The 72,089-nt window shown below is 35.6% G+C and overlaps 3 protein-coding genes and 1 long non-coding RNA gene across 4 annotated transcripts; 1 reads left to right on the top strand and 3 right to left on the bottom strand.

Annotated features, from left to right (window-relative positions):
* Window positions 1–25,741: 25,741 nt before the first annotated feature.
* Window positions 25,742–26,868, bottom strand: LOC131655921 (uncharacterized). The gene is made up of 2 exons (XR_009299922.1): window positions 26,764–26,868; window positions 25,742–26,152 (listed from the first exon to the last, which is right to left on the bottom strand). It is a non-coding gene; the product is annotated as an uncharacterized LOC131655921 (long non-coding RNA).
* A 16,516-nt stretch (window positions 26,869–43,384) lies between these two features.
* Window positions 43,385–45,492, top strand: LOC131661637 (leucine-rich repeat receptor-like serine/threonine-protein kinase RGI4). Its single transcript, XM_058931242.1, has one exon. The coding sequence runs from the start codon at window positions 43,705–43,707 to the stop codon at window positions 44,959–44,961; it is 1,257 nt and encodes a 418-aa protein (XP_058787225.1). The 5' UTR covers window positions 43,385–43,704; the 3' UTR covers window positions 44,962–45,492.
* On the bottom strand, window positions 45,119–47,793 carry LOC131658188 (receptor-like protein EIX1). The gene has a single exon (XM_058927513.1). It carries the CDS (start codon window positions 47,791–47,793, stop codon window positions 45,226–45,228), a length of 2,568 nt encoding a protein of 855 aa, XP_058783496.1. The 3' UTR covers window positions 45,119–45,225.
* Window positions 47,794–57,935: 10,142 nt separating this feature from the next.
* On the bottom strand, window positions 57,936–60,644 carry LOC131655920 (receptor-like protein EIX2). Its single transcript, XM_058925722.1, has one exon. The coding sequence runs from the start codon at window positions 60,635–60,637 to the stop codon at window positions 58,019–58,021; it is 2,619 nt and encodes an 872-aa protein (XP_058781705.1). The 5' UTR covers window positions 60,638–60,644; the 3' UTR covers window positions 57,936–58,018.
* Window positions 60,645–72,089: the final 11,445 nt, after the last annotated feature.

Genomic DNA, 72,089 nt, shown 5'->3' with positions numbered 1-72,089 from the left:
GGAAGGATCAACCTATCAAGTGGAACGACGATTGTCAAGTAGCCTTCGAAACTATAAAGAACTACTTACAAGAACCACCGATACTTTTACCTCCCGTACCCGAAAGACCGCTGATCATGTACCTCACAGTACTCGAAAGATCTATGGGGTGTGTACTGGGGCAACAAGATGAAACGGGCAGGAAAGAACACGCTATTTACTACCTCAGTAAGAAATTTACGGATTGCGAATCTCGGTATTCACCATTGGAAAAGACATGTTGTGCCCTAGCATGGGCCTCCAAACGTCTAAGGCAATATATGCTGAATCATTCCACATGGCTAATATCGAGAATGGATCCTTTAAAATACGTGTTCGAAAAACAGGCACTCACGGGTAGAATTGCAAGGTGGCAAATGTTGTTGTCCGAATACGACATACAGTATGTAACTCAAAAAGCAATAAAAGGGAGTGTATTGGCAGAACATCTTGCTCACCAACCCCTCGAGGAATACCAATCTATGAAGTTCGACTTCCCCGATGAGGATATTATGCTAGTAAGAGACTATGAAATACCAGGACCCGACGAGGGACCCGAACCGGGTTTGGTATGAAAACTCATGTTCGACGGTGCCTCAAATGCACTAGGACATGGCATAGGGGCAGTATTGACATCTCCCGATGACCGGCACTTACCCTTCACTGCAAGACTATGTTTCGACTGCACCAACAACATTGCAGAATACGAAGCATGCATATTGGGGTTAGAAGCTGCAATCGACCTAAGGATCAAACTCCTTGATGTATACGGAGACTCAGCATTGGTAATCCACCAATCAACAAAGAATGGGACACTCGAGATGCAAAACTAATCCCATACCGAGACCTTATACTGGAGTTAACGGCTGAATTTGATACTATCACTTTTACTCATATCCCGAGGGAAGAAAATCAAATAGCCGACTCACTAGCAACGCTCTCCTCTATGTTCAAGGTGACCTGGCCAAACCATGAACCACGGATAACTGTTAGACACTTCGACGAACCTGCCTATTGTCTTGCGATTGAGGAGCAATCTGACAACAAACCATGGTACCACGATATCAAAAGGTATCTGGAGAAACAAGAATACCCGGAGAACGCCTCAACAATTGATAAGAAGACACTAAGAAGACTAACATCCAAGTTCTTCCTAAGTGGAAACATCCTGTACAAAAGGAACTACGACTCGGTGTTATTAAGGTGTGTGGATAAAAACGAGGCCAGGGAGATTATCAGGGAGGTACATGAAGGAACCTTCGGAACTCATGCAAATGGACATTCAATGGCTAGAAAAATACTGCGAGCAGGGTATTACTGGTTAACAATGGAGGCCGACTGTTTCCAATATGCAAGGACATGTCACAAGTGCCAGATTTACGCTGACAAGGTACACGTACCGCCAAATCCGTTGAACGTCTTGAGTTCACCATGGCCATTTGCAATGTGGGGAATTGACATGATAGGAATGATAGAACCGAAAGCTTCAAATGGGCACCGATTCATATTGGTTGCCATAGACTACTTCACCAAATGGGTTGAAGCTGCCTCTTGCACCAACGTGACGAGACAAGTAGTCACTCGGTTCATCAAGCATAATATCATATGTCGGTATGGGGTTCCAAGCAGGATTATCACCGATAATGGGTCGAATCTGAACAATAACATGATGAGGGAGCTGTGCGAGGAGTTCAAGATTGAACACCACAATTCTTCACCATACAGGCCTAAAATGAACGGCGCTGTCGAAGCTGCAAACAAAAATATCAAAAAGATAATACAAAAGATGGTGAAAACATACAAGGATTGGCACGAAATGCTTCCCTTCGCCCTACACGGTTACAGGACCTCGGTGCGCACATCTACAGGGGCAACCCCATTCTCCCTAGTCTACGGTATGGAAGCATTCCTCCCAATTGAAGTGGAGATCCCGTCATTAAGAGTCATAGCTGACACAAAGTTAGAAGAATCGGAATGGGTAAATACTCATTTTGATCAGCTTAATCTCATTGAAGAAAAGCGACTGACAGCTTTGTGTCACGGACAACTCTATCAGAAGAGGATGAAGAAAGCGTTCGATAAGAAGGTCAGACCTCGAACTTACAAAGAAGGTGACATTGTCCTCAAGAAGATACTATTACCTCGACTTGACGCTCGTGGGAAATGGACACCTAACTACGAAGGCCCATATATTGTAAAAACGGTGTTCTCAGGAGGGGCATTAATCCTCACTACAATGGATGGGGATGAGCTGCCGCACCCAATCAACTCGGATGCGGTCAAGAAGTATTATGCCTAGCAAAAGCAGGATACCGGACATAAGCCGAATACAAACCATGAAGGATGGCGGTCGTGCAATCATCTACTTCTGAGGTCGAAGGATTATTGGGTCCCTCGATAACAAAAAAGAACAACGGCAGTATTAATATCATTTCTATTTGTCATTTTCTTTCTTCGCATTTCTGTACACTCGCCAATTCAAGGCAATATCAATAAAATTTCCCTTTTTGCATACTGCGCTTCATTTTCTTATTTCAATACCATCTGCAAAAGACAAACTATTTTCAAACTTAAACCTGGATTTAATATGAGAAACTTACAAACTTTCAATACAAAAACAAAAACGAAGGTTATGAAATCTCCGAAAGGCTACATACGCCCCACGCTGATACATATGGTTCTTTCACAAAAGACAGGGGCAATAAGTTATTCGAATACAATCCGAGCTAGGACTCCCCAACATCTCGAAAAAAAATTAAACAAAGGCAATGGGTGATAAGGAGATGAGACTAGGAATTATTGCACACATTCATTAACATACATGCAACATATACATGTGTAAACATTCATACATATACATTATAAAAACAACAGGGGCATGCGCACAATGCATAAACATGATGCATACGCATTCACAAACAAACGTCTATGCAGGTAGCCTCACCCAAATCAGGGTAAGCAGTCCATTGGTGCAGGTACATTCGCGATAACCCTCGCGAAGAACTTATTGGTGCAAGAATATTCGCGATAACCCTCGCGAAGAACTTATTGGTGCAGGAATATTCGCGATAACCCTCGCGAAGAACTTATTGGTGCAGGAATATTCACGATAACCCTCGCGAAGAACTTATTGGTGCAGGAATATTCGCGATAACCCTCGCGAAGAATCTATTGGTGCAGGAATATTCGCGATAACCCTCGCGAAGAATCTATTGGTGCAGGAATATTCGCGATAACCCTCGCGAAGAATCGTTTTGATACAGGCAGACTTGTCAGAACTATGGCAAGTAATCCCCTGGGGTTCATGAATTACAGAAACTCACTAAAAGAATAGCTCCCGCTATGTAAGACTCAGGCGTTAGCAGGGCGGTTCTTTCGCATAACTCAAACACGGGATAAATTTAGGGGTCTTCCAGTATTTAATAACTCTTCGATCTGAATGACGCGAGGTCCATACACTCTTGTCATTCGATCCAAGGTAATTAAATAGGGGCAGCTGTCATACCCCAAAATTTACCTCCCACACTTCTCTCATAACAAGGTTTAAAAGCAAACTCCAAAACCTTGCTCACTCAAATGATCAAGATGATTCACAGTCAACTGATTCAAACTGGAGGGTCAATTACAATCAAAGCATGATTCAAACCATGATCATTAGGCAAAAATCAAGTGTAGGATGCATAATCATCATTTGATCAAGAATTGATCATGATTCCATTAATAGAAACTCAGAGATGAACAAATACAAAAAGGTTCAAATTAGGGTTTCTTCAGAAGAAAGTCAATCCAACTTTGACTGGGCATAACTTTCACATGGAACATCAAAAATGCCTCACTCAAAGCCTATTTTGAAGGAAATTGGATTCTCTACAACTTTGTGTCTCACAAGCCAAGGCTAGAAATGCTTCATTTAAAAGATACGAGGCAAAAGATTACAGGTCATTTTTAGGCATCCTTCAGAAGCAGTTTTTTCCCAAAGAGAATATGGTCAAGATAAAAGATTCAAGTGAGAAATATGTTCCAAAGTGGCTTGTAGAGGACCTCTTGAGGTTTCTAAAAAGTATTAGATTTCCCTCATAGCTTAAAAATTGAGTGAGATATGTTTGATCAAAGTTAGATGATTCTAGAGGGCCAAATGTGAAAAAGAAGGGTTCAAATTGAGAAATCTTGCAAATGGGCCTATGTTTTTATGGTACAAACCTGGTCCACAAGTTACTAGCATGCTCAAAATAAGATGCCACGAAATTTAAACATATTATTTAATTTTTTTAGATATTTATTTCATTAAAAGTTGATTTTATGATTTAAATAAGTAAGAAAATTAAATATTTTGTTAGAAAATATATTTTGTTGATTTTCAATCAATGTTAATGGCAAAATATATTTGTTAATTTCGTGATAATTGGATTAAGGAAAAATAAAATCAAATCTTGACCAAAATAGTAGCTTAAAGATCAAGAAATAAATCAAATTTGGAAGATTGGCAAAAGAGATTCTATTGATCAATGGGCCTCCAATTCATGACCTAATAGATGTCTATAAATAAGTGAAGCTATGCACATGAATAAGGGTTACGAAATTTTAGCAGAGCAAGTACATTGAAGAACACAAAGTTCCTCACAAAACTCAAATTCGGTTTCAAGGATCTAGGGTGTTTCAAAGGAATTTGAAGATTGCAAACACTTCCTTGGAGAATTCTGAACGTATCTGGACACTTACGCGACATTAACACCCCCAGAACTTCTCCATATAAGCCCAGGTACGTGGTTCTGAATCTTTGCTCGATTTGCATAATAAAAGCATTCATATGTTAAATTACTGGTGTATTATGATTCATATGATGTTTGTGAATGTTTCTGAATGATTAAATTGAAGTTTGCGCGGTCAGGTTGTGTGTTGCCATTAACGGCCGACCAAAGGTTCTTAGGGTTGAAATTAGGGGTTTGCGTTCTAGGTGAAATTAGGGCAAATAAAGAGCATAATTAGGACCAGGGATCTTGGACGAAGAGAGGGGAAGGGTCGCGAAACATTTATATTGCATATGCATGGTTTTTGTGTTGCAGGGTTAAAAGGCCACGAACGGGTTTGGAAGCTAAATCGTAGCTAAAAACGCAGAGTTTTGGCATGATATATCGGGGAAGACGATGGCGTGGCCTTACGCTAGTGGCTGGTTTGAATTCCGCGCGCAAATCAATCCAGGTATCTTTGTTTTACATATCATGTTATGCATGCCTCCATCTAACACGAATAGCCATTGGTTGGGGTGGTGAGCGCGCGCTGTTGGTTACCCAAGGGTCCAGGGTTCGATCCCTGGCCCTTGCTATATTTTTTCTGAAAATTGCAACTACTGATCCTATACCCACATCATCATGGGGCGCACCATGTGCCTTCACAGATCTAACCCTAGGATCCTCAATCTCCTAGATCTGACGCCCTAAAATTAATACCCATAACATAAACCCTCACAATAACCACACTGAATCATAACCTTAATAAACTTAATAAATTTTAATTATTCTGTTTTGTTTTAATTAAAATACTTATTTTTAATATATATTAATTATATGCTAATTATTTTTTTAAAATAAAATAAATACATAATGATTATATTAAAAAATTTCAATTTGTTGTTCGTGCCAATTAAACCGATTAATCGCTATGGTCAACAATGATTTTAATTAAAATGCTATTTAAATAAAATACAAATCAAATTATATTCGATTAAATGGTTGCAATTATCTTATTGATTGTGATGATTAATCTTGCCTTGTTCTAAATTTAATTTGTTATTATTTGTAATCGTGTTAATCGATTATGAGGGGTAACAATACAAAATAAAATTCATAAAAAATAATAAAACACATTAATTCATTATTAGTGATAATCGAATCAATCGATTTGAATTGGTAATGGTGCAAAACCCCTAATCTCTTAACTATGGTGATCAAACCTATTGATCATTGCGGTTAATTGTGCCAAATCAGGGTTGTACGCCCGAATCCTAAAATAATTCTAAAATCCATTCAAAACTACAAAATCATCAAACTACGATAGGCTATTCAAAAAGCCTCTAAAAAACACATCTCTAATCAAATTCAATTCTAATGGCGTACAACCCTCCCCGAACTACGTAGACTCTGATCCTCCCTAAGGAGGTACGTAGGCACTTGGCAACAAGGCGAGTCCCCCTCTTCAAAATTCTAATCATGTCATTATAATTCTGTTTGCCATATTTCTTTATGAACCCTGCCATGAAACCCTGATCTTTGAATTATTAGCCTTTAGGAAAGGGCTGGGGGTGCCTAACACCTTCCCTCAGCCTGATTATAATAACTTACCCCGAATCTCGCGTCTGCGTAAGGTTTCCTATTCGCCTTGGTAGAATAGGTGGCGACTCTCTAAGTAAAATTTTAGGCAGGTTGCTACACCCATGTAGCAGTACACCCTCTCGAATGATCGTGCCAGCATTTCATCATAAACTGCCCCACATCTGGGGCACAGTGCAACTTCAGTGTTTTGCCTGTGACATCTGACCAGAAATCCCACTAAGCTTTCTTCCATTTTTGGGTATACTTGTAGCAAAGGGTTTGGTTCTCTCCCGGGGTGTTCCCATCTTTCGCGTCGAGCCCTTTCGAAGTTGGCTTCGACCCTTCGATTCAGCATGATCGAACACCTTGGACACATCCATTGTTTTCCGCCATTCCTTTCATGGCAATTCCAGAGATAATCTTTGAGACTTTCCCCTCTTGGAGGAATTTCAATGTTTCCCTTTTGTCTTTTCAACCATGTTTCCAATTCGCCAAATTCAGACACTGGTCGTCTGGCACTGACCATGTTAACAACTGCTGGAGGGGCTTCAGAAATCTGAATTTGCTGAAGTTTTACCCTGAGGTCTTCAGTGGCCTCACTGGTTTTCCCTCTCGAAACTTCAGTTCTCTCTGTCTTGGAGGATTCTTCAACATCAGTATTGAAGACCGCATCGTCATTTAGGCTTTCAGTAGCCTGCTTTCCGGTTAACATTGTCTCAGCTTTCGCAATGTCTACCTCAGATACCTCTACCATGTTGACATCCAGTGGTTCACACAGGCTAGCGTCAGCAATGTTCAAAGGATTTGTGTCGACCTTCATGTGACTCTTAGTCTTGTCAGCGAACTTCAAACGTCCATCCTTGATAGCGTTTTGAATTAGATCCCTGAAAAGAAAACATTGTGAGGTTTTATGGCCCAAAAAACCATGGTATTTACAAAAACCTCTCTTCTTCCGTTGTTCTAACGGAGGAATTTTGGAATTTGGAGGCAGTATCATTTGGCCATCCTTTACCAATAAATCAAATATTTCGTCACACTTAGTGACATCAAACGTATAAGTTTTCTTGGGAAATCTATCACTTTTATCATTATCTACTGGATTCCTTCCATTAGAAGGGGTAAGTAATTTGCAAGCATAGGGCGGCGCTTCCTTTAACTCGGCGAGATCTATTTCGACCTCTTTCATGTCGCATGAGTCTTCGAAGGGTTCGCCATCAACTTCGTCTGCTTCGACGTATGCTACTCTTTCCTTTTTATATCCCTTGTTTGCCCTAGCTTTTTCTGCTTTCAAACGTTCGACTTGTCGAACCCTATCTGCCAACTGGGCCATATCAATAAGGTACTGAGTATCTAGTTTCTTTCTTATTGAATAATCTAGACCACCGGCAGCCATTTCGACCAATTCATGCTCTGGGACTGTTGTGAAACACCTTGATTTCAATAGTCGGAACCTATTCAGGTAATCATCAATTGGTTCTGTAAACTTCCTCTTAATGCTGGCCAATTCTTTTAGACTTATCTTGGTTTGGCCCATGTAGAACTGTTCGTGGAACAACCTTTCTAAGTGTGCCCAAGCATCTATCAAATTTGGTGGTAAAGTAGTGAACCAAATAAAAGCATTCTTTGTTAGCGAACTAGGGAAATATTTGATCCTTAAATCTTCGTTCCCTGCTAAGTCTCCTGCTTCTGTCAGGTATCTGGCAATATGTTCCACAGTTGACTCGCTAGTTTCGTCTGAAAACTTTGTGAACTTGGGTACTTTAGTGCCTCTAGGCAACTCTGTCTGCATGACATAATATGATATGGGGGATGTATAATTTGGACGTCGAAGTCCAGTACTAAGGCCATTATTGGCCATAACCCTTTCTATCATGGCAGTTAAGTTATTTTCCGTAGCCAGATTTTCTCTTCTGACTCTCTGAACGATTTCATATGGGTGTTCGTTCCTACCCACTATCCTTAATCTGGGTCTTACTTCCTCCATCTCCTGTTGAACGGGAACAGCTCTTTGATTCGAAGCCTCCAAATCTATTACTTGGTTCCCTTCGATTGCCACTGTTCTTTGTGGGGCAACTACATTATTAATGGTTCTCCTAGACGGAGGGACCACATCTTGAATACGTTCCATAATGGGTCCTTCGTCTCGATACAAGGGCTGCTTGTCCTTTTGTTTAGGGTATGGAACTCCCATGAAATCTGCCATTCGATTCATCTGAGATGATATCTTTTGGAAAATCTCCACATTCTCTCGATTCGTACTAGTAATATTTGTTGCTAGTGGATTCAAAATTGAAGCCAGTTCCTTGGCCAGGACCCCTAACATATCATGGTTGCTTGCATCCATTTCTTGTCGGAATGCTGCTTGATTACTTGTGGTGAAATTGGGTATTTGGGCAGAGAAGCCAGTATTTTGTGCACTTCGACCCACTGAACCAACATTTGGCGAAAACGTCGCATTGTTAGTTGTAGTATATGTAGGTCCTGCCCCTCGTACGCCTGTTCCATATGGATATGGCATTCCGTATGGGTAGTTTGGCCTCCATTCGAACGCAGAGTTCGACCCTGGGTTGAATAAGTTATTTGCAGCATTTGTCGAGAAAAGTGGTATCTCGTTTGCGCTTGTAGATGCAGGTGCGGTAGTCGACACTGAAACTGGAATAGTCCCTGATGGTTCTGTATTATTCTCAGGTATAGCCTGGGAACTATCCGTGGGTCTCCATCCATTTGGACCCGATGTATCCCGCGCTCCTTGAGTTGAAGTCGAAACGTGCGCATAATTTGCCGCTCCTGATCCTGAGCCTTGTGGGGGATCTTGATCTCCCCCTGCATTGGTCGTGACGACCATTTTCCTGTTGTACCTTCGTTTGGGAATCGGTTGTGCACTGTTTGTTAATTTACCATTCCTAAGGTTCATACAAGGTCTTGATATTGTCTAGACAAAATAAAACAATTGATTAAAAACAATCTGCTTGACACAGTCCCACTGGGCGTGCCAATTTGTTTACGGTGATTTCCGGTAAACAACCGCTAGTCTTCCAAACTATAATAAATATGATTTGGTTACTCGCAGGATCGACTAGATTGATCCTAGGACATAGTCAAAAAGATTGTTATTCGAACCATGTTTATGATTTGTCTTGAGAATAAGAATTATTCAATCGAAATAATAAAGGTTAGAAATCACTTGGTTATACACGTAAATATAACTCCAGCGAAAGGTAAGTCAAGATAAAACATAGGACAAAAACTGTAAAAGTGCAAGAATCTTAAAGTGCAGAAATGTTAAATACTTCAAAGATAAATAACATAAAAATAAAGAGTGCAGGAATGTAAATGGCAAGAAGTAAACGAAATGCAATAATATCGAAAGATACTTGAAAATAAAGGAAAATACATATGTATTAAAATGGTGGTGGTGTCATACGTACATTTCTCAGCGAACTCTTTCTCTTAACGCTTGATACTTGAGTAATATGTGAGTGATTTGTACAAAATGAAGACACTGAATCCTAACATTAGAACCCTTATTTATACTAGTTTCGACCTTAACGGTCCTACGCTAATTTAATGCCACGTTTCTCATGAGAATCCCCGGAAAGCCATCTGTCTCTGGACAGTTATGCAAACTTCTTCGAATTTCAAATCTTCCCGCCTGAATCCTCCTTCGACGCGTGGCAATATAACTTAACATTAAAATACCACGGAAATACACTAAGCATCAGTACTTAACATATTCCGTAAAATTTGTCTAAGTCTCGAAGATATACACTCCTACTAGTTTCAGCATTCACTATCTTCGTTATGACTTAAAATTCTTCATTCTCGAAACATGGCCATCAGGAGCCATTTTATCTTCAAAGATGGTCATCAATAACCACCTCCTTCAAATTTCAGACCTTCGAAGGACATTTTCTTCCTAAACGAAATCTTCAGCTAACATTTATACAAAAGCTAAAATCGTAGAGCGCGCGACGCGCCCTAGAGCGCGCGACGCGCCCTAGAGCGCCCGACGCGAACTCTCACTTAAATGAACTAAACCGCCCTATCGCGCGACGCGAGCTACATAGCGTGCGACGCGCCCAAGACTCTGCCTGGATTATTTCTTTTTCATCTTCAGCGCGCGACGCGCCCATCAGCGCGCGACGCGTGCTACACTAGAACAACAACTGTATTCCTTCAAAAACGCGTCCGCAGCCGTGTCTTCGACACTTTATTCCTCGAGGCTCCGAAAACGTAAAAATACCTACAAAAAGACAAAAAAACTATCAAACGGTACATATTTACATAAAAACGTATTCAAACACAAACAATACAAATATACACAAAACGGGGAATTATTCAAACGATATTAACAAAAAGTATCAATAAGTGCCACTATTTACATACACAAAATAACTACATTTTGGCACTTATCAAACTCTCCCCAACTTGAATTTGTTTGTCCTCAAACAAGGCCAAACACTCAAATCGCAAAAGTAAAAATCCGAAGAATCAAGAATCAACAAGATTTGGAAAAACGAAACAATTGCATGGTTCAAACAAAAACGTACGAACAAAGTAAATACTTACCACAATCCTACAACGACAACATGAAAACGAAACGAATCCTAAGTACAAAAATCATATAAAACATTCTAAAACAAAACAAGCTCAATCACGAATTACGTCTAGCAAAAATTCATCGGTAGATGAAAAACACCGAAAGGTGAGGACTTGACACACACCCGAGAAACTTGCAAACAAAAGACAAAATTATGCATTCATCCAAAAATAGTATCGAAAATGCAACGGAACGAATCACAAGGGCTTTAAAGGTTGTAATGTGGATCGGTTAACAAACAAGTGATAAGTCCTAAAGCTAATCGAAACAAAACTTGCCTAAACCTAAGGGAGTAATTACTTCCACAAAGTTTCAAACAATACAATTCCAATCCAACTTTCTTCTACATCACAAGTTTCAGTCCAAACACAAAACTTATTAGCACACTTTTCTTCAACTCTTTTTGTTATTTTCTTTTTCAAACTTTTTTTCTTTCTTTTTCTAATCTTTCTTTCTCACATTTTTCTCTTTTTTTTCCTTTTCTTTTCTTTCCACAACCTCATACCAATCACATCATAAAGAGGCAAACATCCTCTCCCCAACTTGAATCCAACCACAATATCAAGTGAATACTCCCTACTTTTTAAGGCAAGGTAAAAATACAACTAAACATCATAGTTAAGGATCAAGAAAAACGATAATCACAATCCATCAAAATGTGAACTATGTCTCAAGTTCAAAAACAAAATGGACAATGACAAAAAGGCTCAAAGGGATTACGAATGGTCACACACTCACAAGGTAAATTGACATTTGGCTATGGTAGTTGTGCTCAAAATCAAACAAGTGCCTCAATCACTTTCGTGCATTCACAAAATCAATACAAACGAAAGATTAAACACAATAATATCCAGTTAAAACAAAAAATGTCGGTCACTCGCATATGTACACAATGGAAAGCCACCTCACATTTATGGTAAAAATGGGGAACTAATTGTGATTCAAGTCATGAGTAAGTTATGCAAAAAAAATGAGTAATATGAAAATTGCACAAATGAAAAGTCTCCTAAACATGCTATGCTATAGAAAGCGATAAACGAGTACCTTGCTAGGTACAAATTCGACCAATCATTACCGCACAACCGGCATGTTGAAACAACCAAAAATCGGAAAATTACCAAATGCGACCACAAGCGAACGGGCCAAAATTTGAATCTAAACAAAAACATAAGAATTAAAAATAAAAATATAAAATACTAAACTATAAGGCCTTGGTGTAAGTGGGAAAAAGGCGAGCCGAGTGACCTGTTAAAAAGAGGTCACTGGCCAAAAGCAACATAGCGCGCGACGCGCCCATGAGCGCGCGACGCGCGCTACACCAGAAAAACAGAACCAGTCTAAAAACACCAGAATTTCCAATGTGGCCTCCACTTATCACCTACACAACTCATTAACAGAAAAACAAAAAATTAAAAACCGTTGGGGTGTGTTGAATGCAGTATAGGGCAAGCAACGAAAAAAAGATTTGGAAATATTGATCCGGGAATTATCGTCCTCAGAGATGGAGAGATGCCATTCAACAGTTTCTACGGTTTCGAGCTTGGGTTTGAATGAGCAAAAAGTAAATAATGATATAGACAGGAAAAGAATAAACACATTCTTAGAAGAGAAATAACTTATCAGGAATGTAAATATATTCACTCTTCACAAACATACACTTACCAACCCGTTATACTCAACCTACGATACTCATCTATGTTATCACGTATCTCTCACATAAGCGTCCATCTCTGGAGCAAAAACGAGATCATCTCACAACTAAGGTTATCTCTAACGCAAAGTCACGAGAACATCCGTATTCTCGCGTCGGCGATCTCTCGCGCGCCGCTCAAACACGAAAGCATTACGTACAGATATAAACGGTGAATGCTAGCTCTAAATCTATCTCTAGAGTTCAGAACCAACAGATAATCATCCTAGATAAGGATTCAAGAAGTTTATCTCGAAAGCAGCCTAAATCCCCAGCATAGAGCAAAAATCCAGGATAACATCAACACAGATTTGTAAAGCAAATTAAACATAACATTATAATCGGTAAATATACATAAGATTCGAGTAACTATACAAACAAACCCAACACAAAGAAATACACAGAGAATAGAAGAGATAAACCAAACATCTCGCGGGTTGTCAGCTCCGGTTGATGAGAAATCCACCTCCGATCTTCCAAGTGCATGACCCGGTGTTGTTTTCTAAGCTAATCTTGATCTAAGAATGAAAATGATGGAGTTGGAACCAAAAACTCTCCAAAACCATCCCCTAGAAATGTCACAAATGAAGAAATATAAACACAATTTCTGCTACGGCCGCTTAGCGGCCAAACCTCGCTGAGCGGACTACACGTATTACAAAAATATCTAGAACAGTAAACAGGGCTCCGCTTAGCGGCCTGAGCTGCCGCTTAGCGGCCAGGAAAATTGGTTCGCCACTGGAAAGCGCGCTTAGACGCCGCTAAGCGGACCTCTCTGCACAAATCTTGCTTATTTGATTCAAAATCGCGCAATCGGGGTCGTGCCTTCGACACTTTATTCCTCGAGGCTCCAATAAGCATGAATACCTATAAAAACAAAGGAAAAACTATTAAACGGTATATAAAACATATGAAAACTAAATAATGTGAATATATACACAAAAGTGGGGATTTTATTACAAAAACGGAATGAATAGAATCGATAAGTGCCACAATTATATACTCAAAATAACAACATTTTGACACTTAGCAAACTCTCCCCAACTTAAAACTTTGTTTGTCCTCAAACAATGTCAAATAAATCAAAGAATCAAAAGTATTAAACCAAAGAATTGTGAATCAACAAGTTTTGAAAACCAAATACTAATGTATGGCTCAATACAAAAACGTATAAACAAAGTAAATACTTACCACTATCCTACAACAACAACATGTAAATGAAACTAATCCTAAGCACAAAAAGCATACAAAACATTCTAACACAATACATGCTATCTCATGAATCACACCTAGCAAAATTTCATCAATGGATGAAGAACACACAAAGGTGAAAGACTTTTAACACTCATCCAACAATCTTGCAAACAAAAGATTAAATTATGCATTCATCCAAAAATCAAATTGAAGATATAAAAGCAAGAATCACAAGGACTTTTCAAGGTTGTAATGTGGCTTGGTTAACAAACAAGGGATAAGTCCTAAGGCTAATCGAAACAAAAACTTGCCTAAACCTAAGGGAGTGATCAATCCACCAAATATTCAAACAACAAAATCTCGATTAAACTTCTTCCTTATCCACATGTTTCTCAAACCAATCACAATACTTATTAGCACAATTATTCTCTTCTCTTTTCTTTTTGTATTTCAAAACTTTTTCACATTTTTTTTCTTTCTTTTCTTTTCTTTTCACTTTTTTTCTTTTCTTTTCTTTTTAACCTCATAGCAACAACCAAATAAGTGCACAATCATTTTTCTCCCCAACTTGAATTCAACCACATCATCATATGAATACTCCCTACTTCTAAGGCAAGGTAAAAATTCATACCAAAAATCATGGTTGAGGGTTCAAGAAAACAAGGAATCAATCATCCATGCAAAAATGACAACTAAACACTCAAAGATAAGCATTTAGCAAAAACAACATGGATATTGACAAAAAGGCTCAAAAGGGTTAACAAATGATCACACACTCACAAGGTGAATTGACTATTTGGTTATGGTAGTTGTGCTCAAAATGAAACAAAATGCCTTGATCCTTTTCATGCTTTCATAAAATCAACATAAACAAAAGATTAAGCATAATAAAATCCAGTTAAAACAAAGATTGTGGCCTCCAGCATATATGAACAATGGAAAGCTTCCTCACATTTATGGTTTGGGAACTAAAGTGATTCAATCAATAAGCAAGTAATGCAAAAGAATGAATGGTATGGCAATTGTACAAATGAAAAGTTTCCTAAACATGTTATGCTATAGAAAGCGATAAATGAGTACCTTGAATTATACACTTCAAAAATAATATCCTACCATACATCCGCAAGTTGAAACACTCAAGCTTTGGAAAATCACCTCAAAAATCTTCGAATTACCGACAAAATTCGAGTACAAACAACCAATAAAAGAATTAGAAAAATAAAACTAGTATCCACTACTAAATAGCCTTGGTGAAAGTGGGAAAATGAGTGAACCAAGTGGAATAGGAACCCCACTGGTACAAAGCAAGAAAACAGAATTTTGCTGTCATCGCTTAGCGGAGCTAGGCTCGCTTAGCGGATGACAGAAAAACCAGAAAAATCAGAACAACAACATTTGTTCAAATTTTCTTCCACTTCACCTAAATACCTCTTAAACATAAATATAAACAAAATTTACAACCGTTGGGGTGTCTCCCAACAAGCGCTTGTTTTACGTCGTTAGCTCGACGCCTTTATTATTTCGGTGTTTGGAAAGTAGCTTCCTTCTGTCATGCCATGGTGACGTCTCACCGTACAAGCCTAAAGAAAGTTTCCTAACCAAAACACTCAACAAACGTTACGGGTACAAATATATACAACAATTATACAAACATAAAAGAAAACGCAAGTATACAATTATGTACACAAACCAACACATATGCACAAGTATGGAACACACACAACTATTATCATACAAAAAGAGAAAAGTTGGTGAATGTAAACAAGTAAACATATACAAGTGAAAATATACAAGTGAAACTATATAATATATACGATATATACAAAGCTCAAAACAACGAAAACTATTGCGATGCAATCCACAACCATCGCCGGCAACGGCGCCATTTTGTTGAATGCAGTATAGGGCAAGCAACGAAAAAAAGATTTGGAAATATTGATCTGGGAATTATCGTCCTCAGAGATGGAGAGATGCCATTCAACAGTTTCTATGGTTTCGAGCTTGGGTTTGAATGAGCAAAAAGTAAATAATAATATAGATAGGAAAAGAATAAACACATTCTTAGAAGAGAAATAACTTATCAAGAATGTAAATATATTCACTCTTCACAAACATACACTTACCAACCCGTTATACTCAACCTACGATACTCATATATGTTATCACGTATCTCTCACATAAGCGTCCATCTCTGGAGCACAAACGAGATCATCTCACAACTAAGGTTATCTCTAACGCAAACTCACGAGAACATCCGTATTCTCGCGCCGGCGATCTCGCGCGCCGCTCAAACACGAAAGCATTACGTACAGATACAAACGGTGAATGCTAGCTCTAAATCTATCTCTAGAGTTCAGAACCAACAGATAATCATCCTAGATAAGGATTCAAGAAGTTTATCTCTAAAGCAGCCTAAATCCCCAGCATAGAGCAAAAATCCAGGATAACATCAACACAGATTTGTAAAGCAAGTTAAACATAACATTATAATCGGTAAATATACATAAGATTCGAGTAACTATACAAACAAACCCAACACAAAGAAATACACAGAGAATAGAAGAGATAAACCAAACATCTCGCGGGTTATCAGCTCCGGTTGATGAGAAATCCACCTCCGATCTTCCAAGTGCATGACCCGGTGTTGTTTTCTAAGCTAATCTTGATCTAAGAATGAAAATGATGGAGTTGGAACCAAAAACTCTCCAAAACCATCCCCTAGAAATGTCACAAATGAAGAAATATAAACACAATTTCTGCTACGGCCGCTTAGCGGCCAAACCTCGCTGAGCGGACTACACGTATTACAAAAATATCTAGAACAGTAAACAGGGCTCCGCTTAGCAGCCAGGAAAATTGGTTCGTCACTAGAAAGCGCGCTTAGACGCCGCTAAGCGGACCTCTCTGCACAAATCTTGCTTATTTGATCCAAAATCGCGCAATCGGAGCTGTGCCTTCGACACTTTATTCCTCGAGGCTCCAATAAGCATGAATACCTATAAAAACAAAGGAAAAACTATTAAACGGTATATAAAACATATGAAAACTAAATAATGTGAATATATACAGAAAAGTGGGGATTTTATTACAAAAACGGAATGAATAGAATCGATAAGTGCCACAATTATATACTCAAAATAACAACATTTTAGCACTTATCAGGGTGCCTCCCAACAAGCGCTTGTTTTACGTTGTTAGCTCGACACCTTTATTATTTCGCGAATGGTCATAAACTTCCTCGCGGTACGACAATGCTTTCGCCTCAAACGCCACCTAAAGAAAACGTCCTGCCCAAACACTTAACAAACGAATCAAAAGCAAAAGTATATACAAGTATGTGTAAAAACACCAATTTACAACGGAATGGTGAAATTAACTAAACAAGTTGAAAAGTGAAGATATGTAATTTAAGAGCTAATCCGAGTTCAACTTGTTTAGTAAGTTCACCAAACAAAACGACGCAAGTATAACTATACAAGTATGCGTCTATGCACAAAATATACAATATGGACATATATACGAAACTTAAAACGAGAAACCATCGCAATGCGATTAATCTCAACCAATCCCCGGCAACGGCGCCATTTTGTTGATGCGGTAAAAGTAAATAAAAGCAAATAAACATTCTTAATAGCCTAAGAGAAATAGTTGTAGAATTGCATTTCGTTCTACCCGTCGAATACTTAAATCTGACGATCTTATCGCAACACACCCACAATACGCATCACAATCACCAGGCATCAATCGAGACGCCACTTCAGTGTCCATGTCTGAAACACCGACGAAAGCTCAACCGTACTATTCACATCAGCGATCTCTCAACCGACACAAACAACACAGAGGCATTAAATTCGATACCCATTACGGTTATTAGCCCTAAATCCATTTCTAAAATCTAGAAACTAACAGTTATCATTCCTAATCAAGATCTACAGTGTCCATTTCTGAAACAACATAAATCCAGAGCATTTAAGCAAAAAGATCAAGAACAACAACAATGATGATTTATAAAGCGAATATATAAACGATCCCAAGATCAACAAATATACATACAAGAAGAGTAGAAATATACATACCAACCCACCATTGAAATGAAACATAGGGAAGAAAGAAGATGAACCGGAAAAATTTCACCGTCACAATGAAATCGAGACAAATCCATGATCAATCCACATGATGTAGCATCCAATGATGTTTCTTAAACCTCTAAACTATCAAAAATGGATCAGAGCCACCCCAAGGGGGAAATGGGTGATAAAAACCCCAGAAAAATCTATCTAAGCTATTTATACAAAAGCTGAAATCGCAGAGCGCGCGACTCGCCCTAGAGCGCGCGACTCGCCCTAGAGCGCGCGACGCGAGCTCTCACTTAAATGAACTAAACCGCCCTATCGCGCAATGCGAGCTACATAATGCGCGACGCGCCCAAGACTCTGCCTGGATTATTTCTTTTTCACCTTCAGCGCGTGACGCGCCCATCAGCGCGCAACGCGAGCTACACCAGAACAATAACTTTATTCCTTCAAAAACGCGTCTGCAGCCGTGTCTTCGACACTTTATTCCTCGAGGCTCCGAAAATGTAAAAATACCTACAAAAAGACAACAAAACTATCAAACGGTACATATTTACATAAAAATGTATTCAAACACAAACAATACAAATAAACACAAAAAGGGGAATTATTCAAACAGTATTAACAAAAAGTATCGATAAGTGCCACTATTTACATACACAAAATAACTACATTTTGGAACTTATCAGTGACATCTTCTCTAGATCTCTAAATCTTTGCATCGACTTTAATCAGACCCTTAGTGGAGTATCGACAAAAAGTACTCCACATAACCTTTAAAGTGCCATTAGTCTTTAATGCAAATTGGATGAACTGCACCTTTCCTTAAGTGTCAAGTGATGGTGAACGATACTCGAGCTTGACTACCTTTTGATTTTTTTGATATTGCAGGAGAGAATTGAGTATGGTAATCAGCTCGATGAGAGGCGTAACCTCGGAGAACCTAAATTGAAGTGGAGGTTTCGCATCATTGAAGTAAACAAAAGCAAGGTGATGATATGTTTAGGTCATATCTGTTTTGTGGTGTGTGATGCTGAAGAAATGGTTCGGAGACCCTATTTATAGAAGATTTGGAGCAATTTCAACCCAAGAATTCTTATCCTGTGTCATGGCATGTTTTAGAAATACACTTCCAAATTCACCCCTTATTTTTTATGATAATGAGTGTTTTCAGAAATGCATATGCGAAACATTCCCTGATGTTTTTTTAAAACAATTCGGATATGCATTTCTAAATTATGCAGAACCAAAAATAGAATTTGTCTAGGCAGAATCAGTACCACGAAAATATAAAAATAACTAAATTGTTAAAAGTAAATAGCGGTAAAATGTTGAATAGATATATAATATATGTATTGAATCATATAGAGTTTACATTGTGCACGACAATACATACAAAAATTGGTTCGATTACATTTTAAAATGCAACGAAGGAATTGTCACTACTTAAATCTAAAACCGATTCTTTCTTTGGCTTCTCCCTATTTGATTCTCTCTCAAGCTCCGACAATTTGGTGAACTCTGTCATTCTTTACAAAAAGTGATCCGGCCAAGTTGCCGGCCAACTCTGAGTATAAAGTGTTATCTTTGAATCAGTGTTCTACCATGGTTGTGCTTCGACCAAAAATTGTTTGAATTTTATTATGTTGGTTTTGAAGCTTTTGGTTCACCATGTCCCATTCTCTACATAAATCTCCCTTGCTATCACCCGAGCATTTCTTCAACACTGCATGTGCAGATTCGACTCTATTAGTTGTTGTGTTTCCCAAATGTCTAACCCGATCCGTCCAAACACACAACCTTTTATTTCACATGATCAACAATAGTAGACTCCACGTACTTTAGAAAATTTTGATAAGTAATATAGTTTTTAACTGGCCTCACTAAAGAAAGCAATACAAAATATGTCAATCTTACAAAAGATGATAGTTCATTGTTGGTTAATGCAGCTCAAAGGTTCGATCATAAAGGCAAACCATAACACTACAAGAATCCTCCTAGACAATGTACCTTTTGCAATAGGAGTGACTACACTGTTTATTTTTGCTATCAAAAGCATGGTCATCCTAACTTTAACAATATATAGCAAACCTTAGTTTAATGCATCCACTAGTCGAAATTATGATCCTGCTCAACCAATTGGTACTACTGCAGAACCATCTCATGCAAGCAACGATCCTAACATTTCTCAAGAAAAATATGATCAACTGATTAGATTATTTCAACAAGTCAATTTACTCCCTACAACAAATCCTTGTAATAATGTTCAGTATCCTCCATGATTCTTGATCATCCATCTGTTGCAACTTCTTCAAGTATTATTTGTACCACTTTTAACTCATTGTCTTTTGACCAATATTGGATTCTTGGTTCTGGTGATAATGACCATGTATGTTCCTCATTGCAATATTTTACTTCCATTCATGATATCAAACTTATTAGCATTACATTATCAAATGTTAATTCAATTTGTGTCTAACAAGTTGGCCATATTCATTTCTCATCCACCTTTTATTTACACAATATTTTGTATATTGATGAGTTTAATCTCAATTTGATTTCCATATCCAAACCGTGTCAACCTTTGAAATATAAAATAAACTTCTCTACTAATAAATGTGCTATACATGATTTGAGCATGCTGAAGATGATTGGTTTGGGTAAACATATTGGAGGCTTATACAGACTGCACATGGATGCCAGTCCTATTGTTGATGACTCAAGAAGACTACTTCATTCTCCTTCTACCAGTATTAACACCATATTACCTAGTAATGCACTATGGCATTTTAGACTAGGTCATGTATCATATAAAAATCTTAACCATATGCCTTTGTTGTATCCCTCTATTTCATTTGATAATAAAGCCACATGTGATATTTGTCACTTAGTTAGACAAACAAAACTTCCATTTTGTCACAGTTCTAGCACTACTAAGTATAAATTTAAAATGCTCAATCTACATTTATGAGGGCCTTTATTTGTACATTCAGTGCATCATCATAAATACTACTTAATAATCCTTATCGATTATACAAGATATGTATGGATCTTCCTTTAGAAAATTAAAGCTGAAGTTTCTACAAAAGTTCAACAGTTTATAACCATGATCCAAAATCAATACAATATTACCCCTTAATCCAAAACCAATACAATATTACCCCTAAAACCATAAGAAAAAATAATGGTCTTGATTTTTTGTTGACATCATTTTATAATTCAAAAGGAATCAACCATCATATGTCATGTGTCAAAACCCCTCAGCAGAATTGGAGGGTAGAGAGAAAACACAAACATTTGCTAAATGTTGGAAGAGCATTGATCTACCAATCCAAACTACCTAAATAATACTGATCATATACCCTTTTTTATGCCACCTTCATCATTAATAGGATACCTACTGCTACCCTAAACAACTAATCTCCATACCACGTCTTTCATGATAAAATTCCTGATGTTGACTCATTCAAAGTTTCTGGATCACTATGTTATGCCTCTAGCCTTAGTGTTCATAGAACAAAGCTTGACCCTAAAGCAAGAAAATTTATCTTTTGGGTTATACCAATGGAATGAAATGATACACTTTACTAGACCTTAACATCAAAGAAACTTTTGTCTCAAGAAATGTGTCATTTCATGAACACAGTTTACCATACACCACACAAACCCTTATTCATCTCAATCATGGACATACTATCCTAGTTCGTCACTTAACCAATCTACAACTATTATGTCATCTCATAATAGCCTTGATCAACATATCAACTCTGTACCACAAAGTTTAACAAATTCTCAACCATGTCACTCCATATATGACATTCCTGAGATCATTCAATCATTACCTACACCTATTTCAAACATACCTGAAACTACTGACTAACCTGTTGCACCAATTCATGCATCTTCTAGCGTTACAAACAAGCCATATTATTTACAGCACTATGTATGTTCCACATCTCAAAACTCTAAACAAACATCTAAAGGTATGCTTTATCATATTTCTCTTTCCATGTCTTATTCTAATCTATCTACACCATATTGACATTATTCCTTGTCTTTTTCATCACACATTGAACCTAAGTTCTATGCTGAGGCTTGCAAGTTTAATTGTTGGAATCAAACTATGCAAGTTGAGCTTACTGCACTTAAGAAGAAAAGTGCTTTGCAATTAGTGAATTTTCCTCCAAAAGCTGAGCTTATTGGATGCATGTGGGTATACAAGATCAAAAACCACGTTGATGGCACAAATAAGAGGTTCAAATATAGGTTAGTTTCCAAAGGCTTTAACCAGATTTGAAATTTCTGGTACATGCATAACACATGCTAACACAACTGTCATACATGATGTCAAGACAGATATTACGACATCTAGAAACAAACCAGTTTCATCAGACTGAATATGATACTAAAATATAAAATTGCAGAATGATAAATAACACGGAAAGTTGTTAACCCAATTCAATGCAACAACACCTAATGTGGGGGCTACCAAGCTAGGAAGCAAGTCCACTATTAAGAGTAATAGTTCAAAGCTAAACGGTCCCAGGTTACAACTTCTCGGCTAATCACTACCCATTGCTACTTTTACCTAGAAGTCGACATCTAGACCTGAGAAATCGCCATTCCACTTCCAACCACCGTAGTGATAAAATAGTCACACACCATGTGACCAAGGGAATCCAAGTAGAAAGATCACACTTTCCAATCAAAGAACTTAGTCAAGAATCTTAACTAAGAACAAAAATTGGTCTTGCTTAAAAGCTTTGATCAAGAACATAACTTAACTCTCATGCTTAAAAGCTTAAAGAGTGAGAACAAAAACTCAACGCATTACCTAAACGCTTCCGAGTGAGAACAAACATCTTGACAAATAGTCAAGCAACATACAGTCTACCACATAGTATCAAAAGATACGTGAGAGACTTGAAAGAAGAGACTCTCAAAACCTAAGCTTTCTAACCTTCCCCTAATTTTACAATTGTGAAAACTTAGTTACATTAGGTCTAGGAATATCTTTAAATAGTCTTCAACAATCCATGGGTTTCGAGACACTTTACTTGATCCACAAGCTGAGAGTTGCAACAAATTTGTAGAGAAATCTTTTTTAATCTTGAAAACAAATATTGTTTCAATCTTTTAATTTTAGAAACTTTAATTCTGGTGTAGATTTGATTTCTTTGTTCTGGATTAAATATTATTGACATGCGTAAACCATTGAAATATATCCAACGAAAATATCACAGAATAAATTTAAAACAAATCAAATCTGTCATAATTCCAAACAGCATGTGTTGATCTTCTGATACAGGATGTCACAACATCAGTCAGGACATCTGATTTTTCATATAAGCTCACACTAACTTGTAACAAGAGATCAAGATGTTATGAATTCTTGCTTAACATCCTTCAAGCACCATATTTTAGCAAAATTCTGCCAACCCCAAAAGCAAGGAGCTAACAAGATTGGAGGTCTTGATTACTTTGAAACATACTCTATAGTTTCCAAGTTAACAAGAGTCAGAACAGTTGTAACTCTTGCCTCCATCAATAGTTATAACCTTCACCAATTAGATGTGAACAATGCCTTCTTACACGGAGAGCTTCAAGAGTATGTGTACATAACAATTCCACCAGATGTTAAACATGCTAGACCTAATCAAGTGTGCAAACTTGTTAAGTCCTTATATGGACTAAAACAAGCCAGCAAAAAATGGCATGAAAGGTTGACTGCATTTCTCATTAAATATTAGTACAAACAAGTATTCCATATGTTTCTTTGTTTACTAAGCAGAATCAAACATCATTTATCATAATGTTAGTTTATGTAGATGGTGTTATTGTAGCAGATAATTCCTTGTAAGAGATGAAACAACTCAAAGAGAAGTTACACAAAGAATTCAAGATCAAAGATATAGAACACTTGAAGTACTTCCTTGAAATAGAAGTGGCTCATTCCAAACTTGGCATCTCATTATGTCAAAGTAAGTATTGCTTGGATCTTTTACAAGATTCAGAAATGTTATGTTCCAAACCAGCTTCCACACCATCAGATCCATCAACATAACTTCACAAAGATGTTGGCACACCATATCATGGCATTCCTGCATACAAAAGGCTAGTTGGAAGACATCTTTACCTGAATGCTACAAGACCTGACACAACATTTTGTACTGAATGTTTGAGTCAATTCCTATCTGCTCCAACAGTGAATCATTTTAATGCAGCCACTCGTGTCTTGAGCTACTTGAAATCATGTCATGGCAAGGGAATATTCTTACCAAGAGAATCATAAGCCAAATTTCAAGGATACTCAGATGTTGATTGGGCTGGATGCTCGGATATTACAAGATCAATCTCAGGCCAATGTTTCTTTCTTGGAAGATCTCTTATTTTGTGGAGGAGCAAAAAGTAATTGACTGTATCTAGATCATCAAGTGAGGCTGAATATCGGGCACTAGCTGCTGCTACATGTGAGTGTAGGGAAGACAATTGGACTCATCTCTAGTGGGTACCTGCCAAAATTACCCATAACGAGTAGGGGAAAAACTTGCAAAACGGGTACGAGCCTATAATTAATGTTTGTCGCCATGAAAGCCTATAAAAAAGCTTTGAAAATATAGATAAATGTACCTAATATTCTCTCACATATACCTCAAACTTCTCGTTTATTCATTACCTTAATTGTTAAAAGTGTTTGCAAACATATTCCTCTCCATCAACCTATGGAGTCACTCGTTTATTTGTTGACTTGAAAGCCATCTTCTCAATCTACTTCAAGTAATCTTCAAATCTTTAAAGTTACGTGCTAAGTATGGCAAAATGAATTAACTAATATTATTCAATTTTAGAGAACCGACCCCATTACCATTTTATGATTAAAATGTTGTTAAGTAAAATAATAATATTATTAGTTGATTTTCTACTAATGTAAAGCTAATCATAGAGCTATGGAAATTACTTGGAATAAAAATAATTTTATAACTCTGGGAGAGGGATCTATAAAAGTATAAAATGAACGCATGTATCGCAAGCATTGAATATTATGACAATAGAAAACGAAAAGGTTATAGATACTAGATAGATAGATCTATAAAGAACAAGAAACGATATTTAAGAATAAGACATCATAGATATAGTATGGGACTACTAGTTCTATTATATTTTCATATTCGACTGTGTTCAGATTCAGGTAACCTAACCAGTATGGGCTACCTCACCTTGGTCCAAAATATTCTAGTATATAGTACTAGAATATTGTATACGCAGATCTAAATAAGTATAATGAAATATTATATTTTGTCTCAAACTATAAAAATAAGTTGGTCGTTTGACTGCATACTATTAGTCAAAGTCAGACACATCAGTTGTCTTTGTGTAAATACTATTTATTTTGACATTTTTTATGGTTTTGTGAAAAATTACAAAGGTGGAAAATGAAGAACGTAGAACGAAGAACATGAATAATTCATGTATGTTTAACATGAATAATTCATGTATGTTTTTTAATTTTCTGGACTTGCTCAAAAAAATTTCGAGATTGTTCAAAAGATTTAGAAAATTTCTTTAGCCACCTCCCTATGGGGATCACCCCCAGCGAAAATCTCAAAATACCCCTGCTTCGGAAATGAACTTCCGAAGCGCTTTTTTTTAAAAAAAATTTCCACAATTCGGAAGTGCATCTCCGAAAACATCTCATGGGGGGTGTCTTCGGAGATGAACTTCCGAAAACACCTCATGGGAGTGAATTCGGAAATGAACTTCCGAATTATGCAGAAACTGTGTTTTTTTTTTTATGTTTTTTCTTAAACTGTCTCGCATTTTAATTAAACGCAAACGCCAAATAAAAATAAGCAACAGATAAACTGAAAATACTAAGATGATAAATCCAATCCAAAAACACTGTGCGAAAGATACAATCCGAAATCAAAACAAAACAAAACAAAACACGTCAAACAAAACAAAAACACGTTATTCTGCCCGACGAGCGTTACAAAATACACATCAAACAAAACAAAAACACGTTATTCTGCCCGACGAGCGAACTCCTCCGAATGAAGATAATTATACCAATCCTCATCCCACTCAGTTTCAGAACCATCAGCGTTGATCATGACTCTCACGCCTGAAGACTGAGCCTGCACGTCCGAGCCATGGACCCCCAGGGGACGAGAAGCAGAACCAGTCAAAACCTTCTTCTTCTCCTTCACCTCCTTCACTCCGCGAGAGCACGAGGTTGAAGAACCCTTTCTTCCCTTAGCGCCACCCATTCCTGCGTAAAAATGAAGAAAGAAAGGTCCATGAGATCTCCTTTTATAAAAGAAGAAAGGGGACAAAAACGCTTGGGAAACAGACAAGTCATTAAAGAACAAAGACGTTGGAAACCAACGACACGCCGTCAAAGAAGTCAGAACGCATGCACACAAACTTCAAAGAAACAGGCACAATAAACAAAGGCGTTAAAAATAAAGTACTTGCAAATTAAAGCGGACACTCTCTACCCTCTCTAGCCGACGCAGTATGGGTCTCCCTACCCTGTCTGATGCGTGCTGGTTGGTTGTCTGACATGTTCCTGTAAACAATTGAAATCGATTAATATGCGAGACAAAATAAAAAACTAAAAAATTTGAACTTTTGATACAATTCGGAAGTTCATTTCCGAAAACTGGGATGGAGGTGTTTTCGGAAATGAACTTCCGAAACATCCCTGCGATGGAGTTTTCTGCAACTTCCATGGCAGACCCCAAAATCAAACATAAAACAAATTCAAAAAGCTTCTAAACAACCTAAATACTACTAACAACCAGTCCATATATCATTTATGCAATTGAAACCCTAAATAACATGCATTTGAATAATGAATCTAACAAATTTAAAACTTACAAATTGAGTGATTTGTGGGCTTTTGAATGTTGTATAGCAATGTGATTGGAGCCTTGATGCAGCCTTGGAAGTGTGTTTGCACAAATTTTCGCCTTTGCTTGTTTTTGATTTGAGTTAGAGTAAATGAATGGGGGGGGGGGGGGGGGGGGGGGAGTGTTTTGATAAATCTGCATAACGCGCAGCATTTCGAAAATGAACTTCCGAAATACTATTTTCGGAAATGAACTTCCGAAATAAGACAATTTTTTCAAGAAAAAAGGCGTTTTCGGAGATGCATCTCCGAAAACACCTTTTTCTTGCATTTTCGGAAATGCATTTCCGAAGTCAGGGGTAGTATGGGGTTTTCACCAGAGGTGGACTAGAAGGTAGGGAGGTTGGCAAAGAAATTTTCAAGATTTATGAGTTTGTTCAGCAATTTTCAGTTTCTCTTCATTGCGTTAGTTGTCTTTCTTCCTCTAAAGTTTGATCAATGCCTCAAATTTTTTTTATTTTATTTTATTGTATGATAAAAGAAATATTTTTCTTCAGCTACTTCATTATAAAGCCCATTAAAATATGTAAATTTCTTTATCCACCTCTTTGTTTTCTTGGTGACCCCTGGTGAAAACCCCAAAATGCCCCTGTTTCGGAAATGCATTTTTGAAATGCAAAAAATGTTGTTTTCGGAGATGCATCTCCGAAAACGCCTATTTTTTTTTCAAAATTTGTCTAATTTCGGAAATGCATTTCCGAAAACAGGATTTCAGAAGTGCATTTCCGAAATACTGCGCGTTTTGCAAATTTAACAAAACAGTCCCCCCCCCCCCCCCCCATTCATTTCATTTACCCTAAATCACCATCAACACTTCCTCAAAGAGATTTTTTGCAAAACCAAGTTCCGACGCTACATCAAAAGCTGTTTCTACTTGCTCTACTACATTCAAAAGCTTCTCAATCACTTCAATTTGTAAGTTTCATAATCCTTAGATCCATGATTCAAATGCATGTTAGGGTTCTTAGAAATTACAAAAATGATATAGGGGTAGGTTGTTAGTAGTATTTAGGTTGTTTACAAGCATTATAAAATGTTTGAACATTGGATTTTGGGGTCTGCCATGGAAGTTACAGAAGTTGGCTTCGCAGGGGTGTTTCGGAAGTTCATTTCCGAAAACACCTCCCTCACCAGTTTCGGAAATGAACTTCCGAAATGTGTCCAGAAGTGGTTTTTTTATTTATTTTTTGAATTGTTTCGCATTCTTATGGATTTCAATTGTTTCAGGAATATGGCAGGCAACCCAGCACGCATCAGATAGGGGAGAGAAACCCAGACGGCGTCGGCTAGACGCGAGCGGGCGGCGCAACTGGCATCGACGCAGGAACGGGGTCGTGTCCGAGTACCTGTGCAGATGGACGAGGGTACTTCCTCATCTGGATCGAGGAGTCGTCTGGCTCGGGTCTCTTCTTCCCGTCAGCAGGAGGTACGAGAGGAGGAGGAGGCAGTTAGATACCAGGAGGCGTAGGAGGAGGTACCGGATGTTCACCCTCCGCACGAGGAGGATGAGTAGGAGGAGGGTTACCCGGGAGGGCCCAGTGACACGTCCGGGCTGATTTCCTACCACAAGCACGTCGCTCGACCTGTCTAGGAGGGAGAGGTATTTTTTATAATTTGTCCGACTTTATTATTTTAATCGTTTTTTATTTAGCTTTTTATTCCACATTTCGTTAATGGTCTAATTAACAATGTTTTTTGTTTTGTTTTTGTTGTAACAGGAGAGACAAACTTTAAAAATAGTGAACCACGCCCGGAAGATTTTCGGTCTCTTTAAACCATAGGCGTAGTGGTTTAACGACGCGGTGACAGCTCCAGGGCTAGGTGGGCTGTGCATGACGGGGTATACCACCATCAGCCACGGCATGCAGGGGCAGTCGTCGTGGTGGAGAGGATCGTCGGTGACGCGGGTCGTGCGGCTGCATATAGGAGGCAGAGGAGGTCCCAGGGAGTAAGGGTTAGGCATACCCAGTAGCGGTTCGGGTTTATTTTTCTTGTATTCGGATTGTATTTCACACACTATTACTCGTTTTGTGTATATATATATATTATTTGGTTTTATTTATCATATTAGTATTTTATGTTGATATGTCGTTTATTTTGTTCGGCGTTATCGTTTAATTAAAAATACGGGAATGTTAAGAAAAACATAAAAAAAACACAATTTCTGCATAATTCAGAAGTGCATTTCCGAAACCCCCCAAAATGTGAAAAAATGTGTTTTCAGAAGTGCATCTCCGAAAACACCCCCCATTTGGTGTTTTCGGAAGTGCACTTCCGAAGTCTGGGAAAATTTAGAAAAAAAATACTTCGGAGATGCATCTCCGAAGCAGGGGCAAGTTGGGGTTTTCGCTGGGGGTAACCCCCATAGGGAGGTGGATAAAGAAATTTTCTAAAATATTTACAACCAAACGCTTGTACTGGAAACGGTTAAAGAAAAGTAAGATGTTGTGAGCAAATGACTTTTTTAGGAAATTTATTTGTAGACCCCCTGTGGGGAGAACCTCCAGCGAGAATTCCATAATATTCCTGTTTCGGAGATGTATCTTCGAAGTTTTTTTTATTTCAAATTTTCCTAGAATTCAGAGATGTATCTCCGAAAACATCAATTGGGGGGTATTTTGGGAGATACATCTCCGAAAACACCAATTTCAAATTTTTTTGTGTTTCGGAAATGTATCTCCGAAATATGCAGAAACCTATTTGTTTTTTGTTTAAGGTTTACAATATTTAGTCATGTATTCTATTTTAAACGACAATGCAAAAAAGCAATGCTTAATGTAAATAGTGCTTGATATAAACTAAATATAACATGCAAATTGAAATAAAATACTAGTAGTATATATAAAAAAAACAGTGTACGGAGATGTCAAAATAATACAACCCGAATACAAAAAAGTCAAGACTAAAAAATAAATAGGCAACAACTCTTAGGTATGCCTAACTCTAACGCTCTAGGACCATCCTCTCCACGACTGCGAGTGCCTCTGGACCGCCCTGCGCGATGATAACTCAGTCCAATGCTTCCCGCCGAAGCATCTCTATCCGCTGGCATATCTGGAGGAGATCAGTGGCATGGTCATCCTCAGCCTACTGGTTCTCCAAGATCTCCTCATATACTGGCCTAGGAGCTTCGGGAGCGTCGGGTTTCATCAGAGGATGTGACACCCAATTGAACCATGTGACGTACCCCTCTACGCAATGCCACTCCTGGGTGGCCTGCATACGCCGATACTCCTCCGGGACCAAATGATGTGCCCAGTCCTCAAATATAGCAATGAGCTCCACTCGGATAACTGTGTTGGGAGCAGCCTCAAACGGTGACCTCGGTATCATCTGCACACATCCAAACTGCCTCATGCACCGCTCCGGCAGATACCTCACCATGGTGTTGGCCCCGCAGGATCAATGGCGAAGCCGTGGATGCGGGGGAAGTAGGAGATGATCCATCCCTGAAACACAAACACGATAATGTATTAAAAATAAATATGAACCATAAATAAATGTGAAATAATTAAAAAGAAACGTACCGTCAGGAGTGTGCAAGATTCAGCCAACTGTGTGGTCCTCCAGTTGGAAGCTTCATTCAGCTTATAGTATAGGTATACCGGAATAGCTGACCCCCAGTTCCACTGGTTAATGGTACTTAGGTCGATAAAGTAGCGAAGATATGTCATGTCAACGTAGGTTGCACTCTTGTCCACAAAGAGTGTAGTGCCTACCAAGAACATGAACCAGCACCTCAGAGCGCAAGCACGATGATACTCTGTAAAAAGCTCGTCACCCTCCTGCTTCTACTCTGCTGCCGCCACCAGGTGGTTCTCATACAGATCTCTCAAGTTGGAGAACTGGATAGGGGCCCCATTCGTCGCCCGACACTCAAAATTAGCCATGTTTGGGTCCATACCCAGATAGTCGACCATCCACTCAATAGCCTCGACCCTATGTATCCAGGAATGGTGCAGCAGCCTCCCTCTGATCGGCAGGTGGAGCAGACAGTGAACATCGTGCAAGGTGATCGTCATCTCCCCAACAGGAAAGTGGAAAGAAGACGTCTCCTTGTGCCATCGCTCTACGAAAGCCCCCTGCATGTCGTGGCTGATAGTGATATACCCGGTCATGCACAATCCGCCGAAGATTTGAGCAACCCATAAACTTTTTGCCAAAATTGATAATTATGGAATCCTCTGTAGTGCATTATCTGCCATTGTCCATTCAAACATCATCTTAGTCATTCATCTACACCCTTTCACTTCAATTAGCTATGTAAGATTAATTGATATCTTCAAAATTCCAAAAATGCTCTTTTCCATTTTTTAAATTTACATTTGACCTTCTTAGTAATTAGTATATTAGAAGTTCTAATCACTCACAATCCATTTCACATTATTTCTACCAACCAAACTATAAATTTAAAGTTATTTTTCTCTTATAAATTAAACTTTATTTTGTGGAGACAAACTTCTACCTTTGTTTTGTGTTTTGATAAAGACAAAGAATTTAGTTCAAATGCATTATCAAAAGAAGGAAAAAACTCAAAGTTTTAAAGAAATCGTTTGTGACAAAATTTGGTGGTACTTAAGCAATCTTCAAGAACATTTGACAAGGAAGAATTAATCTTGAGCATAAGGGTCCGTTTGGTTGGGGTTTTTGGAGGGGAGAGGAGGAGTGGGAAGAGAATATTCTAAGTTAAGTATGTTTGGTTCAATCTTTTATGAGGGGAAGGAAGGAGATTGGAGGTAATCAGATTCCATATTAGAGCAATTTTTTATTCCCTTCTAATCGGAGGGATTTGGAGGGTATGGGAGGGGAGGGAGAGGAGTTATGATAAAATCTATTTTTATGATATTGAAAAAATTACCCTCATTTTCAAATTAAAATCCTAAATTATTTTTAATATATATAATACGTTAATTTTTGTCGCCTTATTAGAATTCCTTTATTATTTACGACAACTCTATTATTTTTTTATTAATATGTTAACTTGACTTTCTTTATTTTTTCAGGTATTTTATTTTATTCATTTTTATTTATTATTTTTTTTGTAAAAACTTAATTGTTTTATAAGTTATTGTGTTGTATTACATATCTATATATAATTGTAGTATGTGATATATATATATATATATATATATATATATATATATATATATATATATATATATATATATATATATATATATATATATATATATATATATATATATATATATATATATATATATATATATATGCTTTAATTTTATAAATATTTTATGGAATTAGATGGAATGATAAAATGATTCATTTGATCATGGGAAAAATTATTACAGTATGAAATTTGTCAATATTTTATTTACATTTTAGTATATTTTAAAGATTTGAAATATTAAATATTTTGTGTTTGATTATCTATGTTGTTTATGAATTAACAATTTTTTTTTGTGAATAACACATTATTTTTATTTGATTTAGCATGAGTGTTATACTATTTTAAGGGTAAAACAATAAATTAATTTTTAAAATATCTCCCTTCGCCTCCTGAACCAAACATATTTCTGATTAAAAACTCTCTATCCCTTTTCCTCCACCTCTTTTGAACCAAACATACTTTTAATTAAAATATCTCCTTTCCACTCCTCTCCCCTTCATTAAAATCCCTCCCCTCGGTTGAACCAAATGGACCCTAAGGTACAAATTACAATAATGCATCGTATAATACTTTAGAAGCTCAGAACAAATTGCATTTCTCACATCTAATCATCCATACATGTTTCAAAAAGATTTGAAATGAAACTATGTTGTTACAAAGATGTTTTTCACATTTTCAAACAACATTAATTGGTTACCCAAAACATGTAATATTCAGTTACTGACACAAATTTTTTAAATTTAAGCTATAGCTGTAATTAGTAACTCAAAACATGTAAATGGTTACAGGCACAAAATTTTCAAATTTACTTTTGACAACTATAGTTGTAATCGATTAACACTGAACCAGTAGCATTTTTTCATTGTCTTTTTAATCCAACAATTTCCAACTCTTGGTCATGAATCATATCAATGCTTCATAACATTGTGCACTTTCCAAAAGGTACATTTCAAATATAAATAGTTGTGGATTCAGAAATTCAAATTAACCTCTTCTTAACAATTCAAAATTCAAATCTTTCTCAATTTTCATCTAAGTGCCTTGAGCCAAAAAATTTGTGAAACTTTTGCATAATTTTTACAGCATCATTAAAATTTCATTTTCAAATTCTAAGCATACATTGTAAATTGTTAACTTGGAAGGGAAGATCAATTCTCATAACTAATACAAGTACAAAATCTTCTTTATCTTTTGTTCAATTTTTTTTTGTTCACTAATAGTAAGTGATCATTGTATTCAAGTGAAAGTGGTGTACTTTCTCTTGTGTGTTGTAAAATCAAAAGGTGGTGTACCTTTGTGATTGTGTTAGATAGTTAAGAGAGCCAAATGGATCGGGTGTAATGTATCTGGAATAGTGAAATCTCTCATGAGATATGAGATGATTGAAGTACCCTTATTTGAAAATGGGAACCAGGATATATTATGGCATTCTTTATATTTCTGCATTTATTTTTCAACACTTGAACATTCATATCAGTTCCAAGAAAATAAGAACATTAGTTCCATCAATCGTTATAGAGAAAAATTTAATCATACTGGTAAATCTAATTCACCCCTTTTAGATTACTTTCGATACTTACATTTGACATCACACCAGGTTATAGGTGACCAGTTCCTAAAGATCCATAAATGACTTTCGCAAATCTAGTTTTTAGAGACAGTGGTAGCGACAATAAGCCTCTGTTGTTTTGTGGTGAATACTTTAATTTTTAAAAATTTCGTATGAAGGCGCATCTTGAAGCACATGGAGAAGAAGTTTGGGATGTTGTAGAAAATGGTCTGTTCGTTCCCACAAGTGTTGTCAATAGCATTGGTACACCCAAAATCAAAAGTTTTTGGGATGAAGATGTTAAGAAAAAGGTTTTCTACAACAAAAAAGCAATAAACTTAGTTCAAGTGGACCTAAGCCTGGATGAATTCTTCAGTGTCTCTCAATGCACAATGACAAAAGAGATATGGGATACGTTAGTAATCACTCATGAAGGAACCACTAAAGTAAAAAGATAAATATTGAACACATTATTTCAAAAGTATATACTGTTCAGAATGCAGCCCGGAGAATCAATCATTGACTTGCAAAAAAGATTTGTGCACTTGACAAATCATTTGATGGCCCTCCGTAAGACTTTTTCTAAGATGAACTTATTCTTAAATTACTTAGATCTTTGACCAGGGCATGACAACCAAAAGTGATGGTGATATAAGAAACGAAGAGTCTATCCAATATGTCTTCCGCAAAAAATTTCAGAAAACTTCAAGAGCATGAGATTGAACTTGGAAGATTAGAAAAGTATGAGACTGAAGAGAAGAAATCCAAAATTATTGCTTTAAAAGTTAACTCAAGAGAAGAAGTGGAAGAGGATGTTTCGGAAGAAGACGAGAACTTCATGCTTCTTGTAAAAAGGTAAGGCAAATTCTTTAATAATGATAACTCTTTAAACTTTGCAAAAAGGAAGAAAAATTTTTAAGAAGAAAGAAGCTTCCACATTAACCCAAAACTTCACTTGCTTTGAATATGGAAATCAAGAACACATGAATGCGAATTATCCAAAACTTACTAAGAAATATGGTCATAAATGAAGAAAGGAATCAAAGTCCAAAAAGACCTATATTGCATGGGAGGATAATGAAGTAAGTTCTTCATTCGATTCGGAAAGTAAAAATGCGTAAATCTTGCATTTATGGAATCTCATCATTCTGATGACGAAAAGGATAAGGTAAGTAATGAAAAACTTTCTTATGATAATGATGCAAGAATAACATAGATGACACGATGCAAAAAGACTTTGACAAAGAAAAACATAATTATTTTGATAAAGAAAAACATAATTCTACATGCAATGAGTGTAATTCACTTTATTTTCAAATTGTCCAAATAAAAAGAGTCATTGAAAGATATGAAAAAGGAAAAAAAATTAGATTGGAAGGTTCCATTAGTAGACAAAGATATTCCAATGATAAAAGTGGACTTGATTATTAAAAATTTGATAAGCCCAATATCGGTAAAACTATTTTTGTTAAGGTAAGTGGCCAATCCAATTAAGAGAAAGATAATAAAGTGTAAAAGGTTCATCATCATCCTAAGAAAATATTTGTTCGAAAAAGGTCTTATGTTCCTAGATATAAAAGTAATTTTGTTCTTACATGTTTCTATTATGGTATAAAGGGTCACACACCTAATGTTTTCTAAGGAAATTTAGTGTTACAAGTAGTCATTATTTGTGGATCAAGAAAGGAACTAATTATCAAGGACGCAAGGCACATTGGGTACCTAAAAAAACTTTAGTGTTGCTAGTGGTCAGTATGTGTAGGTATGCTTGAAAACCACTACAAATCTATGGTATCTTAATAGTGGTTGTTCTAAGCACATGATCTGAGATATAAACAAATTTTCATCTCTTATTCTAAAAGCCAAAGGATATATCACATACGGGGACAACAACAAAAGAAATATTATTGGCATAGGAAAATTTGGATTACCACCTTTCACAACTATTGAAGATGTACTTTATGTAGAAGGAGTAAACTATAATCTTCTTAGCATATGCCAACTTTGTGACAAAGGCTTCAAAATCAAGTTCACGAAAGATGAATGTTTAATTGAAGATAAAGCCACGCATGAGGTAAAACTTAAGGGTAAAATAATTACTAATATTTTTATGATCCCTTTAGATGATTTATATTTGAAAATAAAGTGTCTTGTGGTAAGAAATAATGACTCATGGCATTGGCACAAAATAATAACCCATATTCATTTGGAACATTTAAACAAATTAGTCAAACATAATCTTGTTAATGGTTTACCAAAGATAAAATTTATCAAAGATAAATTATGTGATGCATGTCAAAAAAGGTAAGCAAGGGATCCATGTGTTCTTTGTTTATCAAAGATAAAAATTATCAAAGATAAAATACCTTGCTCCTGAATGTGATGGACACCTTGCAGGCCCCCAAAGATCAGCATGAATATAATCAAGGGATCCACGTGTTCTTTGTTTGCCTTTGTTGAACTTCACTCTGCAAGATTTTCCAAGTACACAGGGTTCACAAAACTTCACCTTTTCGACTTTGTCTCCACCAAGCAGATTTTGTTTCCCTAATTCGGCCAGACCTCTTTCACTGACATGGCCCAATCTCATGTGCCAGATTTCTGCCTTCGACAAAGGTTTCGTAGATGCAACATTTGTCGAACCACTTACAACTTCAGCCTCAAGGGTATACAAGCCTTGTTTCTTCACACCTCTCAAGACTTCCTTCGACCCCTTCATGACTCTTAGGATACTTTTCTCTCCGTGGAAAACATATCCTTTCTTGTCGAATTCACCAAGAGAAAGTAGATTTATCTTCAAATCAGGAACATATCTGACTTCAGTCAACAACCTTATTGACTCATCATGAAGCTTGAATCTCACAGATCCAACACCTGCAATTTTGCAAGCCTTGTTGTTTCCCAGCAATACTGATCCACCATCTTGATCACATAATTCTTAGAACAAGTCTTTGTTTGGAGTCATGTGCCAAGTGCAACCTGAATCTATAATCCACTCTCTTCTCGAGTCACTGCTTGAAACCACAAGAACATCAGATGATTCAAAATCATCTTGAACAATGGTTGCATTTCCATTATCCTTACCTCCATGATCTTTCAGGCGTTCAGGGCACACCTTTCTCGTGTGACCCTCCTTCTTACAATGATAGAATCGATTACCAGATGCTTCGCCACTATAAGACTTCGATTGGCTTTTGCCCTTCTTCTTGTCGAACTTACCATCCTTTCGCAAGAATTTTCCTTTAACGGCCAAACCTTCACCAACAGTCGAAGGTTTATGCTCCTTTCGTTCATTCAAGTCCTTAGAATACAAGGCTGATTGAACTTCTTCAAACGTCAAGGACTCTCTTCCATACAAGAGAGTTTCTTTGAAGTGAGCATGTGATCGAGGCAAAGAACACAATAGTAACAGCACTTGATCTGCATCATCGATCTTCACATCAATATTTTTTAGATCAAGAATTAACTTGTTGAACATATCCAACTACTCAACCAACACTTTTTCTTCAATCATCTTGAATGAATACAAAGCTTGTTTCAGGTAGAGCCGATTTACCAGCGATTTGGTCATATACAAACTTTCAAGTTTCACCCATAACCCTGATGCCGTCGTCTCCTTTGATACCTGCTGGAGAACCTTATCACCAAGGCTCAACAAAATTGTGTTGTGTGCTTTCTCGATCATATTCGTCTTCTCCGCTGCCGTCAATTCTGCATTTCATGGCTGCCTCTCCCTTCAATGCTTCCAAGCAACCCTGCTGAACCAGTAGGACTTTCATCTTCAAGCGCCACTGACCGAAATTATTCACTCCGGTGAACTTTTCAATCTCATACCTTGTTGAAGGCATCTTCTCCACGGTTACCGCACCAATTTGTTGTGAATTCAATACCAAAAACAAAGTATAATGCAAGGGAAGAATAAAGAACAAGGAAGAAGAAGGACACAAGAATTGGTTATAATTGCTATTCTTTTACTTTCTCTTAGAAAACAAGATTACAAGTTTACAAGAATAACAAATAACCTCTCTCAACCTAAATTAGGATTTGCAGCTTAGCAATGATGAGTGACTAGTATACTATTTATAGGAAAATGCTTATTAGTAAGAAAATAGAAAAACAAGAAATGCAAGAATAGATCTCAATCATTCATTATCACCACAACCCCCATGATCCCTATTAAAAAGGAAGTTAAAATTAAAATTAATTTAAAATTTACCATTAAAATAGTGACACATATTCATTCTTGCATTTCTTCTTCAAATTGCTTCGTACTAAATAGCACTACTCCTATTTATAATAAAACCTAACATACTAACTAATGAGCTTTTTCCACAAGGCCCATTACACAAGCTAACTTAATAAACAAACTAACTAAACAAATTAAGGTTTAAACACTAAAACCTAATTTAACATGCTAACAACCCTAGCATCTTCGACACCAGCATGTGAACAACCTTCGACTTCATGCTTAATCCTGTCGAACCAAGAAGCTACCCTTCGACCATACTAGAGTTCGATCCAATATCTCACACCCCTTTTTTGTCACATTAGAACACACTATAATTATTATTTTATAATTTCCAACAATCATAAGTGGGAGAACTCACACACCTATCACCTTAAGATTTTGGGTGATTATATGGTGTGTCTCTAACAAATGTATGTTGCTCACAAAGAAAAACTCCAAAGTTAAAATGCTCTATTGTGTTGACTCCCAAATTACCCCAACAATTCCAAACCTTAACTCGCCTATCCCAATCCTTTGTTCTAATACCCTTTTCCTCGTTATTCGTCTCAATATTGTTAGCCATCCCTTCCGTCTTTTATCTCTATTGCAACCATTGTTATCATTCTTCTCAGAAACTCTAGTATTACGATTTATATACATAGTTCTGAAGGTTTCATCTCTATACTTCATCATTAGTTTTGAAGGTTTCATATCTATACTTCATGTAAATATTTGGTGTAGCTTTTTGTGTCAAAATAGGAATGCTGAATCGATCAAATACAAACAAACATAAATATAGCGGTTTCTCCTCCACAACTCTCTACCTCTTTAAATTAACCCATAAAATTTCAAAAAAAAAAAAATAAATAAAAAGATATACATTTTTACCTAAATTATAAAATAGTCAAAATCATCATTTTGTCTTTTATATTTCATCTTAATAACAGTTTCTTTCTTGTAAATTAGTTTTTTATGTTTTATCTTAATAACGTTATTATTTATGTTTTTTCTCAACGTTGCAGAAATTTAGTGACTAAAAACAATTTGTTCAAAATTAAAAGAATAAAAATAAAAAGAATTAGAACGTTATTAACATAAATTATAAAACACAAAATATTAAAAGATGGTGGAACCCATTTGATCTATATTAATACCGTCGACGTGCTAACCATCCAACTATTTATATAAAAATTTTGACAAAATTGTACACTCATAAAGAAATGTTGGACTGTTTCATCAGATCCACATCCAACAAGTCAAAAATGTGGTTCACTATTCAAAATAAATTAAATTTAGTGGATCATTGATTTTGTATAACTTGCCAAGCAACCAGGACCTTCAAGGGAGTAGTGAACATGTGCCACAACTTCTTTCCAATATCCTCCTCCACATTTGCGGTTCTCTTTAAAATTTTGTATGCCGAACTTAATGAATAAACTCTCGTTGAACACTCCTTCTATAAACCATACTCACCAATTCACTTCCAATTTTAATGGCAAGATATGGGGCTCCTATTTTAAATTTAATGGCAAACTAAACTCGACTAAAAATTTACTAGGACTTGAGGGATTTGATAATGTTGCTTAGTACAAAAGATGCGTCATATTATAAGAGCTCGACAGACCATGAGACCATATTTCCGCTCATATCCGAATTCTATAGCATTTGGTGGATGCGATAGTTAGTCTTCACTATGATGGGGTGTCTTTAGAAATAGGGCTCAACTTATATATATAATATATATTGTTTATTTTTATTCTAAAACTCAAGTTGTAAAGGTGTTTGTTACTTACCAAAGTTATGTTTTGCGAGGAGTTTTTCTCCTAACAAAACATGCCAAATCTCTGCACCTTATCTGACACGTAGATGACACGTTGTCTGTATCTTATGCAACATTGTGAGAAGTTTATTTGGTGAAAAGTTGCAGCAAACGATTTAGCGAGGTATTTGTTCTCCTCATAAAATAAGGCGTTGGGAGGAGATTTATTGGTTAGTGAGGAGTAATTCTCCTCACAAAACTAATTTTTGTGTGTGCAGTGACAATAAGGTCATCCTCGTGGGGTATAACTCCCTATATGTTCATGTTAGAGGAGCCAATATCTAGTGAGGGAACTGTTTTCTCAATCGGCAGAATATCGACGATATGCATCACCCGAAGGACATATTTTTTCCTAGATGAAGTCGACTTTCCCCTTCATGCGAAGCCTTCAACAATTGTATTCAAGGTGTTTTGTGCTTAAACATGATCATCGCTTTCTTCACGACTTTGGCCCCTTCTAGTTTGAGGCATTTTCTAGCGATTTGCTCTTGACTAGTGGCGATCTTCATTCTAAACTCTAGGAATTACCTTCTTCATATCTCTATAGACGACCCTCCTAAATGAGTGTTAGCTGGAGATTTCAACAAACAAAAACAAAGTATTTTAGATGATATGTTTCGAAGAGAAAAAAGGAAATAGTCGTACAAAGTTATTTCTCAAAGCTTCTTTGTATACGAGCTTCTCTTTGCGTCGAGTTGGAGCTTTTACTGAAAAGCCTTCAAAGTATTAAAAATAAAGATCGAAGATAATGCAAGATATTTCGAAAGATGTATATATTTCGATGAGATGAGTCACGTTGATTGCGTTCCAAAAGCTTCGAGCGAGAATATTTGAATTTCGAAGTAATTCGTTTTAGCCAAAGGGACGCGTGGAAACTTTAGAAAATCAAAATATATGCGAATGGGAAACGTGACATTTCGTTAGGAAAAGACCGTTATGGTCGAATTAGTATAAATAAGAGTCTTTGTGGTAGGATTCAGGGTGTTCTATTTGTACAAAATCACTCAAAAATACTCAAGTACCAAGCATGAGAGAAAGAGTTTGCTGAGAATGTACATGTAACACCAGTATCATTTTCAATGTTGTTTTCATTTTATTAATGCAAGTCATTTACATACTGTCATCGAGTTATTTCCTTTATGATTACAATCAAAGTCCTTTAATTCTTTCTTTTACTTCATTGTTACATGTTCCTTTACTTTCATGTCAATTGTAAGTTCAAATACCTTTATCTAATAGAGTATAGATACAATATGAATTCAATCACGAAGATAGCATCACTAGGACACATGTCCTAGGATCAATCTAGTCGATCCTGTAAACAATGAGTCGTTCAATCTCTCTCTCTCTCCCTCTCTCTCTCTCTAGGTAGTGATAGTCATTGGTGTGCTAAACTCATATCATGTGATACTTGCACCATTTACCTATTAACTCCTCATTACACCTCCTTTGGGGGCAATGGATTCAAGAATGACCCTAGTGTAATAGACCTCTTGAAGGATTCTCTCTCTCTCCCTCCCTCTCTCTCTCTCTCACTCACACACACGCACACACGCACACACACACACACATACTCTCTCTCCCTCTCCCCCCTCTCCCCCTTGTATTTAGCGGCGTGAAATGCTCAAATGGTCTCATGGCTAGATTGAATGTGACCTTCTCTCAAACTAGTATCGTGTTCAGGTTCCTCCATTGGTAGAGCGCCTTATATTTTCCTACCATTCTCTCCTTTGATTTTGAATTCTCTTTTTTGCATTGCTTTCTTCTCCTTTAATATAACATTCTGCCCTTGCCATGATTTCTTCCTTTGAGGTTACTGGGTTCTTGGCTATGACTTATTGAAGTACTCAACGTTGAGGCCATTATGGAAAGCTCTAATGAATATCTCTTAGTTTAGATAAACGACCATGATGGCTTCCTTGTTAAACAGAGACAAGTATTCCTACAATGACTAGGAATGACCTTGGAAAAAATTTAATAGCCTCATTGTGGAAACCTTTCGGTGTGTGTTGATCGAAAAATGGTGGATCATCTTTCTTGCCAGATCCTGGTAGTTCGACATCAAGCACCTAAAGAGATTCATATACCATTAAAGGGTCGCCTCTTTCAAAGTCTCAACTATCAATTTGTATTTTAGTGAGTCAGTTGCCCTAGCGATTGCCACTTGAGTGTTGATGGAGATTATGTGTGCTTGGGGATCTCTCTTGCCATCAAATTCTACTAGGGACGGTGGGTTGAAATTGTCGGAGATTGAAGCGTCTAAAATCTCATCAACAAGTGGTTAAGGATCTGCAAGCTTTTCTTTCTCAATCGCAACCAATTGTGTTTGTCGATACTGTAGGTCACATATATTATTCTGTAATTTTTCATTTTGGCGACATAATTATTCTATAACGGATGGCATCTCCGCTATGACAACTCGGTCATTATTGTTACTACTGATGACATCCTTTATCATCGTGAGAGGAGATCCGACTAAAATTGTAAATTATTTGTGTGGATCAAGACAATTTTTTCGGGCCCCACGGCATTTAGAAAAGTACACCAATGTAATTTTATCAACGAGGACTAATAATGTCTAAGTTGTATTGATAATGATTTGTGTATCTCCTAGATCACAAATTTATATAATACTTCTGATATTCTATGACTATGTATTTAAGACTCATTAAAATGTCACGAGGCCATTGTTCCCTTTATTGAGAAAGATCAATTAATAATCATTAAAACCATGTTTATTTATTTGTTTTGAAGATATTATCTATGCATTAAGTCTTTTTATTCAATTGTCTCTTTTATAGTTGTTTTCGGTCGGATAGGCCGACCTGACCTTCTAACTTGTTTAACTCGACTTTATTAATTTGGGTCTGACCTTCATTAGCTATGGAGTAGACTCTTAATATAAGACATACTTCTTCGACTTTATCCTATAGCCCGACCCATTCTTAAAGTATGTGCTAACCAAACAATTGGGCTCGAGTGGTAAACGAGCTCCTGCTAAGGACGAAAGTTCGGGGAATACCGAGTTCGATTTCTGGTAGAAATAATATTTGGTCAGTGTCATGACTCATGACCTATCGGCACGAACTATGGATTACTAGACCCACATTCCCCTAAAAACCATAATGCATAAGAAGCTCTTATAATACCAGTTAAAAGGTGAAACATTTACCATTTCTATTAGCCATTTAAAAAAATGAAAATTCCACATAAGATAAATTATTAAAAATATCAATCCAAACTTTAATAGAATATAGGAGTATATCCTATTCATTCAGTAAACTTCAAATTAGCAAAACCCCATTTGCCAGAAAGTGTTAACACCAAACAAAAATGATTTCAGCGACATAGGCCCTACCTCTAGTACTGTAATTTCCGAAAACATTGAACCAGCCAAAGAACTTGTGTAAGGTGGACTGGGAGTGATGGGAGAATTCTAAACCAAAAGTTAAGGCTCATCATCTTTACATTAAGCCTAGTTTGGTCACAATTTCTCAATTTACTCTCTTTTGCAGTTGGTAATTGCGTGCGGCATTTACATTGTTGTGCATGATCCCAAAACGCAGAGAAACAATAGCCACAGCTTGAGATGAAGTAAAATACGTGATTTTTTAAATCTAATCTAAAACAACTTACAACACTAAACATATGACAGAAGTAACAAGTGGTTATTTATTTGATTGTACCCATACTCGTAACTATTTTAAAAACGGGTCAAATTGTACGGATCATTCGCCCAAATGATCAAACATAACATTAACTTCTGCTATCTATTTTGGTGAACAAGTAATTGAAGGAGCACAGCAAGATCTGCTACCATTATGTCCCTATAACTAAAAAATCTATAGACGTTGAAGGCATCATCTGTTTGTTCATTAATGCAAAGAAAATGCATCACGTTAAATTCCTCTGCAAAAATCTCGAGAATGGGACCCACCACAGTTACGCAACCCTGTCAGTCAAAATGCATGAGCAATGAGAGCCTCTTGCAATTGTTTTCATAACCACACACTCGTTTTAGTTTATGAACCCCCCTCACCCTTCCCACTTGTCATCCACATCACCAAAATACAAAACCCCTAACAAAAGCTCTGTACTGTCATTTTCCTGAAAGATCTGCATTTTCTTCACCAAAAGCTCCTGCTTACAACATACACGCACTTTCATTTCTCACACGTTATATGAAATGACAACTTTTAAGGTTGCCGTTGTTCTTCTAGTTTTTCTACTTTTCACACCCCTTTTTGTTCATTCTGAACAACTTTACAATTCAAATATGAATCAAATGGATCTCAAAGCTCTTCTTTCCATTAAAACCTCTCTTACTGAAATCTCACCCACCAGCCACTTCTTCTCCACCTGGAACCTCACCGCACCAAATCCCTGCTCCTCATTCTCCGGTGTCACTTGCTACTTCAATCGAGTCACCATTCTCTCACTCGGCACTGACTCACTCAAACTCGCCGGATCACTCCCCGAGTCCATCTCCTCACTCACTGAGCTAACCCAGCTCATCCTCTTCCCCGGAATCGTCACCGGTTCCATACCTCCCCAACTCGCTCAGCTCACCAAGCTCCGAGTCATCTCTTTGCCTAACAACCGCTTCACCGGCACTATACCCTCAGCATTGTCATTTCTTACAAATCTCCACACACTTGACCTCAGTCACAACCAACTCGCCGGGTCAATCCCACCGGGTCTTACAGAGTTGCCGCAACTCAGAATCCTAATCCTCGCTTCCAATTCCCTCACTTACTATTTACCGGAAAACATTTCCTCGCCGTTACTTCATTTGGACTTGAAGAACAATCAACTCACAGGACCGTTACCAACGTCAATACCGTCATCTCTCCGTTATCTTTCGTTATCACAGAACCGAATGTGGGGTCCACTTACCAACGGATTAGAGTCCCTTTCAGAGTTAGAGTTTCTTGACCTCAGCATGAACCAATTCGTTGGGCCTATTCCAGCCCAACTCTTCTTCAGGCCCACGCTCTCTTCCCTCTTCCTACAACGCAACAATCTTTCTGGTGGGCTTCCACAGAAGCCCGAAAATGGAGAACCGTCGATCGGATCCTCATCGTATGGTCAAGGATCGATAGTTGATCTGAGTCATAACTCACTTACCGGAGAACTATCAACGGTGTTTGATGGAGTTGAAAGCTTAGTTTTAAATAATAACCGTTTGAATGGGAGAGTGCCTGAGGAGTACGTTAACAGCGTGTGCCGCGGAAGCACCAGAACACTGTACCTTCAGCATAACTACTTCACGGGTATACCGTTGGAAAAGGGAATGGTGATGCCTGACACGGCGTCGTTGTGCTTGTTGTACAACTGTATGAAGCTGCCGGCAACGATGATGACGTGTCCGGCGAGTGCAGGCGAAGAAATGTCGAGACCAGCAGCACAGTGTTCTGTGTTTAACAATGGCGATAGTGATTAATTGTATTGAACCAGGCTATTAATATGGAGGTTTGAGTACACTTCAATTTTCTTTTCTTTTTTATCATAACATATAAAGTGTATTTTGGTGTAGAGAAATCTTGGGTGATTAAATGAATAATATTGGAATGAAACAGTTTCTATTAGTATATGTACCAAACAGTAGCATATATGTGTACTTTTTTTTTTTTAAATAATATAATGAAAATACATGCCATCAGTTACATTCAATCTGCTTCATATAAAAACTCAGCTTTCATTTACATCAGTTGGAAGACCCTACAACATGACTAATGAACCGAAAATAAGTGTGCCTCCAAGCCCTGATGAGGAATAGAGAACCACAAATACTCCAGAAACCCACTGCAAATCCTACACCCATCCCAAAGTAAAGTGACTGTGTAAAAGAATTATCCTTGTCAATATCATTGTGTTGTCCTTGTGGGTTCGACTCATGGTAACATATTGGTAGAGGAGCTCCACAGAGTCCAGGATTCCCATCATAGCAGGAAACATCAAAACTCTGAAGCTGCGTTCCAACTGGGATTTGTCCAACAAGGTAATTGTTTGACAAATTTAAAAAGCTCAAGAAAGACACAGTTGAAATGGTAGTAGGAATTTCTCCATTCAGTTCATTGTTGGAAAGATCAAGAGATTCCAAATGTTTCATGTCTCCAATCTCTTTTGCTATCTTTCCTGTCAAATGATTTCGAGACAAGTTCAATATCTGGAGTTGAACTAGACTGAAAACTTGTGGGGGGATTTCACCTGATAAGCTGTTAGCTGAAAGGTCTCGAGTTCTCAACAATCCATAGTCTAAATACTGTAAATCTCGCCCTTTTGCATACAAATTAAACTCAAATGGATAATGACTTGTTTTCTTTTCTCCACCCATGCCAGTGATTTTATTTATGCATTTGGGAATAGGCCCTGAAAGTTTATTGTGTGAAAGATCCAATTGTATAAGTGAAGAAATATTGCAAAGCTCTGGTGGAATGTTTCCTTCAAACTGGTTGGATCTTAATATCATCACTTCCATACCATGTGGCATCTTCACTGGTAAAGTTCCAGAGAAATTGTTTTCTCCAATATGAATGAATTCCAAATTTTTTAAGTTTGTCAGGTCCAATGAAAAATTACCCGACAAGGTGTTGTTATGCAAATCCAGTATTATGAGATCGATAAACGAGTCCATGGATGGAGGAAGTTCACCGGTCAGCATATTACTCTCCATGAAAAGGAAAGATAGGCCCTTCCAATACTCCCAACAATCAGGAATTTTTCCAGTTAAAAGATTGGACGAAATGTCCAAATAATCCAAACTGTTTTGCCTACCTATTTTGTGGCAGAACAGAGGAGAAATGGTTCCAAAGAAAGAATTGTGTGACAAATCCAAATAGATGACATTTGCTGATATATGTGGGAGCCCTCCTTTGAAATTATTGTGGTCCATAAAAATAAGTTTTGAGTTTAGTGTGACATTTGATAAGTCTGCACTGATGTTGTTGTTAGAGAGGTTAAGCTGCGTAATATTAGCTACAAATCTCCAAAATGTATCTCCATCTATGGATGATAATCTAGAGTTAGGGACCTCAAGAAATTGTAGTGACTTTTGTGTATATATCCATGCTGGAAACTTAGGACCTAGAATTGTATTGCTTAAACTTATCCCTTGCAATTGAAATGGAGGAATCCATTTAGAATCTATATCGAATGAAATAGGTGCGCTCAAGACTAGTGTTTCTAAGTTAGAGAGATTGGAGAAATGTTCTTCAGATAGACCACCTGACAAGGAATTTCCTCCAATGAACAAACTCTTCAAATTAAAGAGTTTTCCAATGGTGGATGGAATATTACCAGTCAGAAAATTGGAGCCGACACTTAAATCAACCAAGGAAAAGAGATTTCCAAGAGATGAAGGGATTGAACCGTGAAACAAATTTTCGGCGAGATTAAGATATTTCAAATTTTGATGTTGTCCTAACCAGTCCGGAATAGATCCATTTAGTTCATTGTTACTCAGTCTTAAAAATTCAAGTTTTGTAAGACTTAACAAGCTCTTGGGTATTTGGCCTTGTAACATGTTGAAACTAAGGTCAATATGGGAGATATTTGAATCGCTGCCGAGATCAAACAGCCAAGCAGGTAATTCAGAATCAAAATAGTTTGCTGAGAGATCAAGGGTTACAAGGGATTTAGTAAAACTCACATGGTTAGTGGACGGAAATATATTGGTCAAATGACAACTTGACAATCTCAGCTCTAACAGTGAAGCATGCAGCATATCCATGGTGTGAAACCAGTTTGTTTGATTTTGAAGGTTAATTTGACTAAGGTTGAGAGATTTCAATGAAGAGAATTTGGAAAGCCAATTAAGATTATCCAAATGAAGATCATCATTGAAGGACAAGTCTAGGTACTGAATATTAGACAAGTTGTGATTATAATCACCTGATTGATTGAAACTACTTAGAGTTGTAAAGCCATTCAAGCTCAAATCCAAGTAGGTCAAAGATTGAATTTGAAACAAAGAGTACAAGTTGATTTCACCTTCCAAGTATTGTTGGTGAAGATCAAGTGCTGTAACTCTTCCGGTGGTGTTGTCACATTGAACTCCCTTCCACGAACAACAATCTTTATCGTTGATAGACCACGAGGACAGCCTGTTGGAGGAAGGACTGTCGACGGCATGTTTGAAGTGTAGCAATGCAGAACGATCTTTCTCATGACAATTAGCAAGCTGCTTACTATTGCACCTTTCAAATATTGTTGTAGATAGCAGCAATAGTAGCAGAAGCCAAATAATGGAAATTTGTGAAGTGAACCTTAACATGGTTGATTAATATTAGTTTTGAGTGTTAAGAATCAATGTCCATGGTGGGTTTTTATGGGTTAAGATTATTGTTGATGTTCACTATTACTACTGTCTAATCTATTTATTTCCCCAACCAATATAAACGTTCAACATACGTATCATAATATTCAACACTGATTCATGGGTCCCGTAAAAGAAAATGTTACGATGGAAATGAGTTGAAATTGTTGCCATGCAAGGGAGAAAGGTGTAATCTCTATTAATAACTATTAACATTAAGAAAAATTACTTATTATTTATATGACCTTTTAGTATCTTCTATACACATTAAAAATAGTTGTAAGTGTAACTAATGTATAGTTTGTAATTTTGTATATGACTCCTAGCCATACACTCGTGCTGTACAGGTACATTTATTTGATTTGGTATAAAATATATTTAGATAGGCATGATATATTTGGAATAAATTATTTAAATTATAAAATGATAATTATTATATAAAATCAATTTTATTAAATAACCATACAAAAATAAAAGAATGGACTTGTGAGATGGGAAAAGAGAAAAGAAAATTTTGATATTTATCTCTGAAATAAAGATAATTATTGATTAAAATAAAATAGATATTGTTCCAATAGTGACTCTTAAAATAAAAAGTTAATTATTTACACCGCTATTAAATATTATCCAATTTGATTCGATATAAAATGTATAATATAAATTCAATTATATTAAATAATCATACAAAAATAAAAATAAAAAAGACCCGTGAGATGGAAAAAGAAAAAAAAATGCAATAATTAAAAATAAAATTTTTGTCTCTCAAATAAAGACAATTTTTGATTAAAAATAAAATTAATATTGTGTTGATAATGACTCGTTAATTGTCCGAAGAATTTAATAGTAATTAGTTAATTTTATAATTATGAATTATTTTTAATGATTATAAATTATTTTTGAATGACTATTGAACAATTATGTTGTTATGTTGAAACTAAAGTTTGTGTTTTAAAATTCAATATTTTCTATATTCTTTCATTACATTAAAGTTAACTTTTTTATGAAAAAAAGATGTGACGTACTAATAGTGTAAAATCGTATTACATTTTCAACCAATTACAACTATGTATTCTGTCAAGTCAGACATTAATTTTTAAATTATATTATTGATATGACATGACTAAGCGATATATTTCTATTGAATAACAGTGTACAAATATTTTACAAATTCCAACTCAAAATAATAGTATTAATAAATAAGATGAGATACTTAATTGATATAAGTAATTGTAAGTTGTTAATCATACTTCTTCCATTTTATAAAAAGTGTTTTATGTATACTTTTTATCTTATAATAATTGTCTCATATTTATGTACTTTCACTCTACTTAATTATTTCAATAGTTATAATTAATAAAAATATTTTAATAAATAAAAAATAATTTTATTATTAAAATTAATACTTCTCATTATTTTGCTTAAAACTGCCCACAATTCAAATACATTATTTATGATAAAGAGGGAGATAAGGTAACTATTTAACGTTGAATGAATATAGAGGTTAAATGTGAAAGCTGAAACACAATTAGAGCTTGGATACCGCGGCAAATTAAATGTTACGTGAGTTTTGTGCACTACGAGATGAAAACGAAACCATGCATCCATTTAATTCCAGCATTGACTTGGAGGACTTTAAGGGTTGCGTGACTATATACAGACCTAAATATTTTGGTTTGATGTGGAGGTGACTTAGAAGAAACGGTCTAAAACATTGTCGATGAATTGAATCCACCGAATGAGTCATTCATATTGACACGGCTTCAACTTTCAACACCTTTGCAAGTCCAGGGAAACTTGGCGTAGTCGCTTGTAGGTCTTTGCCTCCTTGGCCTTTAGTGGGGGTACACACATGCTGGTTCTTTGTCTCGTTGGTTTTTAGTGGGTTGGTCGTTTTTCAATCACATCTTACTATCTTAGGGTGGTTGGATACTTCGGTGATGAAATCTTCTGCTAAAAATTCGAAAATATCCTTCGGAGATGTATCTTTGGAAAAATTAGAATTTTGATTAATTTAGAGATACATTTTCGAAAACACCAAAAAAAATTAGACTTGTCAATGATGATATTTCCTCACGCACTAACATCATTGATGAGTTATAAACATTTTAACCATCAATCAATATCATCACATATTGTTCAACAATGTTATCCATGATTAATTCGGATATGTAAATCCGAAAAAACCCACTAAAAATGGTCAGAGATTTTTTCGGATATGCATATCCGATTTAATCAAAATCCCAAAAAAATTTAATTTTTTGAGATATTCAGTAATTCAGATATCATAAAATTGATATAATTTATAAGTTATGAATAATAATGATAATTATACGGTGAATATTTCTATTTTAATTCCAATTATAAATTAAAAAATAAATATAAAGAATATCACTCATAAATATAAAAAATATGAGATTACAAATTTTCATACATAAAAAAAAGTATATTTAACTCAAATTAATAAAAATAATGCAATAAAATTATTTTTTATTTATATATATATATACAAATAAACATAACATACATGGAAGTTATAAACATTTCTAAATGGACGTTGATAAAAAAAATATAGTTATATTGTTTTTTACTTGTATTCAACAATATAAATTTATAGTATTTTGTTGAATTTAATTACTTATTGAATGTCAATAGTTATTTTCATGACATTACCCATCATATATCATTTGTGGACACAATCACTAATATATTTTTAGGTATTTCTTAGTAAATTTCTATACATTAAAAAAATATTTCTAAAAATTCAAAAATAGTCTTAAAATTACATTAATAATTATTTAGTACTTTATTCATATTTTAATATAAATTTAGAATTACATAGTTTTTCAAAATAATAAATAAAATTCTCAAATATAAAAATTATTTTAATAATTAATTATGATAAAAAAATCATTTTTCATTTAGTTTAAAAAAATTACAAGAAGATTTTGTCTTAATTTTATTTAGTGAATAATTATATATTTAATTTAATATAAGTCAAAATTTACTTATGAAATATAATAAAAATGTTTTTCATTTATATAAGTTAGTAAAATAATTTTTAACTCTAAAATTGTTTTGAAAATTTTGTTTATAAGATGATTTTTTTTAACTATTAATTGTTTTTGAAAATTACTTTATGAAATAATTTTTTTTATGTATCATAAAAAATAAAATAAATAGTAAATAAATATCTTTATAATTATTAATTATATATATATATATATATATATATATATATATATATATATATATATATATATATATATATATATATATATATATATATAAGGTGTTGATTTAAATATTTATTAGACTAATATTATTAGGCTGAGAGATCGTTAAATAAACAATATGATTGATATCACAATCTTATTTCAAACATGGATAACATTGTTGAACAATATGTGATGATATTGATTGATGGTTAAAATGTTTATAACTCATCAATGATTAATTTGGAGATGCATTTTCGAAAATACCAAAAAAAATTGGACTCATCCATTCTGAAACTCTTGAGTAACTCTTTGACATACTTCCTTTAATGTAGCACCATGCCTTTCTTCGACATTTGAAATTCCACGCCTAGGATATAAGACAAGTTTCCCAGATCCGACATTTTAAATTCCCTCGTCATCAGCACTTTGAACTTTCATAAGTTCTCCAAGTTATTTCTAGTTACTAGTAAGTCATCAATATATAAGCAAATGATTGTTATATCTTGTGTCACAACCTAAACAAAGACACCATACTCAGACTTGCATTTGATGAATCCCAACTCGACTAAGTATGAGTCGATGTTCTTGTTTCATGCCTTAAGTGCCTGCTTAAGGCCATAGAGCGCTTTGTGTAACTTGTATACTTTCCTTGCCTCCTTCTGAAAATCCAGGAGGTTGTGCAACATACACCTTTTCATCTAAAAGACCATTCAAAAATGTTGATTTCACATCTAAGTGAAAATTTCAAGCCTTCTCATATCTTATATTCATTGCATTGAAGTTTTTTTCCTCTTTGTTTTTTTAAGTTTTGAATTTTTTCCATCATTAGCCTAACATGTTCGTAAAAATCATTTTAGTTAAAAGATTTTTCCATCAATATGACCAATTAACAAACATTGTTTAAAGTTGAAGTAAGTCAATGGAATGCTTCATTTTCCCCAAATCAGACGTATCAAACTCCAACATTATTGAATTTTTAATCTCATCACACATGCTTCTATCATTTTCGGTAAAAATTAAAACATCAACATAAAGGCTTACAATTAAGTGTTTACCTCCTTTTGGTTTTGTAAAAAGAGTATGTTAGCTTTAACATTTTCCAAATTCTTCTTGTATGAAATAAGCTTTGATTTTGTTGTACCAAGCTTGTGGTGCTTGCTTGAGCCCACATAACGCCTTTTTTAGTCAGTAAATTTTCTCTTCTTATCCTTTCTTTACAAACCCCTCATGTTTCTCAACAAAGACTTCCAATTTCAGCTCACCATGAAGAAAAGCGCTCTTTATATCAAGTTGAAATACCTCCCAACTAAATTTTGAAGTTATTGCAAGAATTACACGGATAGTGTCAAGTCTTGCCGCCGAAGCAAATACCTCAGTATGATCAATACCATGACGTTGTGCATACCCTTTTGCTACCAGCCTCATTTTGAACTTATCCTCGGTACCTGATAGAATATGTATTTATATTTGTATATAATTCCCACATCGACTATAACATGTAATGAATTGTAAATATATCTCTCTCTCTCTCTCTATATATATATATATATAATAGTCTATGTAATGTTATTTTCACATGGTTGATCTCAATATCTCTTAATATCTTACATGGTATTAGTTGAGGTAAAGATCAAAACCTAATGAAAGTCGGCGTCGTAGTAGCTCTTCCTCCGGCACCGTCGTCGCCGTAGCTCCTCCTTCAGCACCGCCGCCGTCGTATCTCTTCCCCTAGCACCGCCGCCATAGCTCTTCCTCCAGTATTGTCATCGACACCGTAGCTCCTCCTCCAACACCTCTGTTGCCTCCCTAGCTCCTCCTCCTGCACCGCTGCCGCATAGCCCTTTCTGCCTCTACTGCGCCACTCCCTTCCGCATTCTGCATCGTTCACTACAACAAATAATACAATTCATGACAGAATATTTTACCTCACCCAACAAAAATCCGAAGTATAAACCATAGACGCGTCACATTTTTTTAATAAAAAACCATATATTCCCTCGGTTTTGCTGGAAACCGAGGGGAACAGTATTTAGAGGACGCGTCATCGAATCCCAACAACTACATTTTATCACCTTTTAATTTTTAAAATTATTTAATGACCTATTACCTCAGTTTTGCTGAAAATCGAGGGGTAAAGTATTTAGATGACATGTCTTCGAATCCCGACGACTACACTTTAACACTTTTTAATATTTTTAACAGGACTTTACCCCTAGGTTTTTTTAAAAAACTAAGGTAAACAGTAGCGCAAGTTTGAAAAAAAGAAAGTAGTTGCTTGGGATCGAACCCATGACCAATATTACTTTTTAATTTTTTTTATGACCTATTACCTCGATTTTGCTAAAGATCTAGGGCTAAAGTAACGTATTTTATTATGTTTTATTCATGACCAATTTGATGAAAAAAATTAAGTAACGAATCTTTGTCGTCCATTTATAAAGTAATAATGCTCAAGACATTGTCAACTTATCAATCCACGTGAAACATTAGTGATCCGCGTGAAACTTTAACTAACCAATCAAAACGTGAATGCCACAACTATCTATATTGAGTGCAAAGTGCTAAAATTTAAACTTAACATATTGAAAACAATGACAATGAAAACAAGAGCAGGAAAATATTTCAAGGTTAGTTTTTTAATGTAATCTTTTATATAGTAATTTCTTGTTAAAATTTTAATGTTAGTTGTAATTGTATGTAGTAAAATGTATAATATTGTTGTTGATGTAGAAATTTAGTATTTAATGATTCTACTGATTTTGTTTATCCGTCATTGTTGTTGATATTTTTGAGATTTAATGTTTAAAGATTCCATGGATTTTGTTGTTGTTGTTACTTCTGTTTTGAAATTTAATGTTTAAGTATTATATTGATTTTGTTTATTTGTTGTTGTTGTCGTTGAGATTTAACATTTAAAGATTCCTTGAATTTTGTTGTTATTGTTGTTGTTGTTGTGAGATGTAATGTTTAAGGATTCTATTGATTTTGTTTTTGTTTTTTTATAGGTGTTGTTGTTGATGATTATGAGGAAGATTTGGAATTTGTCAAAAAAATTAGTGCTTTGCAGATTAAAATGAAAAAAATAGGTTAAAATTAAAATTTTGTAAAAAGGACTTTACCCCTTTGTTATTGTTAAAAACTGAGGTAAAAAGTACCGTAGTTTTGAAAATTAAAAAAATACAGTTTTTATAAATCGAATCCATGACCAGTGCCACTTTTTCCCTAAGTTTTTAAATCATTGAGGTGATAAGTGCAACTTTTCATGCCGCTCTTCGTTACCTTGCCTATGTAACCGAGATTATATCCATTTCGCCTCCGAGGTTAGTAGCACTTTTTGTAGTAGTGGTATCGTGTATCTCTCTGTATGAATCACCGTATCTTCCTTTTATGTGTTCTTCATGTTCCTTCTTGGCACCATATTTTATATATCTTCACTAACAGTCTCCCTAGAGTTCTTTTTAATGTTTTTTGGACCAGTCCAAGCGTCTGTCAACTTCCCGCTTCGACTGCGGGGGTGTGAGAGAATATGTATTTTTATTTGTATATAAGTCCCACATCGACTATAACATGTAATAAACTATAAATATCTCTCTCTCTATATATATATATAACAGTCTCTGTAGTGTTATTCTTACATGGTTGATCTCAACATCTCTCAATACTTTATATGATAGAATTAGAGTTTGACCTAACTCATCCTTAAAAAATTGGCTTGTAAGGTGAGGGGTGTCACTCTATATAAACTCTTTGTGGGCTCTATATTTAACCAATGTGGGACTTGAGTTTTCCTAATGCACCCCCTCATGCCTAACACTATTAGGCTTGGTGCGGGGATATAAACGGTGGGTGGCTCGAATCATTGATATGTGGGACTTGATTTTTTTAATATACCCCTTGCACCCAACACTATTGGGCTTGGTGCGCATATGAATGATGGGTTACCCAGATTGATAAGCTCGTGATACCATGTTACATGTTATAGTCTATGTGAGACTTATATAAAAATATAAATACATATTTTATCAGTACCATCTTCATTTAACTTTGTTTAAAATACCCACTTGACTCCAATAGATTTGATTTCCTTAGAAATCATAGTAACTTCCCAAGTTTGGTTCCTCTCAATGGATTCAATTTCCGATGATATTGCTTCCTTCCAATTTTTGCATTTTAGTGCTTCTTTAAACGTCGTAGGGTCATTCTAAATTACCATTATCATTGCATTCAAATTTTCATCATCAGAGAGGCTTTTCCCTATTTCATAAACTGCCATCCATGTTGGTTCTCTTCTTCCTCACATGTCCCTCCCTTCAACTAATTCGTTATCATCAGAACTTGGCTCATTTGGAGGTGATTCTTCCAGAGTAAGTGATTTGTTGGAGCTGATATTAGAGATGCTGGAATTGTTGGAATTTACAGGATTACGACTCAAGGTTTTTGTGCTTGTTTCATCAAGTTCTTCATTTTGATCAGCCACAATATCTTCTTCATCTCCCCACTCTAATATATCTCGCTTTATGTCTTCAACAAATATGCCTCAATCCCAACCTTTTTCTTCTTACAAAACAACATCCTTGCTGACAATAATTTTCTTTGAGATTGGATCATAAGGTCTCCATGCTTTTGATTCAACACTGACTCCTAGAAGAACACATCTTCCGCTTTTGTCGTCTAATTTACTCCTCTTTTAATCTAGTATATAAACATGTGCCACACGTCTGAAAACTCGAAAGTAATCTACCACTGGTTATTCATTGCTCCATGTCTATTTTGGGGTCTTATCTTCAACTGTTGTTGTCGCGCATCGATTCAAAATATGAACACACCATTTTGCAGTCTCAGGCCAAAAGGTTTTGGGAACTTTTCATTTATTTAGCATGGATCAAACAACATTCATAATTGTCTGATTCTTTCTCTCGACAACTTCTTTCTATTGTGGTGTAAAGTGACTATCATTTACACCTAGACAAATCAATTTCAATTGTTAATAAAGTGAACAAGACAAATCAATTTCAATTTTTAATAAAGTGACTATCATTTACAACTAGACAAATCAATTTCTATTTTTAGTAAAGTGACTATCATTTACAATTAGACAAATCAATTTCTATTTTTAATAAAGTGATTATCATTTACAATTAGATAAGTCAATTTCTATTGTTAGTAAAGTGACTATCATTTACAATTAGACAAATCAATTTCTTTTGTTAATAAAGTGATTATCATTTACAATAAGATAAATCAATTTCTATTGTTAGTAAAGTGATTATTATTTACAATTAGACAAATCAATTCCAATTGTTAATAAAATGATTATCATTTACAACTAGACAAATCAATTTCTACGGTTAGTAAAGTAACTATCAATAACAACTAGACAAATCAATTTTTATTGTTAGTAAAGTGAATATCATTTACAAATAGACAATTAAATTTCTATTGTAGTAAATTGACATTTCTATTGTAGTAAATTGACAGTCATTTAATCTGATGGGACTTGGGTTCGATACCATAATGATACAAATTTTGTATTTTTTGTTTTAAATTCAAAATTGTTTAACATTACTAGAAATCATCGGAATTACTTATCATGAATGTACACTGGTCCAGTGGTAAAGACGTAAGATGTGGTTTAAAGGGTCCGAGTTCATCTCCTTATAAGAAACACTTTTGGTTTTTTTATATTATTAATTCATAATTGTTTAAAAATGAAATTAAAAATAAAAATCAATTTAGTATTTAAAAAATGAAAAATAAATAAAATCCAACTTGAAGGTCCAGTCAAAGTTTAAAACTAGAAAAAAAAACCATGGTTCGAGAAAAAATCGGTTTAAACAAAATATTAACAGAAGAACCAATATGGTCTGGTTAAATTTTGTAAGAGAATCCAACGTGACATTGCAGTCACGGTTTAAAACTAGAAAAAAAATCATGGTCTAGGAAAAATCAGTTAAAAAATTATTAACAGAAGGACTAATATGGTCTAGTTAAATTTTGTAAGAGATTAAATTGAGTCTATTTTATTAGAGAATCTCTCACCCCACCCGATGAGGTTACTCACGCACTATGTGCATTTCCAAAAATACCTCCTGCTTTCGAAGGTGTATCTACGGAAGCACCTTTTTGTATTTAACATTGAATTGTTCCGTAGATACATCTAAAGAACTTTTTTTAACGTTTTTTAATTCGTAGATGCATCTACTGAACTTTTTTAACGTTGTTTAAACAGTTACATAGATGTATTAAAAAGTGTTTTCGAAGATACATCTTCAAAAACAGAGGACATTGTCAGGTACCTAAGAATATTATGAGGAGGATTGAAATATTAAGTTATGGGGTGGATTGAAACAGAGGATATTGTCGGGTGCCTAAGAATATTATGAACTACTAATTTGGGTTACCTAATATTTTTATGAATGAGTAAAATGAGTTTTCGCTCTTTAAATAATAACCGTTTTTTTGGAGAGAGTGCCTGAGGAGCCCGTTAACTTCAGCGTAACTACTTCACGGGTATACCATTGGAAAAGGGAACTGTGATGCCTGATACGGCGTCGTTGTGCTTGATGTACAACTGCATGAAGCCGCCGGCTACGCTGATGACGTGTCCGGCAAGTCCAGGCGAAGAAATGTCGAGACCAGCAGCACAGTGTTCTGTGTTTAACAATAGCGATAGTAATTAAATGTATTGCATCGGCTATTAATATGGAGGTTTGATTACATTTCAATTTTCTTTTCTTTTTTATCATAAAAGATAAAGTGTATTTTGGTGTAGAGAAATCTTGGGTGATTAAATGAATAATATTGGAATGAAACCGTTTCTATTACTGAATTTTTAGCTTCTTCGTTCTCCTAGTATGTACCAAACAGTAGCATAGATGTGTAACTTTTTTATTTAAATAATATAATGAAAATACATGCCATCAGTTACATTCAATCTGCTTCTTATAAAAACTCAACTTTCACTTACATCAGTTGGAGGACCCTATAACATGACTAATGAACCGAAAGTAAGTGTGCTTCCAAGCACTTACAACATGACTAATGAACCGAAAATAAGTGTGCCTCCAAACCCTGATGAGGAACAGAGGACCACAAATACTCCAGAAACCGACTGCAAATCCCACACCCATCCCAAAGTAAAGTGACTGTGTAAAAGAGTTCTCCTTGTCAATATCATTGTGTTCTCCTTGTGGGTTCGACTCGTTATAACATCTTGGTAGAGGAGCTCCACAGAGTCCAGGATTCCCATCATAGCAGGAAACATCAAAACTCTGAAGCTGAGTGCCAACTGGGATTTGTCCAACAAGGTAATTGTTTGACACATTCAACAAGCTCAAGAAAGACACAGTTGAAATGGTAGTAGGAATTTCTCCATTCAGTTCATTGTTGGAAAGATCAAGAGATTCCAAATGTTTCATGTCTCCAATCTCTTTTGCTATCTTTCCTGTCAAATGATTTCGAGACAAGTTCAATATCTGGAGTTGAATTAGACTGAAAACTTGTGTGGGGATCTCACCTGATAAGTTGTTATCTGAAAGGTCTAGAGTTCTCATCAATCCATAGTCACGATATGCTAACTCTTGCCCTTTATTATACAAATTGAACTCAAAGGGAAAATGACTTGTTTTCTCTGCTCCACCCATGCCGTGGATATTATTTATGCATTTGGGAATAGGCCCTGAAAGTTTATTGTGGGAAAGATCCAATAGTATCAGTGAAGAGATATTGCACAGTTGTGGTGGAATGTTTCCTTCAAACTGGTTGGATCTTAATATCATAAATTCCATACCATGTGGCATTTTCACCGGTAGAGTTCCAGAGAAATTGTTTCCTCCAATATTAATGAATTCCAAATTTGTTAAGCTTGACAGGTCCAATGAAAAATTACCAGACAAGTTGTTGTTATGCAAATCCAGTATTATGAGATCGATAAACGATCCCATGGATGGAGGAAGTTCACCGGTCAACATATTACTCTGCAGGTAAAGGAAAGAAATGCCTTTCCAATACTCCCAACAATCAGGAATTTTTCCAGTTAAAAGATTGGACGAAATGTCCAAATAATCCAAATTGTTTTGCTTACCTATTTTGTGGCAGAACAGAGTGGAAATGGATCCGACAATAGAATTTATCTGCAAATCCAAAAGGACGACATTTTCTGATATATGCGGGAGCCCTCCTCTGAAATTATTATTGTTCATAAATATAATTTCTGAGTTTAGCGTGACATTTGATAAATCTGCATCGATGTCATTGTGTGACAGGTTAAGCTGTGTAATATTAGCTACAAATCTCCAAAATGTGTCTCCATCTATGGATGAAACGCTAGAGTTAGGAAACTCGAGATATTCTAGTGACCTCTGTGTATATATCCATGTTGGAAACTTAGGACCTAGATTTGTACTGCTTAAACTTATCCCTTGCAATTGAAATGGAGGAATCCATTTAGAATCTATATCAAATGAAATAGGTGCACTTAAGACAAGTGTTTCTAAGTTAGAGAGATTGGAGAAATGTTCTTCAGATAGAACACCTGACAATAAATCTCCTCTAATGAACAAACTCTTCAAATTAAAGAGTTTTCCAATGGTGGACGGAATATTACCGGTTAGAAAATCCGAGTCCGAGCCGACACTTAAATCAACCAAGGAAGAGAGATTTCCAAGAGATGAAGGGATTGAACCGTGAAACAAATTTTCTGCGAGATTAAGATATTTCAAATTTTGATGTTGTCCTAACCAATCAGGAATAGATCCATTTAGTTCATTGTTACTCAGCCTTAAAAACTCAAGTTTTGTAAGACTTAACAAGCTCTTAGGTATTTGGCCTTGTAACATGTTGAAACTAAGGTCAATATGGGAGATATTTGAATCGCTGCCGAGATCAAACAGCCAATCAGGTAATTCAGAATCAAAATAGTTAGCTGAGAGATCAAGGGTTACAAGGGATTTAGTAAAACTCACATGCTTAGTGGATGGAAAGATATTGGTCAAATGACAACTTGACAATCTCAGCTCTAACAGTGATACATGCAGCACATCCATGGTGTGAAACCAGTTTGTTTGATTTTGAAGGTTAATTTGACTGAGGTTGAGAGATTTCAATGAAGAGAATTTGGAAAGCCAATTAAGATTATCCAAATGAAGATCATCATTGAAGGACAAGTCTAGGTACTGAATATTAGACAAGTTATGATTATAATCACCTGATTGATTGAAACTACTTAGAGTTGTAAAGCCATTCAAGCTCAAATCCAAGTAGGTCAAAGATTGAAGTTGAAACAAAGAGTGCAAGTTGATTTCACCTTCCAAGTATTGTTGGTGAAGATCAAGTGCTGTAACTCTTCCAGTGGTGTTGTCACATTGAACTCCCTTCCACGAACAACAATCTTTTTTGTTGATAGACCACGAGGAAAGCCTGTTGGAGGAAGGACTGTCCACGGCATGTTTGAAGTTGAGCAAGGCAGAACGATCCATCTCATTACAATTAGCAAACTGTGTACTATTGCCCCTTTCAAATATTGTTGTAGATAGAAGCAATAGTAGTAGAAGCCAAATAATGGGAATTTGTGAAGTGAACCTTAACATGGTTGATTAATATTAGTTTGGTGTTAAGAATGAATGTGCGAGGTAGGTTTTTATAGGTTAAGATTGTTATTGACGTTTACTATTACTACTGTCTAATCAATCTATTTCCACAACCTTATGGACGTTCAGCGTACGTATCATAATATTCAACACTGTTTCATATGGGACCCGTAAAAGAAAATGTTCCGATGGAACTAAGAGTTGAAATTGCATGGCCATGCAAGGGAGAAAGGTTTAATCTCTATTAATAACTACTAACATAAAAAGAAAGAGTTAAAAGGTAGTGCACTGACAGTGTAAAATAGTTTTACTTATTAATTATATGACCTTTTAGTATCTTCTATACATATTAAAAATAGGGTGAATTCTTATCTACCCAACTCAAAAAGTTGGGTAAGATTACATCTTTTGTAAAAAGTTTTGGAAACAACAAACATTTGTAGTATTTTAATAAATAATGAAATGTGTTAAATTAGATGGAATTATGTGATTGGTTGGAGGTACACTACCCAACTTTTTGTGATGGGTAAAGAAGTTGTTTGTGTATAGTTTGTAAAGTTATCAAAGAGTTGAAAAACACTTTAACATTTTAGAATTGTTTGATTTTCCTTATTGATAAAAAGAGCGTTGAAACAGAGTGAAAATATGAAGTTTTCTTATGAACTTAGAGAACTATTTTTTTAACTCGTCTCTAATCTCTTGTGCAAATACTTTTGATTGATAACGGATTAGAGAGTCGCTCTCTCCTGAATGAATCATTCTGGATTGAATCGAGTAAACAATTGTCTGTGTGTTAATTATGAATTTTTTATTATGTTTTTGTTATTGTGGTTTTGCTTTCATTTAAGTTAGTATATTAATTTTTCTTAAAACTATTTATTATTGGTTGACATTATTCTTAGTTCTGCATATCATTTTTTTGTGTTTGATCCTCATGAATTTCAAAACAAGTGATTCATTGGTTATGTCTGAAACAATTCAACTCATTTCGCATAATAGAGAATAAATCTTTTGTATATAATTTAGGAAAATTTTCAAAAACTTGTTCATCACTCAAAAAGTATTAAGGTGAAACTTGAGGATGAAGACAATGATATATTCATGTTGAGTTCATTACCTAGATTCTTTGAGCTCAACAGGAGTAGAATTATACACTTGGGAGCTTGTGAGACTATTTCAGAAACAAAGAATGGTTTGATCCAGGTAGACCTTCAATAAAGAAGATATTTCTTAGATTGAAGAGTCAAGATATAGATTAAGGCTTATAGCAAAGAGTTTTACTTAGGTAGAGGGAATTAATTATAGTGAAATCTTTTCACATGTGGTAAATATTGTTTTATAAATGTACTTTCTGACTACTGAAAATTAGTATAATCTTAATTTGAAACAAATAGATGTCAAAATGACTTTCTTGACTTTAAAGACTAAAGTATTCATTTTGAGTAAATATGTGTATAAGTTGAAGCAAAACACTAGACAATGTATACTCAGTTTGATAAATATTTTCTTAAGAATTGATTTATGAAAAGTGTTTATGATAGGCATATGTACATATTTTAGAGGAATGGGAAATTCATTATCTACCTACTTTCATATGTTGATGATATCTTGACGATATCTTGACGGTGAGATAAGTAAAATGTCAATGGAAAATTTAATATAAAAGATCTTGGTGAAGCTAAGAGGATCTTAAGGATGAATATCATGAGCAATAGTAAAAAGAGTTAATTGTTTTTATCTCAATCTAGTTAATTGAAGAAAGTGAAGAAGTGGTTTATAATGTTTGATTGTAAAAATTCAACACTCTTTTGAGTCATCACACTGAGATTTCAATAATGAAATATCATAAAAAGTATAATATAATAAGATGATGAAAAATACTCTCTATGCAAGTGGGGTCGGAAATATCGTGTACGATATGTTTTGTAGTATGCTAGACTTAGCATATATAGTTAGTATTGTAAGCCAGTTAATGAAAATTCCAAGCCTAGTTCATTGGGAATATTTAAATTGGGTGATAAATTATTTGAATGGTTCTTAGAAGGGTGGTTTGAAGTACAGAAGGTTCAACTTAATAAAAAGACGCTTTTGAGGGATATATGGATACATACTATACAGAGAATGTGGACACTAGAAAATTCTTACAATATTTTGTGTTTATGTTGTTTATGACGATTATAAATTGGAAAGTGTTAGTTCTCTGATTTTAGAGTTGGCTTAATTTTTGTAAAACAAATAATAGGATCAGTATGTATACATATATAAGAACAACATGTACAACAAGAAGTCCCACTAGAATGATAGAACATGTTATGTTGGAACAATTCAACATCTGGAATAACATGTCACATGGGATGTTACGACATCATGCCGAGCTGAAGTGAAGAATTAAATCTGTGTGATTTAATTACTACAGAAGATTGCAGAATATTCATGGATATTGTGCAAATCAAATAAAGGCGTGATATATTATATGACAGGTCTGAAGAATCAATATGAAGATTTGAAGAATCATTCAGAAGAATCAAATCAGAATATTGAAGATTATATAGTTTCTAATTATAGAGATATTCTCGGAAACTAACAGATTGAAGACCTTGATTGTAGCAGAAGATACTGCTATATTGGAACAACAAATTGGCTGTGATTGAAGGCCCAAATCCAGTTGGGTATAGGTTATAAATAGAAGACTTTGTAACCTAGAAAAAAGCGACAACAACCGAGTAGAAAAGATGTAATCATTAGGGTTTGTCAAGGTAAACCTCCCGACCTGTGGGAAGGTTACCTATGTGATCCTCGAAGCCTGTAGGCAAGAGGAGTATTGTTCTTGGAGGAAGCTTTGAAGTAACTCCAAGTTCGTGGTCATATCCAAGGTTCTTGGCTAGGGATTGTCATGGAAGTATGTCTTCCAAACTACTTATATATTTGGGATTAGAAGGAGATGGATATTAGGCGTTGCTACAGCTCCTGGGACTGGAGAACTGTACAACATCATTGCGATGATTGGAAGTAGGATGAGGATATTCCATATCTAGGGAGGACCTAGGTAGAAGGGTCATTGGGTAGGGATTAAGTGAGGGGTTGTAAGCTTGGGACTAGTTTAGCTCCGAATTTATACTGCTGATAGTGGACTTCATTCCTGGCTTGGTATGCCCCCAGAGTAGGTGTGATTTCACCGAACTGGGTCAACAATTTCTGGTGTCTTTTATCTTTCAATTTGGCATAATTATATGTATATTCTTTGCTGATGATTTTTGACAGATCACATGTCTTGACATCTTTCTCGACATCTAGATCTGTTACGCTAGAATTTCAGAAAGAAAATGAATAAACGATAGTCTTTTCATCTATTACTCAAGAGGAGTACATTTTCCTAGTTGAAAAGGTCAAAAAAAGTCATATGATTAATAGGTATAGTTGAGAAGTTAGTGATCACTCAAGTATGTGTGAAGATACATTTTCGGCCAATTCAATTATGCCATAAACATGTAGCGTTTGAAATTGAACGTGAGGCGTTCCAATGAATTTTTTTAAGTGTTTTAAGTCTTCCCAAACACAAAACATATTCTGAGGTTGATCCAATTAAAAGCTTTATACCTCAATTTTGAAATCGAAAGAAAGTTTAATTTAATTATAAATATATAAAATAACACATAATTTATATTTCTTCTCATGGTTGAACGGGTAAAAAAAATATCTCTAAACAATTAAATCAGCCCACTTCTTAATTTGTTTTATATTTATTACTTTCTTTTGCCTTTATACATATTAAAAATAATTGTCATATAAAAAATAATTATCAGTGTAACTAATATGCATAGTTAATATATGACTATTACTTATTTTCAATTATAGGTTCCACTTTTTATATTTGTCGTCTATTAGCATAACACTTTTTAAAAAAAATTCACATGCATTAACTATTTTATTACAAAAACATCCCTTATAAGTTGTAGAGTTAATGAGATAAAATTAATATATACAAAAAATTTAAGATTTATTATTACAACTATTTTTTTCAATATTTATAATTATTTGAAAGATGTTAGAAATCGAGGTATATCTTACACTTACAGTATATAAATATATTTTATACCAGATGAAAACAAAACCATGCATATATATTGCATCCATTTAATTCTAGTATTGACTTGAAGAACTTTAAGTCTTTAAGGGTTGTGTGACTACAGTCTACATACAGACCTAAGTAGTTTGTGGAGGTGACATGTCTACAATGTGAGTACGTGACTAACTTGGAAGAAACGGTCAATAACATTGTCGATGAATTGAATCCACAGAATGAGTCATTCACATTGACACGGCTTCAACTTTCAACTCCTTTGCAAGTCCCGGGAAACTTGGTGTAGTCGCTTGTAGGTCTTTGCCTTTTGGTTTTTAGTGGAGGTACACACATGCTAGTTCTTTGCCTCTTTGGTTTTTAGTGGGTTGGTCGTTTTTCAATCACATCTTAGTGTGAATGAAAACTTGATTATATTTTTAAGAGTTTCACTCATTTGTTTTAATACATTTTGGTATCAGTTTTACGATTGAATAATCAAATATGATCACTCTCATCATCTATTAGCGGAAATTCCGTTTAGAGTTAGAGCATAATTGTATAGGTACTGGTCCAATAGAAAAATTGTTAGCACTTAATAGGATTTGAACCTGAAACATTTAGAAGCGTGGACTAAACATATTTAATGTTCATTGTTTTGCTTAATGCTTGTTATACCTTTATAATGTTTGTGAATCTATGAGGTGTCAAGAGGGTCTCTTAGTGTTAGACCAAGGATAAATGTTTTCAAGCTAAAAAGAACTTGATCATTTATAATATGATTTGTGGGTCAATCTAATGTCGAGAGGGGCTTTTAGATTTATACATATAGATAATTATCAATCATGAGGTGGAGTTTAAAGATAGATCTAGAAATGGCATTCATATTTTATGTTGAAACTTAATGTTATCGTATTGTTTATTAAGTTGAGAGATCGTTAAATAAACAATATGATTGACATCGCAATGTTATTTCAGTACGTCATGGATAACATTGTTGAACAATATGTGATAATACTGATTGATGATCAAAATGTATATAACTCATCATTGATGTTAGTGCGTGACACACTTTTTGTGAGGAGGGAAAGAGAGAGAATAAGAAAATAAGGATTAATATTATTGAATGAATAAAAAATGATTTACAATATGTCTATTTATATACAACTAATTTGTAAACTAAGTAACAAACATACCCTAATTAACTTGGGTTTGGACTTGGATTACTTAACTTGGATTATATCACAACATACCCCTTATAATCCAAGTTGTCGAACATACGCTAATCATTGTCGATCTTAACTATTCATTATTTCCTTCTCAAATTCAGGAATCTGTCAATCTTCAATCCTTTGGTGTCAATCTTCAATCAACTTGATTTACCTTCTCCCTCAAGAAGTGAAATCTAGCTTCGATGTGCTTACTCCTTCCATGTAAAATTAGATTATTTGCAAGATTAATGATTGACTTGTTATCGATTTGCAGCACCAGAGGTTTCTTCACTTCGACCTCGATCTCTTCTACCACAGATCTGATATAAATTGCTTGACACACAGTATAGGATCCTGCTATATATTCAGCCTCACACGATGACAATCCCACCATAGATTGCTTTCTCGAGTACCATGAGATTGAGGCACCAAAGACTTGAAAGAAGTAACCGGTTGTGCTTCTTCGATCTTCCTTATCTCAACACCAATCAGTATCTGAATAGCAATTAATCACAGTTACTTTGGTTTAAGAGTCTCGCCAAAATAGAATTCCATAGTTTATCAATCCTTTTAAGTATCTCAGGATTCTTTTTGCAGCCTTCATGTGTGACACTCTTTGTTCACTCATGTATATGCTCACTAATCTAACTGTGAAACTTATATTTGGTCGAATGTTGCACACATATCTCAGAGATCTCATAATTTGTTTGAACAAAGTAGCATCGACCTTGTCCTCGTCTCCATGTTTCTCCAGTTTCAAGTTTGGTTCGATAAGTGCGTATGCATGATTTGACCCATCTATTTTGAATCTCTTGCGTATCTCTTTGACATAATTCCTTTGATGTAGCATCATACCTTACTTCGACATTTGAAATTCCATGCCTAGGAAATAAGACAAGTTTCCCATATTCGACATTTCAAATTCCCTCATCATTAGCTCTTTCAACTTCAACAAGTTCTCTAAGCTATTTCTATTTACCAACAAGTCATAAATATATAAGCAGGTGATTGTTATATCTTGTGCCACAACCTAAGCAAAGACACCATACTCAAACTTGCATTTGACGAATCCCAATTCGACTAAGTATGAGTCGATCTTCTTGTCCCGTGCCATAAGTGCCTGCTTGAGGTCATAGAGTGCTTTGTGCTACTTGTATACTTTTCTTGCTTCCTCCTGAATCCCAAATCCAGGAGGTTGTTTGACATACACCTTTTTATCTGAAGGACCATTCAAAAATGTCGATTTCATATATACATGAAATGTCGACCAACCCTGCTTGCATGCCAAGTTTACCACTAGTCAAACAGTCTCCAATCTTGCTATTAGAGAAAATAATTTAGAGTATTCGAGTCTGGCTCTTTAAAGAAAACCTCAAGCTACTAATCTTGCTTTATGTCTGGCTATCGACCCATCAACATTGTGTTTCAACTTGAACACCCAAATTACTTCTCTAGCTTTTGTATGTGCTGGAAATTCGACTAATTCCCATGTGTTGTTTCTTTCTATTTTCTGTAACTCTTTGACCATAGCAGACTTCCATTATTTAATCTTTAAATCCTCACTATAGTTGATTGGTTAAGCACCTGCAAGTAAATCAAAATGAACTAATTCTCCATTTGGTGTGACTTCATCATCACCATCCACTTCATATCTTTAAAGTAGTCAAGTCCTACTCTCTAAAAAAATTGTTGAGCTACAAATCTTGCCCTATGTCTTGCTATCTACCCATCAATATTGTGTTTCAACTTGAACACCCACTTCATTTTGATATCTTTTGTGTGTGTTGGCAATTCGACTAACTCTCATGTGTTGTTTCTTTCGATTGTCTGTAACTCTTCGACCATAGATGACTTCCACTATTTATTCTTTAAAGTTTTATTATAGTTGATTGGTTCAACACTTGCAATTAAAGAAAAATGAACTAATTATCCATCTACTATTACTTCATCATCTTCAGTCACTTCATAGTATTGAGGTCTTTGGTTTTTACTAGCCACACCCTCTTCGACTTCGACTGTGTCAAGAATGCCAGTAATTGTTTCGACTTCAACTGGAATATTGGTAATTTCTTCATCTTCGACTTCATCAGTTTCTTCGTCAAAGCCATAACTAATCAATGGCTTGTTAATTGCAGTCGAATTGATCATGGTCTTAAATGTCCTATTCTTTGACAAAGGATATTTCAAGACCAAATTATTATGAGTGTCGAATAGTTCCAACGCTCCATCTTTCATAACCAGTGAGAAATTTTTTTCGACCAATAGTCCAATACTTAGTAGATTGTAGTTCATTCCAGGTACATAGAGTACATCTTTGATCATATCTTTCGCTCCACTACTCCTTTAAATAAGTATGTCTCCAGTACATTTTGCTCGCAACGAGCTATTAACAGCAAGTTTGACCTTGCTCTTCTTTGACTCGTCAAAATATTCCAACCACACCTTTCGACCAGTCATGTGATTTAAGCAGCCAGAGTTAAGGAACCAGATCTTAGAGTCGACATGGTAATTTATAATTGCAGCCATAACCATCAAATCATCTAAATCTTGATGTGAAAGGTTTGCTCCTTCATCCTTACCTTTTATCGATCCCTTGTCTTTCATGTACCAATAACTCTTAGCTAAATGACCTCACTTTTCATAGTTATAGCACTGAACACCATTTTCTCTTCCTTGTCTCTCTGATAATTGTTTCTTTCTCCTCTTTTAGAGGACTTAGAAGTCTTATCATTGACCTTGTGCTTGTGAGGGTTCCACCAAGACTTCTTACTCAGAGTCTTGTCTCTTTTGCCTTTGAAATTGTTGGAACTACCATGCTTCTTCCATGCCTCAACTTGTAGTGCTTGTATCGAATCTTGAACCCCTCTCCTTCGACAATCCTAATCTCATGCACCTCCATAGAACCAACCAAATCTTCCAGTTTTAAGGTTTCAAGATTGTTGGATTCTTGAATAGCTACGATAAGGTGATCAAAGTGAAAGGTCAACATACGCATTAGCCTGCAATGATATGGACGAGATTCTGCACTTTCAACACATAGCCTACAATCTTTTCATCTTGTTCCATCTACAACAATTCATACTACCGTCGCAAAGTGTGCAATTTAACGACTTTGACTTTCTCACCTCCTTCATAGTACTTGACAAGAATATCCCATCCCTCATTCTCTGATTCAATATAAGATATCTTGTCGAAATTCTTCGAATCTAACATCGATTAAATACAATATGCACCCTTGCAATCTTTCTTCTTCGCCTCCTTGTGTGTGGTTTTTTGATTATCAGTTGCATTCCGAGCAAGCTCAGGAACACCATTTTTGACCACTTATAGGGTTTCATGAAAACTGAACAAGGACTTCATCTGCTTGCTCCATCGATTCCAATTTCTTCCGTCAAGAATTGGAAGAGATTTTGGAATGCCATTAGTACCATTCATCTTGGCAGCAATTGATTCATGTTCCCTGGAAACACGACCACCAACGTGAATTTCTTGAAAACACGATCAAAAACACAAACCAAAAGCTCTAGATACTACTTTGTTAGTGCATGAGACACTTTTAGTGAGGAGATAAAGAGAGAGAATAAGAAAATAAATATTAATATTATTGAATTAATAAAAACTAGTTTACAATATGTCTATTTATATACAACTAACTTGTATACTAAGTAACAAATAAACCTCAAATAACTTGGCCTTGGGTTTGGATTACTTAACTTGGATTATATCACAACTATGAGATATTGGATCGAACTCTAGTATGGTCGAAGGGTAGCTTCTTGGTTCAACAGGATTAAGCATGAAGTCGAAGGTTGTTCACATACTTGTGTCGAAGATGCTAAGGTTGTTAGCATGTTAAATTAGGTTTTAGTGTTTAAACCCTAATTTGTTAAGTTAGCTTGTTTATTAAGTTGACTTGAGTAATGGGCCTTGTCGAAAAAGCCCATTAGTTAGTATATTAGGTTTTATTATAAATAGCTTACTAGTCTCTCATCATTGCTAAGCTGCAAATCCTGATTTAGGGTGAGAGAGGTTATTTGTTATTCTTGTAAACTTTTAATATAATTTTCTAAGATAAAGTAAAAGAATAGCAGTTATAACCAATTCTTGTGTTCTTCTTCTTACTTGTTCTTTATTCTTCCCTTGCATTATACTTTGTTCTTGGTATTTAATTCACAACAAATTGGTGCGGTGAGCATGGAGAAGATACCGTCAACAAAGTATGAGATTGAAAAGTTCACCGGAGTGAATGATTTCGGTCTGTGGCGCTTGAAGATGAAAGCCCTACTGGTACAGCAGGGTTATTTGGAAGCGTTGAAGGGAGAGGCAGCCATGAATGTTGCATTAACGGCAGCGGAGAAGACGACTATGATCGAGAAGTCACACAACGCAATTTTGTTGAGCCTTGGTGATAAGGTTCTCAGACAGGTATCAAAGGAGACGACGGCATCAGGGTTATGGACGAAACTTGAAAGTTTGTATATGACCAAATCACTAGTAAATCGACTCTACCTGAAGCTAGCTTTGTATTCATTCAAGATGGTTGAAGACAAAGTGTTGGCTGAGCAGTTGGATATGTTCAACAAGCTGATTCTTGATCTTGAAAATATTAATGTAAAGATCAATGATGAAGATCAAACGTTGTTACTATTGTGCGCTTTTCCTCGATCACATGCTCACTTCAAAGAAACTCTCCTGTATGGAAAGGAGTCTTTGTCCTTTGAAGAAGTTCAATCAGCCCTATATTCAAAGGACTTGAACGAACGAAAGGAGCATAAAACTTCGATTATTGGTGAAGGTTTGGCCGTTAAAGGAAAATTCTTGCGAAAGGATGGTAAGTTCGACAAGAAGAAAGGCAAAATCCAGCAGAAGTCTTATAGTGGCGAAGCATCTAGTATTCGATGCTATCACTGTAAGAAGGAGGGTCACATATAGAAGGTGTGCCCTGAACGCCTGAAAGATCATTGAGGTAAGGATAATGGCAATGCAGTCATTGTTCAAGATGATTTTGAATCATCTGATGTTCTTGAGGTTTCAAGCAGTGACTCTAGGAAGGAGTGGATTATGGATTCAGGTTGCACTTGGCACATGACTCCAAACAAAGACTTGTTCGAGGAATTATATGATCAAGATGGTGGATCAGTATTGCTGGGAAATAACAAGGCTTGCAAGATTGCACGTGTTGGATCTGTGAGATTCAAGCCCCATGATGAGTCAATAAGGTTGTTGACTGAAGTCAGGTATGTTCCTGATTTGAAGATAAATCTGCTTTCTCTTGGTGAATTCGACAAGAAAGGATATGTTTTCCAAGGAGAGAAAATTATCCTAAGAGTCATGAAAGGTTCGAAGGAAGTCTTAAGAGGCGTGAAGAAACCAGGCTTATATACCCTTGAGGATGAAGTTGTAAGTGGTTCAACAAATGTGTATCCACGAAACCTTTGTCGAAGACAGAAATCTGGCACATGAGATTGGGCCATGTCAGTGAAAGGGGTCTGATCGAATTAGGGAATCAAAATCTGCTTGGTGGAGACAAAGTCGAAAAGTTGAAGTTTTGTGAACCATGTGTATTTGGAAAATCTTGCAGAGTGAAGTTCAACAAAGGCAAACAAAGAACACATGGATCCCTTGATTACATCCATGCTGATCTTTGGGGGCCTGCAAGGTGTCCATCACATTCAGGAGCAAGATATTTTCTATCCATAGTTGATGAATATTCCAGAAAGTTATGGGTATTCATCCAGAAGACTAATGATGAAACTTTTGAGAATTTCAAAAGTTGGAAGACTCTGGTGGAAAATCAGACTGGCAGGAAGGTCAAGAGGTTGAGAACCGATAATGGCCTTGAATTTTGCAATGAAGCGTTCGACAGCTTTTGCGCTGACTCTAGTATTGTAAGGCACATAACTACTGCAGGTACTCTAAAGCAAAATAGTTTGGCTGAAAGGTCTAATCGAACTATTTTGGAGAGAGTCAGATGCATGTTGACTAGTGCGAGGTTAAAGAACGTGTTCTGGGCTGAGGCTGTTTCGAAAGCAACATATATGATAAACAGATGTCCTTCGAAAGCGTTAGATATGAAGACACCTGAAGAAGTTTGGTCGGGACATCCACCAGATATCGAAAAACTGAGAGTATTTGGCTGCGTAGCCTATGCTCACATTATACAAGACAAGGTCGAACCTAGAGC

The sequence above is a fragment of the Vicia villosa genome, linkage group LG3 (genome assembly GCF_029867415.1).
Source record: "Vicia villosa cultivar HV-30 ecotype Madison, WI linkage group LG3, Vvil1.0, whole genome shotgun sequence".
Classification (NCBI taxonomy): domain Eukaryota; kingdom Viridiplantae; phylum Streptophyta; class Magnoliopsida; order Fabales; family Fabaceae; genus Vicia; species Vicia villosa.
Note: the sequence above shows the minus strand (reverse complement) of the source record. Positions and strands in the feature narration are given on the sequence as shown.

What these genes read in the sequence shown, in the direction of transcription:
- LOC131661637 (XM_058931242.1), top strand. Translation starts at nt 43,705, where the DNA reads ATGACAACTTTTAAGGTTGCCGTTGTTCTTCTAGTTTTTCTACTTTTC.
- LOC131658188 (XM_058927513.1), bottom strand. Translation starts at nt 47,793, where the DNA reads ATGTTAAGGTTCACTTCACAAATTTCCATTATTTGGCTTCTGCTACTA.
- LOC131655920 (XM_058925722.1), bottom strand. Translation starts at nt 60,637, where the DNA reads ATGTTAAGGTTCACTTCACAAATTCCCATTATTTGGCTTCTACTACTA.